Genomic DNA, 72089 nt, shown 5'->3' on the forward strand with positions numbered 1-72089 from the left:
TATTTAAATTACATTATATAGTACACAAAAATAAATCGCAAAAAACGCATGAAAGAGACGGATTTTGCTGAACATGTAGACTATGTGTAGACAATATACCCAGGATTCACCATTGTTGGTCGTGTAGCTGTCTTCGTCTGCCTCACCGACTATAATTTTCTATGTTCGAGGGCGGATCTCTAGGTTTATGAAGGAACCGTCGGTTTGGTTGTTGCTGGTTCACGAAGTAGAAGACAAACACACCTTCCAGTGCTTGTGCGACTATTTATGACCTAAAAGATGTACTGCTCAACCAACATGATCAATGAATATTGTACGACAACTCAAACATTTATGGGTATCCGTTGGAAAATACACATTGAGTAGCCTTTTATTTATAATATATGGATACAACTTTTCACAAGATAATAATAATGATTTCAAAAGGCAAGTAGAGGTGTCGGGAACGCGAAAGATTTGCTGGAGAAGAAGTTCACTGGAGGTGTATGGCGATTTGTGGTTATCGTTGAATAGCGATCTGTGGCATCGCAGCACAGTGATTGACAGTCCTACGCTGCGATGCCACACATCGCAGCACACTTGAACAATCCTTCGCATCACGCTAAGATTGACAGTCCAACAATAATCAACAACGTTCTACTCTGCGATGCCACATATCACTATTCAATGATAACCACAAATAGCCATACAGTGATGTCATCAATCGCCTTCCTGCAGAAGCAAAAACCCACTATCTATCGATTTGAACAAATTCAACCACGAACCGCAAGTCGTCAATGACAAACGACTATAAACTCTCAAAAAATCCGGCATTGTGGAGATCGGGTCATGAAAAGAGGCATGCCAACTAAGTTAATATCCCACACGAGATTCCTGTGTCCCAAACCTATCTGTTGACTGCATCGTAGCCTGTCATGAAAGAGAAAATATTAGACACTGAATTAAGTTTCATAAGAAATGCCTACCTCCTCGCAACATCGATTACATACCAAAAGCCTTGTAAAACTGTAGCGATCGTTGCCGGAAATCTGGTCGGGAGGAATGTAGGTTTGAACGTTTGCCGGTACTTCTGCAGGGTATTGCTGCATGATGGACATTACACGAGTTAGCTATTTGACAAGCTTCACGCAATGGGAAGCAATATAATGTTTTACATACCTGTTCATTCGAAGGGCTTTGTTGTTTTTTATTACAGGTTGGTTGTTTCTTAGTCCTTTTCTTGCCAACCAATTCTAGTGCACCCTTTGCCCTCCGACGACTGCGATCAGAGGCAGGTTTTCTTTTGATACCCTTTGCTTCATGAATATGTCCATCATAATCAACAACGTTCACTACTGACTTGTTGAAGATAATGTTTACGCTTCGGCGCAACTTCTCGGGAGTGTCAAGCGAGACATGATTTTGACCTATGTTGTTCGATCCCATTATCTTCGGCTGGTATTCATTCGCTGCAAAAGACTTAATGTGAATTAACTCCACGTTTTCAAGTAACTCCGTTGCAGCTTTTCTCGCACATGCATAGCCTTCTTCGCTTCTCGATGCCAAATCAGCAACATGCATGAATGACCTACACAGTTGTTGGTAACGGGAGGCTATGTGGCACTTCTCGTCAACACCAGATTTACTCGCATTGTCCATAACGAGCATTTCAATCTTCGTGCGTCTTGTCCATCTTCGCATTACGTAAGACTCAGGTATTTCTTGTATCTTCTCTTGATTGAGTGCCTTTAATGCATGACAGCATAGGATACCTTTGAATTCATACATTTTGCACGAACATTCTACCCTTTCGTTGTCGACATTGTACGTGACATGCGCTTCTTGCCTTTCCTGATGCTTTTCGCCCTGACAAAAAATATGGTATTTGTGCATATTCTCGGTTTGCACCAGTTCTTCTATTCTGCAATTCATGACATGCAACACCTCTTTCTTGATCCATTCAAATACAGTTAGTGTATACAGAGCTGCAGGTCGCATCAATATTTTCATGCCAAAAGTTAGAGGTTGTGTATTGAAGCATTTCACGTCTTGTTCAAGCTCATTCTATCTTAGACCGTCTACAAATAATTCATATTGTTCCATGAAACAAAACATTGTTAAACATGAATACAGGGTTTTCTTCAGCGTGGCATGCATAGATTCGGCTCTTTGTGTGCTTATCATACCTGCACAAAAGTATTGTCTTCCATATGCCAATGCCCACTTCTCTTTTTCTGCATATAAATTTTGTAACCACAGACAGTCAGCAAGGTCATATGTCTTAATCATTTTGTCCCAATCTGACTTAAAGGTGACCTCGTCTACGCTATGAAGTACACACCTTGTAAAATGTTTGTCAAACCCTGTATTCTGATTAAATATGTGTCCTATGTTCTTTGCTGCATTTTGAAAGATATGCCACAAACACAGGCGATGATGTGCATCTGGCCACACATGAAGCACTGCAGCCGCAATTGCGTGATCACCATCTGTAAGTACAGTTTCATGATGCTTCCCGTTCATTGCCTGTGTAAATACTCTGAACAACCACTCAAAGGTTTCCTTGGTCTGGTCATACACAAAAACACCGCCTAATATACAACTCTGTGCGTGATGGTTCACTCCCACAAACTGCGCAAATGGCCACTGTTCAGTGTTAATCTTTACTGTAGTATCAAACACAAGCACATCATTGAAGCATTCATAATCTAATCTAGACCTTGAATCTGACCAAAACATATTCACGGCATATCCATCTGCGTCCACTTGCATTGCACTAAAGAAACCATGTTCATTACTTGATTTATTCTGTAAGTAACGAACCAAACAACATATTTCTCCGTTCTTAATGTTATCTGTCCTCTTCCTGCTCAAGTGGTTTCTAAGATCCAAAGGTGTGAATGGCACATTTTCGCGACCACCATCAATGCGGGTAAAAAAATTGTATGTCTTCCTTGGTGCAATGCCGGCGCTATCAGCTATTTCAGCCATTGCAGCATGAGCTACAGTTACTTTACGATGTGACCTTAGCATAGGAGTCATAAATGATGCAGATAAATCATGATTATGATCACTGATTAAAGTACGCACGACAAATTTTCCATTCGGATGTCTTCTCAAAACCAATCTCGCCTGACATCCACATCTTGATTCTGGCGTGCTCCTAGTTGGATTTCCCATTGATTTCTTCCAACCTTGCTTGGAACAGACATATGTCTTTCTAACCAAGACACCCTGTGCATTTTTTGACCAAGACAACCTTCTCACACTGAAGCCAACTTTTAAGGCATAATCATTGTAAAATTTATATGCATCTTCTTTGTTATTAAAATGCATTCCTTCTACAGGAACATAGTCAAGTGCAATTCCATGTACATTCCCAGTTCCTACGGTTTTATTAAGTGTACTGACATCAAAATCAGGATCATTATTGAATTGCATTTCTTCTCCTGGAACATTAAAGTCAGGTGTACTTCCGTGTACATTCCCGGTGCATACACTTTTATTATGTGCGCTGCCATGGTAGTCTACCTCATCATTGAATTGCATTTCTTCCACTGGAACATTCAAGTCAATAGTGGGTCTAATGCCTGCACCCTTCTTTTCATGTGCATCGTCAGTGCAGATGTTCAATTCTTCAGTTGGGTCATAAGCATAGATATTCAATTCTCCAGATCTTTCTATTGATTGAGCTACATCGTTTTTATTACAACCTGATGATAAGCTCAATAATGTTTTAAGTAATATATCAATTTGTGTTTGCAGTAACATGGCAAACAAATCGATATTATCTCACAAAAACGAGAGTATGTTACTAATACAGCGGTTTGAGATACAATGCATATGATGAGTGAATATAGGATACCTGATGGGGTAGAGGCCCTTCCTAGCATCTGCAAACAAGCATTCCTGTCAACAGGTCCCAGCGTCTTACAAATATCGATAAGTTTCCAACCTTCGTAAGAACAAGATCTACCTGCAATAACCAAACAAAGCCTTAATGACACACAAGATGACATGCCTTCTTCATCGATAGCATGATGCTGGGAAGCTACTCACGCCGCCTTGATGAAACTGGTTGGAATGTTTGTGCATCATTGCTTTCTTCCTTAATGCCTAACAACAACGACAAATAAAAGAAGACAGTGGAATGTTTTGTAAGCAATATATCAATTTCCGTTAGCAAGCGGCATAGGTTTACTACGATTTAATCATGATGCATATAAGAACGGATACCACTAGGGTTACGCAAGTCAAAGCAACGATTTAATGAATGAAAGTATCAAAGTAAGTGCGGTTTGATGTTTGCTTGTGCTGAGCATCGACGTGTCGCTTACCATGCCAATAAAATAAACATGTCGTACATGTGTGTTGACGATAACGCTCTCATAATATCCACGAGGCTCTAAAGCGAGTTCAATAGAAGTCGCTGAGAGAGCAACGATATGCATGCAAAAATCGCCCCGCCATGCGTGTCAAGATGTGTTTCTGCACCCAAACGTTTTCAAAGTCTGTGTACAAATATCTTACAAATACATATTACAAAACATATAATATCTTACAAAACGATATGTATAGCGATTTGTCAGATATTGAAAATCGATACGGCAGTTCAGTTTTTATAACTTATAACTCGACGATACAAAAACATACTATCTAAAAGGTCGATAAATATATCGCACAATAAATTACAAATCGATAAGGAAGAACTTGAACATAATAGCAAACAAATCGATATTAACTAACAAAAATGTATCTCACAAAAATGAGAGTCTGTTACTAATACAGCGGTTTGAGATACAATGCATGTGATGAGTGACTGTAGGATACCTGATGGGGTAGAGGCCCTTCCTAGCATCTGCAAACAAGCGTTCTTGTCAACAGGTCCCAGCGTCTTACAAATATCGATAAGTTTCCAACCTTCGTAATAACAAGATCTACCTGCAATAACCAAACAATGCCTTAATGGCACACAAGACGACATGCCTTCTTCATCGATAGCATGATGAGATGAAAAGCTACTCACTGTGCCTTAATGGCACTGGTTAGAATGTTTGTGAATCATTGCTTTCTTCCATGATGCCTAACGACAGCAGTAATGAAGAGAAGACACTGGAATGTTTTGTAACACTGGAACGTTGATAATGGGAGCACTGTTACAGCAGATGGCGCAGGCGAACGTCTCCACTTTAAATGGTTAACATCAAACTTTCTGGAAGGAGGACTTTTTTGTCCTTTTTCCCACCCGTCGTTTCACAACTTTTGAATGGAGGATATTTTTGTCATTTCCTCGAACCGTCATTTTAGGGCAAGAAAAGCAAGTAAGGGTGATTAAGTCTTTGCAACAGCACCAGAGTCCGATGCAAAGTTATGTCAACATACACGAGAATACGAGCCCCATGTGCATGAATACGTGGCGCTCATTCGATCCCCCGAACACGGACGTGGGATTCAGTGAATCATCGGGGGCGAACATACACAACCCTCTCCCTGAGGGACACATCACGCCGTTGCAAGAAATCGAACTACACGCGTACTCTTTGGTCGACAGCTCATCGCGGTGTTCGGGCACCACCACGCCACGCGTTGGACATGCACAGACAGAGCAGTTGTATAAAAAAATTTTGCAAGACTCGCCCCTTCTTAGCTTTGTTGTGTTGATAGAAGATGCCGGGACTAACTATAGGCGACCCCATTCTGAACGTTGAAGCAGATTCAACTCATGGACGGATAAGGATTCATGAATTTGTGGGTGAGAATTGGGCTGTCATTTTTTCCCACCCTGGTATATATCTCCTTCTCCACATTTAAGCGTTTGCCTTTTCATTTTTTAGTTGCTCAAATAAAATCTCTCTCTCTCTCTCTCTCTCATATTTGCTGTGGTGATTGTTGAGGGGATTTCACCCCGGTGTGCACGACCGAGCTGGGTAAGATGGCTGCCTACCAACACGAGTTTGACAAGCGTGGGGTCAAGCTTTTGGGCATCTCCTGTGACGACGTCCACTGTCACAACGAGTGGATCAAGGACATAGAAGCTCACACGGTCATCTCTCTCTCTCTCTCTCTCTCTCTCATGTGTGTGTGTTGGTTGTCTACTAACATTCATGCTATTAATGAAGTTTAACACTATCGGTGGGTATATATCTCAATTTAAGATTGACCTCAAGTTTCCAAGCATGTTTTACACGGTGATATAGAATATTAAGAAGTGATATAATGGTGTTTTTGATATTGGGATCATGCCACATGCAGCCCGGATGCAAGGTGAAATTCCCGATCATGGCCGACCCCAACAGGGAGATCATCAAGGCGCTCAACATGGTGGACCCAGACGAGAAAGACCCACATGGGAATCCCCTTCCTTCTAGGGCCCTGCACTTTGTTGGCCCGAACAAAATGGTATTTGGGCTTTATGGAACAGTTAAATCTTGAATAGCATTTTTAGCAGTTGAGAGAATGGTTTGATTTTAACTTGTTTTTTTTTCCTTTTGTGGATTGGTAGGTGAAGGCGAGTCTCCTGTACCCAGCAACGACGGGGAGGAACATGGATGAGGTGATGAGGGTGCTGGATTCCCTGCTTATTACTTCAAAGCACAAGGTGGCTACCCCTGTGAATTGGAAGCCTGGACAGAAGGTTGTCATCTCCCCATCCGTTTCGAGCGAAGAAGCTAAGCAAATGTTCTCTCAGGGTTACGAAACTGCAAACTTGCCGTCTGGGAAAGATTATCTTCGTTACACAACCGTCTAGCACTGTGGCCTTTGCTCCTTAACTAGCTCATCTACTATGAATAGATACTAAGTCTTATCCTGCTACTTCTCTCTCTCTCTCTCATATGGATATAGAGGAGTCTAATGCATTGGTTTGACGAAAATGAGCATCATTGTGCTTCATCTAAACAAACTATCAAGAGGTAAGCAATCACGTTTGCTCGATAACATCTAGCTCTTGCTACGCCTAATACAAATAATGCCCTAAGTCAGATCGAGCACAAAAGATTTTTTCTTAACAAACACCTGGATTTTCTTTAACAAACACTTCTGGATGCCTTCCGTTAAAGAGTTTCACAAATATTGAGCAAGACCAAAACAAGTGAAACTTAGATTCTTTCGCAGCTTGACAAAGTAAGCACCAACTCAGAAGCTAAAGGTCTTACTTCTTTAAATTACTATGGGTTTGAATCCTATAGTGCAAAATTAAGCCAGAACTTAAAAACAGAAAGAAGAGCCTTTTGCCCAAAGCATACTCTCGAGCAATCAATCAGCCTTAATTAAGAGGAGCAACGATCTATAGATTTTAGAGGTAAGAAACTTTTTGCTTGGTGCAAGCGCTTAGTGCAATCACTGACCAAAATTTTCGGAGTTCTCAAAATGGTTTCTGAAGAAGGCTAAAGCTCTCAATCACGATTTATGCAAATGCGAGAACGCCAAACCTCGAGTTCTCAGACAAACCAAGATATATAAGAGCAGGAGTTCTATACTTAACAAGAAGCAAACCAACACAAGGGTTATCCGATTGATGAACCAGTCAACATTGCTTGGCGACAAGAACAATGCTCTGCATTTTGGGCGCAGGAACACCTAAGAGAGGGATTTCACAGGGAGAATTTCATCGGGGATCTTCTGCTATATTGACTTATCTGGAGAGGGCTCATCTGGTCAGAGAGAGAGAGAGAGAGAGATCTCACGGGAGGATCCCCTGATCTACTGCTGTATTGACTCATCTGGTCCGCTAATTTGATGTTCCCAGGGGTGCTTTTTATGCCATTCATCTCAAAGATAAATAGCAGTCCCACCCATTTTTTTGGATGTTGTCCTATTCGCTGGCCCTCTGGGAATGGTTTTAATTTATACGGCGCTTTGGATGGCGATCAGTACCGTTGAGATGAACGAAATCTAAAGGTGCCCTCCCCCCCCCCCCCCCCAAACGTGGATCAGGTTATATGGTCATATGGTGGATCAGGTTATATGGTCATATGGCATATGATGGGTTCTCATAACCAAGTGTTCCACACACGTGGTTTAGATAGAACAGTTTCCGACCTTCAAGTTGAAGGTTGGAAGATCAATTGTTTGATTTCGTTAAAAGAAAATTATTATTTCTAATTTTTTCCTTCTGAACCATGTCATGAAAATAGGTTAATTTAATTTATTGATTGCTTTTGATTTCAAACTTTTCCAAACCTGCTAATTAATTGTGCCACAATGCAACAATTGCCGTTTACTTTCATCTATTGGGATTGGGTTGGGTAGGGATGGACAAATATTGGGCTTGGGCCGTGTTTTTTTGGCTCTGCCTGTTTAATAACTGGTGGAGGTAACTCAAATATTAGAAAATGTTTAAATCATATAACATTTATAAAGTTTGAACAAGGTTGTTAAATGCGATGAAGCGAAGCGAGGCGTTGGAGCATAAGCTTCATGATCAAAATAATAAAATAAGCTTTAAGACCACTATCCTCTCACACATACCATCAAACACTTGGTGTGCATGGCGTCAATAGCTCCGCGAGCAAGATTGGCGATCTATAAGATCATTTGGCAATGACTCACTACATCTGATACGCTTGTGGGGATTGATCAAGCAATTGTCGATGGTGTGGATGTGATCTCACTGTCCTTGAGCTTCAAGCGCGGTCCTCTCTATTAAGACCCCATTGCTATCACATCATTTGCAGCAATGGAGAAAGGTATTGTAGTCTCTGCATCTGCTGGAAATAGGAGACCTGATTTCAGGACGTTTCGCAATGGCGCGCCGTGGATACTCACAGTCGGTGCTACCACCATAGATCAGAGGTTCTCTGGGATTGTTACTCTAGGAAATGGAGTTTCCTTGATTGGTTTATCCTTGTATGTTGGCAACAAAGCAGTGAAAGAGTTACCACTGTATTACAATGAATCTGCTTATGCCTGCAGTAACCATGAAGCACTCAAGAATGCAAGAAATAAGGTTGTTGTATGTGAATTTTTTGGTGATGAATCAAGTATCCAAGACCTTTGTGGTTGCTAATGCACGAGAAGCAGGTGCTTTACTCCTGATAAATTCCTTAATTGTGCTGAGAGCAAAAGACTTTGAGTGTCCATCAGCTGTATTGGACCCCAATGATTCAGTAGCAGTAAGGAATTATATAAGAACCAACATAAATCCAATTGTTAGCCTGAAGTTTCGCAATACATTTACCTGCATAAAACCAGTGCCTCAAATAGCAGAATTCAGTTCGAGAAGGCCGTCTTTTGGCAGTTCAATGATACTGAAACCAGCCATTATAGCAACTGGTACTCTTATCTTGGCAGCTTATCCTCCTAACAAATCTACCACAGATTTGCAGAACAGACCATTGTTTACCAAATTTAATCTCATAAGTGGAACCTCTATGGCATCCCCTCATGCTTCCGGACTAGCGGCGCTACTGAAGTCCATTCACCCCAACTGGAGCCCAGCCGCAATTTGCTCGGCCATTATGACAACTGCTGATATTTTAGACAATACAGGAGAACTGATCGGCGATGGTGCCTCCCCACTGCAAACAGGTTCAGGTCAGATCAATCCAAGGAAGGCTATGGACCCTGGTTTGGTCTAAGATGCCAATCGGCAGGACTATGTGAAATTCATCTGTGCCTTGAACTTTACAAGAGAACAATTCTAGACAATTACCAGGAATTCTTCCGAATATGGTAGGTGTGCATGCGGGAGTATCAATCTGAATTACCCATCTTTCATTGCTTTTGTAGATAGAGATCAGTCTTCTGATGTGCAAAGATTCAAGAGGACTGTGACCAATATAGGAGATGACGGACCTGCAACTTACAGAGCAAATTTGACAACAATGTCAGACTTTAAAGTGACAGTTCTGAAATGTGTCATGATGTGTACGCTTTAGAAGTGAAGCACGTTTCGACTTGAGGCGTGTGCTTCACATGAGTGAAGCGTGCGTTTCAAGCCTGAAATGCCTCACTGCAATGCCTCAGTACCTTGAGCGTGCGCTTCACCTCTGAGGCATACGCTTTAGGTTCTGAGGCGTACGCCTCTCACAACACTGAGTTTGAAAGCAAACACAATGGAAATAATGAACATATTATAAATTGTCGTTTTATTAATATTTTTATGACGAATTAATGAAAATGTGTGTGTTTGCAACATACCGTAATTGCATAGTTTTTATAATTAAATCTATTACATAGTATTTTTAGTTTTTTATAATTAAAACAATTACATAGTATTTTTAGTTTTTATAATTAAATCTATTACATAATATTTTTAGTTTTTTATAATTAAAGCAATTACATGGTATTTTTAGTTTTTATAATTAAATCTATTACATATTAATTTTAGTTTGTTTATAATTAAAGCAATTACATGGTATTTTTATACAACTTGCTATATCTTTAATAATTTAAAATGCACAAGAAAAATCTAAAACAAATAAATATTTAAATATCATTATAAAATATTGTCATATATTATATAATTCAAAAGAAAAAAAATCATTACTATATTAAAAATAGGAAAAAAAGAGTTATATATATACCATAGTAATGAAACTTAGAAGGTACAAAAATAATTTGAATATATCATTTGTAAAGTGGCAAATTTTGAGGTAAGCACTTGCTTAAATTTTTGGTCCAGCAATTGTCTCATTGACTTCAACATTGTCTCAAATGTCTTTTATAGACCAGCTTTGATAAATCATAAAACATGAACAACCACCACAATGGCTGGCCTTAAAGGAAAACAAAATATAAAAATGCATTGGCTTCTAAAAGTAGTTAGATGAGTAGGTTTATCAAAAATGGTAAGTTTCAACACTATTCATATTCTTGCAATTTATGAATGCATTGTATGTATGGATGGGGAGGTCGAACATAGAGAGAGAAGACCGTTTTTTACATTAAATGGCAACTATTTATTTTTTGTAAATTTACAAAATGCCATTTAAATTTATTTATAACATCGTACACAAATTCTTAGATCACATCTGTATGAACAAAACATCCATGAAAATCGTGGTTCTTAGTTCTCATGTATTTGATACGTACTTCAACATGCTGACAGTCCATAGTTTTTTTTACCAAACGAGCAATAGGACAAAAGTTGCCTCTAAAGATCAATAATAGTGGCAATTTTTGTCGCCTCTATTGCATGTTTTGACGAAAAATTCATTTTTTATGTTAATTTCTTTTTATGCTGATATGTTCAATTATGTGTCAAGAAATTTCCCACATGGCATCTCGAATCCAACTGCAGTTATTTCTATTCCATTCAATAAGACCGTAGTCGTGAAAAGAGCTAAAAGAAGATAAGATCCCATCAGAAAGGGCAGCTATTGACCAATGCCATACAACTTCGACCAAGCGACTTTCATGACTTTCGTGGGGCTTCTTCCTAAATATCTATTACCAAGAGATCTCGGACTGATGCAAGGGTGGGCGTAAAGAGGAAGAGATGGGAGATGGCTAAAGGAAGAGAAGATTGCATATTTTCTCTACCTCTACTTTAAAGATAAAGCCCTTTTTAATATGTTTAGTGAGTCGGGTTCGACCCTTCTGTAAACTCCCGATTTAGACAGTCAAATAGGCCATTCCGAACCATTTTTTTTCTTCATGGAACGAGAAGACCAATGCCGCTATTGTCTCATAGAAGATTTTTTTAGATGTATTACCATATCCCCAAGGATTGGGGCCACTTTTGACAGGTCAGTGGAATCTTTATGCCCAAAACCCAGATTCCAATAGTCATTTATTCAGTACCTCCCAAGGAGTGGGAACTGCCATTCTAACCCTTCTTGGGGGATTCCATCCGCAAACTCAAAGTTTATGGTTGACCGATATTGCCCATCTTAATTAGGATATTGCATTTCTTTTTCTCATTATTGGTGAGTTGGTCGGTAGCCGTGACAAGTGGAGTTGCCTTTTCTGCTTGACTTCCTTCCTTCCTTCAAGTTCTTGCTTGATTTGATGACTGGAAGATGTAAGGCGTTTCCAAGCTTTCAAGCACTTATGCACTTGATGGACGTCCAGTGACAAAAATGAGTTTTTTGTTAAACGAGCAACAACAGTGATGCTGCTAAAGGTCAATAGTGGTGATTTTTGTTTTGTCACTGCTATTGCTCGTTTGGGTGAAAAAAATCAGTTTTGACATTAAATTTTTTTCGATGTTAGTTGTCCATCAATTGCATGTTTAAATACGTGTCAAGTATCTAATCTTCAAGCACCTATCACTTTTTCTATATATATAGTAAGGATGTGTGTGAAGCAGATTATATGTCCCCCCCCCCTCTGAAGACGGTCGTTAGCTACATCTCATGTTCGGGGGTCTGAATGAGCGCCACATATATAAGCACGTGGGGCTTGTATCCCCGTGTGTGTCGGCATCACCTAACATCGGAGTTGCAAAGACTTAAGTACCCTTTACCGCCATTCTCATCATGAAACGATGATTGGAGAAAAGGACAAAAATGCCCTCCATCTAGAAAAGTGAAACATCCGTTTGAGAAAAGGATAAAAATGCCCTCCATCTAGAAAAGTGAAATGTTGGTTCGAAAAAATAACCAAATTGTCCTCGATCCAGAAAAGGAAGGATGATCTTAACTCTTAAAATAGCCCAAACGTTCCATTTTTGCCAAAAACAGTAAACTTTTGCAACTTCTGCTGTAACAAGAGCTCTCTTTGACGATGCACCCTTTGCCATCGCCTGCTGCCACCAGACCCTCCTTTGTCGTCGTCTACTTCCACCGGAGCACCCTTTGCCATCGTCTGCTACCATCAAAGCAACCTTTGCCTTCGTCTGCTGCCGCCGGAGCACCCTTTGATGTTGTCTGCTGTCGTCGGAGCATCCTTTGCCATTGTCTGCGCAGTGGCAACATCGTTGCCACCATCAGTTGCGTCTCCCTTCTAGCTGTTTCTCCTCCACTGTCGGATTACCAAAACTCCTATAGTTTTGGCGAGTTTCGTGTAAGGTTTCGGTATGCAAACAAATCGATTTGTAAATCTGAATGCTAAATCTTACAACTGGGTGGCCGTCTTCATGCTAAATAACACGTATTTTCATACTGAAACAAATCAATTTGTACCTATCCACTTTCTGGGCATCGAAAAACAGTTAGCATGATTTGTTCTTATGAAGGCCAAACATTTCAACGAATTTTACTTATGAAGGCTAATTTTCTACAACGATTTGTATGTTTAAAGCATGAACGATTTATACGTTTGAAGCAATAATGATTTCATGAAACTACCATAATTTATACTTAATTTTGATAAATTGTACAATAATGTATATGCAAGAAGCCAAACGTTACAACGTATGTACGAAGGTTGTGATTTATACAACAATTTATAAGTTTGAAGCAACAACTATTTATACATTTAAAGCACTAGCAATGTGTATTTATGAAGTTACCTCGATTTGTACTTAAGTTTGCTAAATCTTACAACGATATTTACTTATGAAGCCAAATATTATGATGATTTGTAATGTTGGTGATTGTTTAACGAATGAGATAATTTGTATTATTATATACTTGCAGAGGCGGTTGTAATATATAATGATGCGGTTAAATTTATGTGTTGTGCAAGTTAGCAATGTCTAAAGCTCGTCAGACAAGAAATCCCCTGTCGTTCTATGGGATGACTATTAGAGAAGTTATCCACCAGTCCCATCTATATGAGCGTTATGAAAGGTACCAAAATATAATAAAGATTGAGAATGATAAAAACTGGGACAAAGTGTTGGAATTGTATTATGCGGAGGATTATCCATCAGATATTAAGGCTGAAGAGCAAAGGAAGAATGAGGAAGAACTAAAGATGAAGAAGAAGGATGACGAAGAGAAGAAAAAGCAAAGAAAGAATGAGAATAATGAAAAGCAAAGGCAAAAGAGAGGGAAAGGCAGAGAAAGAAGGAGGAGGAGAATAAAAAGCAAAGGAAGAAAAGGCAAATGAAAAAGGAGGAGGAGAGAAAAAGGCAAAAAAAGAATAAGGAGGAGGAGAAGGAGAGAAAAAGACAATTGAAGAAGAAGAAGGAGGAGGAAGAGAAGAAAAGGCAAATGATGAAGTAGAAATATTTTGAAAAGCAAATGAAAATAAGGCAAATGAAGAAGGAGGCAGAGGAGAGGGAAAGGCAAAAAAAAATAAGGAGGAGGAGGAGGAGAAGGAAAGGCAATCGAAGAAAAAAGAGGAAGAGAAGGAAATGTAAATGATGAAGATGGAAGAGGAAAGGCAAAAGCAAAGGAAGAAGCATCAGGATGAGGAAGAGAAGGAAAGACAAATGAAGGAGAAGGAGGATGAGGAAGATAAAGAAAGAGAAAAGAAGAAGCAAAAGGAGGAAGAGAAGGAAAGGGAAAGGAAAAAGCAGGAGGAAGAAGAGAAGGAAAGGGAAGGAAGAAGCAGAAGAACAAAGAGAAGGAAAAGGAAAGGAAAAAGTAGGAGGATGAAGAGAAGGAAAGAGAAAAGAAGGAAGAAACTAAAAAGCATAGGAGGAAGGCGAAAAAAGGAAGAAGTAGAAAAGCAGAGGGAGGTGGCAAAGCAACAAGAAAGGTAAAGAATGGAGGGAGGGGATGAAGAGGAAAAAAGTGTGACCAAGGTACGTAAATCAATCCTATCTGTCACGATTTACTATGATAGGTACTACTGTGATAGTGATTACTATGTACAATGATTAATGTGATAGCGATTACTGTGAATGATTTACTGTGATAGGTATTATTATGTATAACAATTACTATGTATAGTGATTATTGTGAAAGTGATTATTGTGATAGCGTGTGTGCAACGATTATTATTTATAGCGATTACTGTGTGCAATGACGTGTAAAAGTACAAATGAGACTAATTTATAATTGATACGAATAATATGCTATTTTGTGTTACAGGAAGGTCAGAAGAGAAGTATAGCAAGAGGTAAAAAGCTCAGAGGGCGATGTTAGTGGTCTGTAGTTTTGTCGTGGTATGGACAGCTGAGTGAATATCAGAATGATCAATTATGAAATATGCACTTCGGTGGCCTTCTGGATCAACATTATTTTGAAACGTATTGGAACACCATAACCCACCTAGTAAATAAATGAAATCATAAGATGAACACACTCCAGTTTGATTCTTTTGAGATCACCATGACCCTAGAAGATGTGACATGAATTACGGGTCTTAAGTGTCATGAAAGTGTTGTCCTCTTACGGGATTTAAATTATAACGCAAGGGACAAGTGCACGACCCTTCTAGGAATGTCGATGGATGACTGAGGTCAATGTATTTTTGGTGGAAGCAATTTCATATCGATGAAAGTTTCTTCTTTTCATAATAAATGAGAAGGTTGGTCCGCTATATGTGCATCTGAAAGAGCTGACCAAGAGTTGTGCGGCTTCCTTCTTTATTTTTTTAGACTTACTTTATTTTTCAATTGTTCTGGTTCGACAGTAAGTTACTTGTGGCTGCAGTTCCTAGAAGACTTAGATAAAGTCGACAACTAGGCATGGGGTGATGTTATGCTCGCATACTTGTACAGTCAACTTTACCGTGCGAGTAAGGGTACAAAAATCGTCGAGAGGGGGTTTGGCCATTTGTTCAGGTGCTTGTTTATTACACATTTAGTACTTGTTGACTAAACTCGTTGAAGGTTGTAGTTTTACTAATATATTATTTTTGTAGGCCTGGGCATGAGAGCATATAGTCGCGTTGCGTCCTTAGTGTGAGCCTGCGATTTGTAGTTTTCCAAAGATCGGTCAGTGGGTGTTATCCCTGCAAAATTTTCCCTTTGAGCGGGATCCTTTCGCATTTCAAACATTTTTCTTTAATTTTGAAAAATTGAAAATTAACTCACCTCCGTTTTTTAAAAAGATGGAAAATAGAGACTCGCTCGTCGGTACAAGGTTCAACCGTTCTTGGTGCCTTTACCAGGGTTAATCGAACCAATGATCGAATCAATGTCTTTTGCTTTGCCTAAATTTGACTAAGAAATTATTTCAGAATCTTAAATGCATATTGAATCATGCTTCTGCCATGAATTTTGAAAATGATGACTTGAAATATAATGCATGCTTTAAAATCATTTTGATTTGAGAATATTTAGAAAATATTTCAAAATTATAACTCCAAATAAATTTCGAATTTGGACTTGAAAATACACTTTGAAAAATGTTTTGAAGTGACTTCAGAAATTTATTTGAGATAGAAATTGAGATTTGAAATTTGAAATGGAAAATAAAAATGAAAATTGAAATAAAATTGAATTTGGATTTGAAATTGATATTGACATTGAAATTGGAATTTAAAAATGAATTTAGAAATTGAAATGTTAGAATTTAAAAGTAAACCTTGAAATTGGGTTTCAAAATTGAAATTAGAAATTGAAATTAGAAGATGAAATTGGAATTGGAATTTAAATTTGAATTTGAAATTAGAATTGTAATTGTAATTTAAATTTGAATTTGAAATTGAAATTGAAATTGAAGTTGAAATTGAAATTGGAATTGGAATTGGAATTTGAAATTCAAATTTGAAATTGTAATTGAAACTGAAGTTCAGGACTTGAAAGTGAATTTAAATCTATTTTGAAAATAAGTTTTTGAAAAAGAATTTCGAAAATCACTTGGAATATTTTGATATTGGAAATACTTTGAAAATGAAAATGATGAAATGATGTAATTTTATGATGAATGCATTTAATAAAGAAATTCAAAATATTTTATTCTAAAAGGTAATTTTTTGTATTTTTACAGAATTTAAAATAAAATTAATCTTTAATACATTCATGACTATGGTCACAAATGTATCTCGAATTAATTTATTTTAAATTCTGATAAAAAAATAAAATATGATGTTTTTTAAAAAGGACCCAAAGTGTAGGTCAAATTTTATTCCATAAAAGATAAAAATCCTAAGTATTGTTCACATTCTGACTATGGCCATAAATGTGAATCATCTACTTAGGGTTATTTACCTCTTATTAGAATGATGCACATGTCATTCGTGTTACACCATAGTGCTTTTTGAAAGATGAGATAAAAATGAAATACAAAGTCAATTACGAGAATTTACGATGCAACTACATGCTCATACATTCTAATCTATACAGAAAATAGAAATTCTCATTAAATGAGATTATTACAATTTTCAAATTTAAAAATGAGCAATAAAGTCTTCTAATCCAAAAGAAAAGCCAATCTTTCGCACTTCCCTACAAAACAAGAAACAATACAAAAGCAACAGAGAGTGCAAAACACACTAAAAAGACGAAAACAAATATGGAAATGAAAAGTATGCTAAATGCAAGTATGAAAGTGTGACATTGAAATGAAATGAAGATGTGGATTACAAGATAAAGTGTAGAATGAACTTCCGAAATACAAAATTATGAGACATAATGAATGCATAAAATTGGAATGCAATATGAGCATGAAGGAAAACAATGACAAGCAAGTAAACTATATGGAATAGTATAAAAGCAAACTAAGAATTAAAATGCCAACAATAAAATGCAGTGAAACTGAAAATGAGGATAAAATGAGGATGTTGGAAATGAGGACAAGATATTGTGAAACTGAAAATGCTGTAAGAAATGAAGTGATGCAGGGGATGAAGATGCTGCAGGAATTAAAGTGATGCGTAATAGAATTCAACTAGATGGAGATACAGGTGGACAAGCAATTCCAACGGATCGGTTGATACAGAAGCTGATTCTAATGAGAAACATAGGAAATGTAGCAAATGCGGCTGCGACAAAACAATGTTGAGGCTAATCAAATGCTAATATATGCAGAGTACAAATTTTTTTTTTACAGATTCAGAAAATGTTAATTGAAGCTGTTAAAATCAATAGTTTCAGAAATGCTACATAGTAAATGAAATTCAGAAAATGCTGAGGTTATATAAATGCTAAAATCTATAACCAAACATATGAATACCAGAAAATGAAATTCAGTTTTCATAAGGGAGTAGGAGAAATATTTCAGAACATTCAACATTCTTGTGCTTATTGTACACACACAGTAAAGCAATGATGCAACAAATTTTCCAGTAAAACGTCTACTGTGCTTATAGTGTACACAATAAAATAGGTGCGCACAATAAGGTAATATGCGATATTTAAACAATGAAAATGATGTTGCAGATATTGAAACAAAGAGTAAAAAGGATGCCATGTAGAGAAATGCAATGAATCTCATGACAAATCCAGATCAGATGTTGGATTTCATGGTGAATTAATTCGGCTTTCAGGCACCAATTGCAGATCTGATGCTATACTTATGCAGAACTAAAGAAATAGATGTACAGGTAAATGCAAAGTGCTGATTTGATGCAGATGAAAAGGGAGATTAAAATACTACGAAATGCAGAGAAGAGAGATAAACAAACACATGAATCTAGCAAACAGAAAAAAAAATGAATCCAGAACCGATCCTCTTGGAGATTTCAAAACATTTTATTGTGAAACAGAACTTCACGATAAATAAGAGGCACTCCGGCAACAAAAAAAATTTTGGCAGCTACTTTGCTGGATGAATATTGATATTTCAGAACAATAGAAACTGATCTAAATTCACGGCAAGATATAAGGCCGATCACAACTTTTGCTGTGGATCAAAGCCCAATCTCCTAACAAACGTATCCGTAGAGAAAAAAATGGAGAATGCATCATACCGGTTAGCTGGAATGAATTGGAGAAGGCAGCTCCGGTGAAATCGATTAAGAGGACCTTCTTTGCTCTTACCGATTTTTCACTTACTGTGAAGGAAGAAAGAGAATCAACTATTGTGTCTTCACAAATTGGCTTCACCAAATTGGATGAAGATTGAAGACCGATCCAATCGATTGAATGCTTTGTAGATTTAATAGGGAAGCTCCAGCCGTATCTTCACCTGTGAAAGAAGAAAGAAAATCAAAGGGGAGAGAGGGAAAAAGGAAGGAGAAGAAGAGAGAGGGAAAAGGAGAAGAGAGGAGGGAAAAAAAATCATTGATCTCCTCTCTTTTTTTAAAAATTTTGATCGAGAGCCTTTTTTATTTTCCCCCTCCCCCCTTCTGTCTGATGCCTTCCCTCTCCTTATAAAGAAGAGGGTCATTTAAAAATATTTCAAAAATGCCTTTTAAGTTTTGAAAATTAAAAAAAAGGCTTAGTTGTGGAGGTTTTTCAAAAAAAACTTTTCTTAGTCATTCTAAAGTCATTTTTCATTATTTATTTTTTTGAAATTTTGCTTTTCTTTTTTTTTTCCTTTTTTTATTTTTTTTTAGAAATAAAATATAAAATGCAAATATTTTAGGAAATAAGATCCAGATGGAATTTTGAAAGATTTTACAAAATATTAAATTGCCAAAGAGAGTTTTTGAAATAAAAGAACAATTTTTAAATTTGGATTTTAAAAACGGATCTAGATCTGAGCTTTTGAGTAAAAATTGAGTTTGGACCTCGAACTGAAAAAATATGAGGAATGGATCCAAATAGAGATTGGATCCAGATACTTGAACCATATTGATTTTGAATTTTTAGATTTATATTGAAAAATAGAAGAATCTAGCTCAGAATTGAATTCGGATATCTGATTTGGATCCAGGTTTGGGTCTGGTATAGAAAACGGAATTGAGCTTTGGATCTTTAACAGGGAAATGAATCCGAGAAATTATCATAAATTGACCCAATTGCCCTTCTGAATAACTCAAAAAGTGGAACTCAAGGTCAAAAAGATAATTTTTGGAATTTGGAAAATTTGAAGTATTTACAGATGCCCCTCTTTGCTGCTAAGCCGGTTGAAAACCGAGCTTAGTGGCAAAGACAAAACACACCAAATTTAGAAGAAAGGAAATTGGTTTGAGAATTGTTCCTCACGAAGTGAGGTTGTAGAAATGTAATCCCTAAAGCTTTTAAAAAGGGAGAAAATATAGAAGACATGTCACAGATTGAGATGAAATAAGCTTTTAAAATATAGAAGAACTCAGGTTTAGCACTTGACCTGGATGGGACAAAAATACCTTAAAAATGGGATTCAGGTTTAACCCTTAACCTCAAGGAGAAAGAAATACCTCGAAAAATGAGGTTCAGGTTTAACCCTATAACTGTTTAGTTATACACTGCCGGTCCCAAGCCCGGATAAAGGAGGAGGGTTGCGGTAGGCCAGTGACAGCCAACATAAAAACTTAGTCACACCCTATGAATATGAACCAATATGAGAATTTCGTTGGGGCGTTCCCTACTGAGCGACGCGTTGTACTCTATAGGCCCAGAGGCAGTGATAAATGGGCAAGGGTTGCTAGGTCGTCGCCCAGAAGCGACGCGTCACACTGGCGCCCACACTTGTGGAGGGGTGACAACCAATTTTCCTATAATGGTTGGGTTACATCAAGGATCTGCATTAAGCCCTTTCTTATTTGCTATAGTGATGGGTGAGCTTACGAGATCAATTCAAAAAAATGTGCCATGGTGTATGTTGTTTACTGATGATATTGTTTTGATTGATGAGTCTAGAGCTAGAGTTAAGTCTAAGTTAGAATTATGGAGACAGACATTGGAAGCAAGAGGTTTTAAGTTGAGTAAGAGTAAGAAAAAATATATGGAATGTCGGTTTAATAAACAACGAAGTAGTGATGGGAGTGTAGTGAAGTTTGGTGAGCAAAAAATACCGGTGGATGACTGTTTCAAATATTTGGGATCTATCATTCAAAAGTATGGAGAAATTGATGGAGTGTAAATCATAGGATAAAGGTTGGGGAAGAAATATGATGTTGCCAAAGCAAATTTGGAAAATGAATGAGGCAACTCTTTTGAAGATGTAAACAATTTCAGGTTGCATCAAAATAGACATTGAGTATTTATTTCATATTTGAATAGCCAGAAAATTTTGCCAATAAGATGAAATTATAGTTGATTCAAATGCTTGAAAATGTGCATGCGTGTGCAAAAGATATTCCCTCTTTTACCTAGAGTATTTCCTCCAATGAGGTTAACTCCATGGATTCAAGAGTCAAATTCAAATTTTAATGCTATTGATTTTCTTCAAGGAAGCTATCTATTTCCTTGATATGAAGCGGAAAGAAATATTCTTAATTTCATAAAAGGGAGTAGTGAAAATATATTGATAAAAGAATTTTGCATAAGAAAAGATGATTCTTGGAAATTTTGATGATTTGATATCTGAGGTATACTTTTTGCACTTTCAAAGACATAGAATTGAAATCTTTTTTTGGGGTTTGGCAAGAATTTCATCACATCAACCTTAACCTCAGAGGTGTTTTGATTTTTCCTAGAAGAACACTTCACATACTTCTTCAACATGGAGATGATCAGGGTCTTCCTTGTCTCCAGAAATTGATAAAGATGTCTCTTTTGATTGAAATCTTTTGATAGTATGAATCAAATATCTTTTAGGGTTGGTCGGGAGGTTCATTGCATCGGCCTTCAACTTGGCGATGATTTGAACTTTTCCTGGAAGGTTACGTCACACACTCCTTCAACTCGGAGGTATCCAAAACTTCTTTCTCCCTGGGGGTCTAACTTGCATATCAGTCTTCAACTTGCCGATAGTTGAGAGATTCCTTTTGCAGATAATCAATTATAGTTGCTTTACTGGAAAATTTGAATGGATTCTTATTTGCTCAAAATATTTCCACTGCTTTCTTGCCAAAAGAATCGACTTTTAAAATGCACCATAGCTATGATCAATATCATTTCACTTCTGGCTCTTCAACATCATTGAATATTTCTTTGCTAATCATACCAAGGATATTTCTTTCATCCTGTGATCATCGCAAAATTTTTCCTCTCATGTATTCCTTCTCTTCCCTCTCTTTTGCATTTCTAGCCTCTATTTTCCTTTTTGAAGAAGAAATAAAAGACAAAAGAAGAGAAAAGAAAAGAAAGAAGAGAGAGAAACTCTTTTACGAAGGTCTCACTTGACCTTAATTTTGAAAATATTTAGAAAAATTACTCGCCTCCATTTTTGAAATATTGCGGGAAAAAATGAGAGACGAGGTTCGCTGGTTGGTACGAGGTTCGACCATTCCTGGCGCCTTTACCAGAGGTAATCGAACCAAGGATCAAATTTATGCCTTTTGTTCTGCCTAAATATTTTCTAAGAATTTATTCTAAGTCTAGAATGCACGAAGAATCATGCTTGTTTAATGCAAATGCAAAGATGTATGCTTTTGAGAAAATAATTTAGAAATTTTGGGGGTTTTTTCAAGTAATTTTGAGATAGTTTTGATAGTGGAATGAAGAAATGATTCAAAGATTTGAACTTGGTTTTGAAGAAGTTAGATTTTGAATCCAATTCAAAAATTTAAAATAGATCTGGAAGAAGACTTGAAGTTTCAGGTCTTAGGATAATCAGAGATTTGCAAATAAATCTTGAATTTGAAGAAATGAAGAAAAAGGAGAGATTTGAATACTGAGATAGATTTTTTGAAACGAACATGAGTTTTCAAAGTTAGAATGAACTTTGAGTTTGATTTTGAATCTAGAATTTCGAATTTGAGATGCAAATTTGAAATGGGATTGAATTTTAGATTTTAAAATATGAAACTAGAATGGATCTTGGATCTAGGTGGAATTTAAAAACAGAATTGGATTTTAGATTTGGATTTCAGGATGGATTTGAATCTGAAATCTGGAATACTAAATGGAATTGGATCCAAAGTCTGAAATCCAAGAACGGATTGGATTTTACAATATGGAATCCCAGATGGGATTGGATTTGAAAATCTGGGATCAATATGGAATTTACCAGATGGATCTGGATTCTGAGAATCCAGATAGAATTTTATTTCAATAAATTCAGATAGAACTTGAAAATGGATTTTGGATTTAGCACTAATCTTAGAATTTTGATCCTCAATTTCAAAGTGATTTGAAGATTAAAAACTCAGAAGATTTCAAAAGAACTTGGGGATTTGGGAATTTGAAGTGAAGAATACGAGAATAAAACTTGGTTTTTGAAATCAAGAAATGAATATGGGAATTTCAAAGTTGAATTGAATTTTGAAATATGATTTGAAATGGAAATTGAATTTTTTAATCTAGAAATGAATTTGAATTTTCAAAGTTGAATTGGACTTTGAATATGGAGTTTTGAATTTAAAATAAAATGGAATTGAGGATAAAAAGATGAATATGAATTTACAGATAAGAATTGAAGATTGATTTGAGAGGTGAAGAAGATATGTGAAGAATCATCTCAAAATCACTTGGATTTTGAAGAGAACTTGAAAATAACAAAAAAAATATGATGTAATATTATCCTAAATGATGAAATGAATTAAAAGAATCTGAATTGGGTTTTGAAAAGCATATTTCATTCTTTAAATGAATTGAAATAAGATTGAAGATATAATACATTTCTGACTATGGTCATAAAATATATTATATAATAATCAAATTTAGATTCAAATGAAGAATAAAACACATTTTTGTGCCTTTATAGAGTTTAAAATAAAATTAACTCTCAATATATCCTGACTATGGCCATTGATATATATTTTGAGTTAATTTTAAGTTAAACTTGGATAAACAAAAAAAATATTTAGAAAAATATGATGATTTTTGAAAAAGATCCAATGTGGATCCAATGTTATTCCATAAAAGATGAAAACCATAAGTTTTGTTCACACCTTGACTATGGCCATTTATGCAAATCGTCAACTTAAAATTTAATCACCTTTTATTAGAATGGTGCACGTGCCATTCATGTCCCCATTCGTGAAAATTTGAAAATAAAAGAGAAACTAGTATGAAACAAGCATTTTCAGAAGATATATATGCTCGTACATTCTAATCTAGTACTGAGAAGGTAAAGGTTCTCATTGATATCTAGCTATTACATTACTGAATTTGAATTTGAAATTGTAATTTCCAAGCTAAGAAAGAAAATTACACTTTTCATACATTTTCCTGCAAAAACAGGGTTAACCTACAACAGAGGTATAAAATATAAAGAAACCAAGAGTTTGTATTGAACCTAAGGTGCATACGATGATGTCTATATGCTAATGAGGGGAAACTATGTGAAAATGCATGTGCATTTAGTGAGTGTTGTGATGTATAGTGCCAATGATAAATGGGTTGAAAGTAAAAATATCAATTAAGATGTGATATGAAACAAGATTTAATGTGGAATTGGTAGCAAACATCTAGGTATTATGCAGTGCGAAGGGAAGGCACTGTGAATAATGCAGAAATATGATGCAATTTACAATAGGTAGATGTAAGAATTGGTGCATACAGGGCAGCTAATACTAGTGAAAGCTTGGGATTGGTGGAAGACCTGAATGTCATTAGTATAATAGTGATGTTATTGAAATGTACAACATATACACAGATGCTATATGCAGTGGATATGGTGGCTACTGCTGTAGATGGTGGACATTAGGCCTAGTGACAGTAAGAAGTGGTGAAAGTGCTGTATGATTGCTAATATTGTTAGTGACATGCAAGTGGGATGCAAGGTGTTTTGCTATAGTGATAGTGATGGGTGAAGCATATCAGCAATGTGCTGATATGGTGAAAGTGTAAAATGAAGATGGTACATATACATGGCAATATGCTGGGAGGAGAATGGATGCTGTGCAAAAGGTAGTTGTGATACTGTGTTGCAGCAAGGAATGTGGTGAATGACAAGGAAAGAAGAAGAAGAGTGTGACTTACAACAGGTAGCAGGTGGAAGATGCTGTATCAGTGGACACAATGGTACTACTACAGGTGATATTGTGAGTGAAGATGAGTTATGAGACTGTTAATGATAGTGTTGGGATAAATGTAATATGAGATGGGCATGGTGACCCAATGGGTGTGTATCTGCAGAAGATCCCACAGAGCCAAGGGGAACAATGTAGTTGCAGACTTTGAGGCAGGTTAAACACAACTTTATGCAAATGAAACCTGATGAATAGAGAATTGATGTTGTGCCATAAAGAAGATGCAAGTACACCAGTGATACACAAACGATAAATTAGAAGAAAGAAATATCAATTCACAATAAGTAGGTGCAAATTAATACAAATTTGATGAAGTTGGATCAGGTAACTGTTATAAGAAGCATTAAAAAGAACATAGTCACATTACCTGTGGGCATATATATGTACCCTATTAATAGAATGCATTGGCTTAATATACCTAGCCATGATAACATACGAGATCTAATGTATTTGTTAGATCTACTGTAGCTTTTATCATAATGGAGAAGCTTTGTACCTCAAATTTGAAGCAACCTGTAGCTGTTGTCCAAGAAGAACGTCACCACCTCAATGACTGTTATCTGATATATGGGGAATATGTCAACTATTTCTATCCATATCAAGCAACAAGCAGATGGTTCTATTATTCATGACCTTTTTATGAGGCATGAACCCCAGTGGTCAAGATACATATGATACGACCAAGGTTTTATCTGTGAGGCATTGTCATAAGCACGAATTAGCATCGCAAGCAACTTCAACTAAGCACAGTAACATCCTTACCGTGAAATCCTTCAACTGATCAATACCCAAAGATTATAAATGTAATACTCAGGTTTGGGAGAGCATCAAGCTGTTGTGCAATCAGGATCTGGTCCTCAAAATTCCATAGGTAACAGTAGGATGGATGATGCTTTGGTAAAATAAAATGCTAAATTGAAAGAGCTCAAAGTACATAACAGTAGGCAAGATGGGTGGTAATCTAAGAAAAACTTCATAGATGGGTGAACCGATACTATGGTAAATGCTAGTTATAATAAGGTGGGTGAGATGCCAATAAGAACATGAATTAAAAAAAATGACAGGTTAATAACAAAGATAATTGCAATAAACATGGATAAATTCCAAAAAGAAAAGTAAAGAAGAGGAGTAATCAATCAGTAACTATACCGCCAATCACAGAAGAACAGGAAGAGAAATAAGGTGATAACCAGAGGAAAGGAATTAGCCCTTCATTGTGGAGTACAAGTTGATACCGCCATTAGGTATCTCGTCATTTCATTTTATGCATCGTTGGAGCTCAATCATGAGGTCGGCATTGCACGTAAAAGAAATTAGAAGACAACAAAAGAAATAGAATAGATAAAGGGATATACAGACGATGCTAACATCAATCAAGGAAATACGATACATCTCAAGCAACAAGTTCGTTGAACCCAGAATCCCAGATGCAGAAGAGGATACAGTCTGTTGTTATGGGTATTAACAAATGCTCAATATCAGAAGCAAACCATATGGGACATGCAATAGAATCAAACTTTGCCTTGAAGGCATCGTAGGTGTATAGGGGATTGATGTCTGATTGGACTGGACACCCCATTTCTCAATAAAACAAATGCACAAATCTTCAACACTCCCCATTCCATTTTTCTTTTAGTGAAGGAACCCCTTAAACTCGATAAATCACTGCCTGATATGATCATCGATTGATGGATACACTATGCCCGAGTACCTATCATCTAAAGTGCTAATAACATGGCACATCAGATGATGGGCTATATCAAATGAGTTTACAGAAAAAGAAAGAAAGAAATTACAGGTCAGTAAAAAAAAGGAAGGCAACATGCTGAATCGGATCACAAAATAGGGATGAAAAGTGTTGCTGAAAATAAGAACATGAATCGAAGGACAATTGCTAGAAATCCAACTATATATCAATCTGAAATAATGACAACAAATGTAAATAAGGAAGACACAACGACAAATCTACAGCTGAAGAATGAGAATGGTCATCAAACATCTTTAAAACAAGAAATCAAGTATGCAAGAGATAAAAAATCGAAAAAAAAGATGTCAGAACATGTATGTTCCGTTGATATAGCAACAAGTGGGTCGATCTTGCTATATGCAGGTCGACCCTACCATTGATGCAAAGAAAACGAGAAGAGCATATTTAAAATGAAGGAGAGAGATGAAGTTTTTATAGTGGATCAAAGAGATGAAGGGCGTGACTACTTATCTACGATTGAAGAGGTAATTGATCTCCCTCTGTTACGTATTCTGCACAAATCCTAAAGGGTGGAGAGAAGGCCTTAGTTTATTCTATCAAGTGTTGACGCTTTCTCTGGATGTGAAGATGAAACCAATCATTTCAATCGATCAGAAGAAAAAAAATTAGAAGAGGAAAGAAGAAACAGGGAAAGAGGAGAAAAGAGATCAAGAAGGAGAATCAGAAGACCAGAAGGGTGGAGGGGTGAAGGCAATGCTGAGGGCTTCCCCTTCGCGCCCTTTTAAAGAGGGAGAAGAAGAATCGGGAAGGGAAGAAGGTTGTTGGTGATTGACGGGTGATGCGAGAGAGAATCGATCGAAGGGTCGATCCTTTTGGGAAGGCTTGAGAGAGAGAGAAGGTGGAGGCGATGCCCTCCATTGCCCCTCCCTTTGGTTCTCCTTACAACGATAGGCCGTTGGGGATTTTACAATGGAGGATCTTCCATTTTCAAGAATTTGAAAAAATAAGGTTTTAAAAGTAAAGTTTACAAAAATGAGGAAAAAACCCCTTCTTCTGAAAGTTTTTCTTTTGAGGCTTTTGAAGGAAAATCTTAAAAGTATAGGAGAGAGAGGATTCATATGTGATTTAAGAGGATATTTAATTTTGAATTTCGAGGTTTTTATGAAAAGGATGTTTTGTGAAAAATACCTGATTTAATTTCAGAAATGGGTTTCAAAAAAATGGATCTGGATCCGATATTTTGAGAAAACGCTGAGTTTGGATGTCAAGTTATAATTGGATCCAGATAAAACATACGAGAAAATTTTGAGAATTGATTTTTTTTATTTTTTGAAGAATAAGAGATACAGGATCAGAATTGGATCCGGGTATTCGATTTGGATCCGACATTGGGTCAGAAATACAAATTGAATATGGATTCCAGCGAATCCAAGAAATGAATGGAAATTTGATTAAAAATTGACCCAATGAAGCCAGGGGAAAAAAGGGATTTTTTTTAGATTTTAAAAAAAAATTGGAGTGTTCACAGACGCCCCTCTTTGCTGCTAAGCCGAGCTTAGCGGCAAAGAAGAAACACCAACTTTTCTAAAAATGCCCCAGTCAAAAGGTCTGAATTGGGTGTCGAAGAATTTGTTTTGTAAAACATTATTCTCAGGTTTGGTACCTTATCCTGAAAGGTCTTGGGAAGAGAACGAAATCCTCGAGAAGAAAATAATTTTGATAGAAGAAAATGAGGAAATCGTGGTGGGACTTTGGGATGAAGATCCCAACATGGTAAAAAGGAGAGATTTTGAAGAAGTCTCATGGGTGAGACAAAAAATAAGAATTTTTGAAAAGTCTCAGGTTTAACCCTTAACCTGGATGGGATGAAGATATTTGAAAAACCACGATGGGACATTTTTGAAAAAAATACCTCATGAGACGAGGTTCAGGTATAATCTTTATTTGAATGGATACACAAAGCTTGGATTCTTTGATGGGGAAGACCATGATGGGACTGAGAGAAATACCTCACCAGAATGAGGCAACTCTCTTTGAAAAATATAAACAATGCTAGGTTGCATCAAAATAGATATTGAGCATTTATTTCATTTTTGGATAACCAGAAAATTTTGCCAATAAGACGAAATTGTAATTGATTCAAATGCTTGAAAGTGTGCACGTATGTATGAAAGATATTCTCTCTTTTTACCTAGAGTATTTCTTCCAAAGTGAAGTTAACTTTCCGGATTCCAGAGTGAGATTCAAACTTTTATGGGAAGTTATCCATTTCCTTGATATGAATAGAGAAAAAAAATACTTTTAATTTCATAAAAGCAAGCAGTGAAAAGATATTGATGAAAGAATTTCACATAAGAAAAGATGATTTCTGGCAATTTTGGCAGTTTGATATACTGAGGCTTTTCCCATAATGATCTTTCTGGCACTCTTTTTGAGACATTGAGCTTTCTTGGGTTTTTGGCGAGTAGTTTATTACATCATCTTTCATTTTGGAGATGTCCTGACTTTTCTTTTTTTCTAGGAAGGGTACGTTACAAACTCTTTCATCTTGGAGATGCTCTGATTCTTCTTTTTCTCAGGAATTATACTAATAATATTAGCTCATTGGTCAAAATATTTAGATGGTAGCAGAAATCAAATATTTTTTAGGGTTTGTCGAGAGGTTCATCACATTCGCCTTCATCTTGACGGTGATCTGAACTTTCTGTGGAAGGATCCGTCACAAACTCTTTCATCTCGGAGATGATCCAAATTTTCTTTGGCCTTAGGGTCTAGCTTGCATATTCGTCTTCATCTTGACGACAATTGAGAGATCCCTTTTGCAGATATTTGATTGTAGCTTAAAAAAATGAGAAGATATGGATTGAGTGGATTCTTTTTATCGCTCAGGATATTTTCACTGTTTGATTGCCAGAACGTCATCTTTAAGCATGTGCCATAGCTATGATCAATATTGATTCACTTCTGGCTTTTCAACATCATTGAATATTTCTTTCGCTAATCATACCAAGGATATTTCTTACACCCTTTTGGTTGATCAACAGAGAAAAGATTTGAATTTTATCCTTTTTCGCAAAAAGCTTCACCATTTTGAAAGGAATACTAGAGGTAATCTGAGGTGATTTTTGTGTGCAGTAAAATATTGGAATCAACACATTTTTAGCATAATGGCAAAGTTTTCAAGAATCCTTTGTGAAATAATCACTCAATATAGATTTTGATAGGACCTTGGGTTGAAACTCGGAAAATAATGTAAGACTTTTAGACTTTGAAAAACTCGACCAGTAAAAACTGGATTTGGCATGACCAACTAAATGGATTTGGGTAAAAAGGGTTTTGGTAAAGGATTTTTGGAGAAAGATTTTGAAAAAGGATTTTGGTAAAGGATTTTTGGAGAAAGATTTTGAAAAAGGATTTTGGTAAAGGATTTTTGGAGAAAGATTTTGAAAAAGGATTTTGGTAAAGGATTTTTGGAGAAAGATTTTGAAAAAGGATTTTGGTAAAGGATTTTTGGAAAAAGATTTTGAAAAAGGATTTTGGTAAAGGATTTTGGAAAAGGATTTTGGTAAAGGACCAACGTTAAACTGAAATTTGAAGGACCAATTTAAGAAAATTGGAATTTTGAAGGACCAATGTAAACATTGGAATTTTGAAGGACCAGTGTAAAATTGGAATTTTGAAGGACCAATGTAAACATTGGAATTTTGAAGGACCAATTGGAATTTGAAGAACCAGTGTAAAACTGAAATTTTGAAGGACCAATTTGAGAAAATTGGAATTTTGAAGGATCAATTTGGAATTTGAAGGACCAATTTGAGAAAATTGGAATTTTGAAGGACCAATGTAAACATTGGAATTTTGAAGAACCAATTGGAATTTGAAGAACCAATTTGTGAAAATTGGAATCTTAAAGGACCAATATAAACATTGGAATTTTGGAGGACCAATTGGAATTTGAAGGACCAGTGTAAAACTGGAATTTTGAAGGACTAGTTTGAGAAAATTAGAATTTTTGAAGGACCAATGTAAACATTGGAATTTTGAAGGACCAATTAGAATTTGAAGGACCCATGTAAAACTGGAATTTTGAAGGACCAATTTGAGGAAATTGGAATTTTGAAGAACCAATGTAAACATTGGAATTTTGAAGGACCAATTGAAATTTGAAGGACCAGTGTAAAACTTGAATTTTGAAGGACCAATTTGAGGAAATTGGAATTTTGAAGGATCAATTTGGAATTTGAAGGATCAGTGTAAAACTAGAATTTTGAAGGACCAATTGGAATTTAAAAGACTAGTGTAAAACTAGAATTTTGAAGGACAAATTTGAGGAAATTGGAATTTTGAAGGACCAATGTAAACATTGGAATTTTAAAGGACCAATTGGAATTTGAAGGACCAGTGTAAAACTGGAATTTTGAAGGACCAATGTAAACATTGGAATTTTGAAGGATCAATTTGGAATTTGAAGGACCAGTGTAAAACTAGAATTTTGAAGGATCAATTTGAGAATTGGATTTGATGAAGGACCAGTGCTAAACTGGATTTGGAAGGACCAATGTGAGAATTGGATTTAATGAAAGACCAATGTGAGAATTGGATTTGATGAAGGACCAGTGTCAGACTGAATTTGGAAAGACCAATGTGAGAATTGGATTTGGTGAAGGACCAACGTGAGAATTGGATTTGATAAAGGACCCGTGTTAAACTGGATTTGGAAGGACCAACTAAAATCTAGGTTTAGGTGAAGGACCAGTGTTAAACTAAATTTGGAAAGACCAATATGAGAATTGGATTTGGTGAAGGACCAATGTGAGAATTGGATTCATTGAAGGACCAGTGTTAAACTGAATTTGGAAGGACCAACTAAAAGCTGGGTTTAGGTGAAGGATCAGTGTTAAACTGGATTTGGAAAGACCAATGTGAGAACTGGATTTAGTGAAGGACCAATGTGAGAATTGGATTTGGTGAAGGACCAGTGTTAAACTAGATTTGGAAGGACGAATGTGAGAATTGGATTTGATGAAGGACCAGTGTTAGACTAGATTTGGAAAGACCAATGTGAGAATTGGATTTAGTGAAGAACCAATGTGAGAATTGGATTTAATGAAGGGCTAGTGTTAAACTGGATTTGGAAGGACCAACTAAAAGCTGGGTTTAGGTGAAGGACCAATGTTAAACTGGATTTGGAAAGACCAATGTGAGAATTGGATTTGATGAAGGACCAATGTGAGAATTGGATTTGGAAGAACCAATGTGAGAATTGGATTTGGTAAAGGACCAGTGTTAAACTGGATTTTGAAGGACCAATGTGAGAATTAGATTTGATAAAGGACCAATGTTAGACTGGATTTGGAAGGACCATTATAGAAGGTTGCGCTGCTTCTATGAATGGTTTCAGGATTATCCCTTATCCTGAATGGGAAAGAATAAAATTTTGAAAAAAATGATAAAAGTTGATTAATCAAATTAGTAAAGATTGATAAAGAATCAATAAAAATTGATAAAGAATTGACAAAGATTGACAAAGGTCTGGTGAAAATTGGTAAAATTAATGGAAAAATTGATGATACTTGAAAGATGATGAAAAGACTTCAGAATTATCCCTCATCCTGAAGGAAGAAGGACCTCGCGGGATGAGGTTGAGGTTTATCCCTTAACCTGAGCGGGAAGATCCAGGTTTATCCCTTAACCTGAGTGGGAAAGGAATAAAGGAATACCTCATAAGAAAGAGGCATCAGGTTTATCCCTTAACCTGAAAGGGTAGTTGAATAACAAATTAATAAAATTGATGAAAAAACAATAAAATTGATAGAATTGATAAAGATGAATAAAAACTGATAAGACTGATAAAGATTGCCAAATGAAAAAAATGATAAAAATTGAGGAAAAGAGTTTGTTTGATCCTACCTGCACGTGGGATCTTTAAAGTGGGATGAGAATGTTCATGAGAAAATCATTTTTGCAAAGAGAATCAACTGCGAGGTTGATCTATCAGAGAACTGATCTTTGAAGAGGAATCAACACAAGGGTTTATTTTGAAGAGAGATCAACATGAGGGTTGATTTTTGAAAACAATGGTTCAAGACCGATTTTGAAAAGGAGGATCAACACGATGGTTGATTTTGAAAAAGATTGGACCAAAAATTTGAACTTTTAGTGATCATGACAAAAATTTTGCAGAAGATTTCATAATTTTGAAAAACCCTCATAGGTAATTTCATTTCTCTCGTGGATGATGTCGGGATTGTCCCTCATCCTGAAAAGAATAGGAATTTGATGGCAAAGAAGATTTTTGAAGTGTAAATGTAATTTTAACAATAAAAGGTGCCCCAATATGGCAAAAGAAGTAAGAATTGAACACAAAAGATATGAAAGAAATTGACATTTCATTGATAAGTAACGACTGAAAAAAAAAACTTGAATATTTACAAGTATGCGATAAAAAGATCACAAAAAGACTAGGGTTGACTTGCCCCTACAAGATGACTGCTAAAAGAAAAGGAGAAAAGCAGAGAAACTTTGACATCATTAGTTCTTTGAGTGGTCCGGGATAGGCTTGGTCAGGACAGCGGGTTGCTCTTCGTCTTCGTCCTCTATCAAAATTTTTTTATCGATTCAGTTCTGAATGATGTTCTTGAGCACGAAGCAATGTTCGATATCGTGCCCCACTGCTCGATGAAACTTGCAGAATTTGTCTTTCCATTTTCCCAGGGAGACCGGGGGATCAAAAACTCTCAGAAGTTTGACCATCCCTTTGCTCAACATGTATTCGAGGACCTGTTCGAGGGATTGTTCCAGAGTAGTGAATTGGCGGTCATAACCCCAACCATCATATTTTACCTTTTCCTTCTGTTTGGTCAGAATCGGCTTGTCATTCTGCTTGAAGAATTCCTCTCGGTGACCTGCCTGTTTGTTCTTACCATCTTTGCTGCTATTGCTGCCAGAGTTGGCCGAGAAGGTAAAGTTTGCCTTCTTTTTGGAGTCTTGATTGCTCTTGATGAGAGTGATGCCCTCATACATTCCATTGTTCATTCCCATCTCGAGCCATTTTGCTTGTTCAATGAGTTCGATAAATGATTTTGATGGGTAGGTAGAAATAAGGCTCTTGAGAGGTTGAGAGAAATTGTTCAGGATAACCTGGAGTGCGTGCTCCTCTGAGATGGGGGTTCTCATTTTGTTGCATGTGTCTCTCCATCTGCAAATGAAATCTATGGCCTTTTCTTTGTCATCTTGTTTCAGATTGTATAAATGATTGAGGGTGGGCAGTGCCTCAGTATTGAACATGAATAACTCCACAAACAGATTAATAACTTTGTCAAAATCTCGCAGCTCAACGGGGTTGATGTGTTCTGTATACCACTTTGTTGCTACGCCTTCGAGACTACGCGGGAAGCACAAGAAAATAGCACGGTTGTCTTCACTGAATCTGGCATACTCTACGAAAAACATTACAAGATGGGCTTTTGGGTTGCCGGATCCATCAAATTTAATGAATTTTCTGGGGAGGTCTTCCACGCTACTGTCCCCATCCAACCCTAGATAGAAGTCTTGCCTGGTATATGTTTTCTTCCCCTTGTCTCAGAATTATAGGTCCCTAACTATCTTAGTTAATGCTTGGATTGAATCTTCTATTGGGACCCCATCTCTAGGCTTGTTTACTGATTTAGGTTGTTCTGCCACCTTCTTGGGTTGTCGCAGATGCTTTGGGATAAACATCTGTTGCTCTTCTTCTTGTTCAAAATCCTCTTCTGCTAATTCTGTACCCTCAGAGGTGTTGTCTTGTTGGATCCTCTTCTTGTTGATCCTGACATGCTTCTTCATTGGCTTTCTCTTGATCTTGCTTTTAGAGGATGTTTTCTTTGAACCTGCCCCCGCCTGTTCAGACATCATTTTTTGGAATATCTTGTACATTGCTGGGTCAACATTATCTTCCTTTGAATCATGTCTTCAAAACAATTTGGGAGAGTTCACTTCACTGTCATTGTGCTGCCGAGCTGCCCTCTTGCCTGCCCTTGTTTAAACCATGATGGAAAGCCTAATGTTTTTTGAAGAATAAAGGAAGGGTTCAGATCGAAGAATTTTTGAAAGGAAGAGAGATAGTAAAGGAAAAGTTTAAAAGATTTGAAAAGAGATCTCTTGATAAAAAGGATTTTATATAAAGAAGATAGAATATACAAAGAAGAGCATTTTGAAGATGGATGACAGGACTTGAATCTTTTGAAAATTGCAGGTAGGATCAAAAGAATTGAAGAAATCAGAAGAGAAAAAGAGAAAATACGCCTGGACTTTTGAAAGATAGAGGAAGATTTAAAAGAATGTCCAGGGTTTAAGAAAATTATGAAAGAATGAAAAATGAGAAATATACAACCCTGGATTTTTGAGAAAATAAAGGAATTTTTGTGAAATAAACATCCAGGGTTTTGAAAAAGGTGAAGTAAATAAGAATTTACAAGATAATATTTACAAAAAAAAACCAAGCTATACAAGAAAAGATGCACAAAACATCATTCCCTAGGAGCTGACTCTAGATGCAATATTTGAAATGGCTTGTAAGACCTTAATCCTAACTCTAAGGCTCAGATCATCTGATTCCAATCAAGATACACCGATATACTCAAGCCGAAGCTCGAAGTACGTGGCAAAGGAATTTTCTTCTGGTTCTAAGGTAATGGCTTCCCAACATCCTTGAGCACCTACTGATATACTTCGGACTATGGCCCTTAAGTACGTGGTAGGGGGGTGTTAACCCAAATAAGTGGTCCAGTTGTGAGGCTCTCTCCCGAACTATGGTTCAGTGAGACAGCCCAGCAACTTGAAGACCGGGGATAATATAGGTAGGGATGTTTTCAAAAACATGTTCAACATGCAAGAAATCAGATGGCTCTAATGCAAGTCCTAAAGAGATAGAATTTTAAAGATCAACAGAAGCATACACTTGCATACATTATTTGCATTCAATCCCTAGAATTGAGGAGAGTTGTATTTTAGACCTAAGTCTAAGTGAGCATGGAATAATCTCCTCAATATGGTCCTACCAAACCATTCTTAAATCCTATATGCAGTATGTCAGTTAGGACAAAGTCTAGGCTCTTAAGATTTGCATGGAAATGAAACTGACATTTGTAGAATAAAGACTTAGACAAAATCAAAGCAAAGCAAAGGCATAAATCCAACCGGACGAAGACAAGTCTCATCACGGTCGCCAAATTTTGTGATCATCACAAAAATTTTCCTCTCTTGTATTCCTTCTCTTCCCTCTCTTTTGCTTTTCTAGCCTCTATTTCCCTTTTTGAAGGGGAAATAAAAGACAAAAAAGAAGAGAAAAGAAAAGAAAGAAGAGAGAGGAACTCTTTTGCGAAGGTCTCACTTGACCTTAATTTTGAAAATATTTAGAAAAATTACTCGCCTCCATTTTTAAAATATTGCAGGAAAAAATGAGAAACGGGGTTCGCTCATCGGTACGAGGTTCGATCGTTCCTACCGCCTTTACCAGAGGTAATCGAACTAAGGATCGAATTTATTCCTTTTGCTTTGCCTAAATATTATCTAAGAATTTATTCTAAGTCTAGAATGCACAAAGAATCATGCTTGTGCAATGCAAATGCAAAGATGTATGCTTTTGAGAAAATAATTTAGAAATTTTGGGGGGGTTTTCAAGTAATTTTGAGATAGATTTGATAGTGGAATGAAGAAATGATTCAAAGATTTGAACTTGGTTTTGAAGAAGTTAGATTTTGAATCCAATTCAGAATTTTGAAATAGATGTGAAAGAAGACTTGAAGTTTCAAGTCTTAGGATAATCAGAGATTTGCAAATAAATCTTGAATTTGAAGAAATGAAGAAAAAAGAGAGATTTGAGTACTGAGATAGAATTTTTGAAACGAACATGAGTTTTCAAAGTTAGAATGAACTTTGAATTTGATTTTGAATCTAGAATTTTGAATTTGAGATGCAAATTTGAAATGGGATTGAATTCTGAATTTTAAAATATGAAACTAGAATGGATCTTGGATCTAGGTGGAATTTGAAAACAGAATTGGATTTTAGATTTGGATTTCAGGATGGATTTGAATCCAAAATCTGGAATACTAAATGGAATTGGATCCAAAGTCTGAAATCCAAGATGGGATTGGATTTTACAATATGGAATCCCAGATGGGATTGGATTTGAAAATCTAGGATCAATATGAAATTTAGCATATGGATCTGAATTCTGAGAATCCAGATAGAATTTTATTTCAATAAATCCAGATAGAACTTGAAAACGGATTTTGAATTTGGCACTAATCTTAGAATTTTGATCCTTAATTTCAAAGTGATTTGAAGATTAAAAACTCAGAAGATTTCAAAAGAACTTAGGGATTTGGGAATTTGAAGTGAAGAATAGGAGAATAAAACTTGGTTTTTGAAATCAAGAAATGAATATGGGAATTTCAAAGTTGAATTGAATTTTGAAATATGATTTGAATTGGAAATTGAATTTTCAAATCCAGAAGTGAATTTGAATTTTCAAAGTCGAATTGGACTTTGAAATTGGAGTTTTGAATTTGAAATAAGATGGAATTGAGGATAAAAAGATGAATTTGAGTTTACAGATAGGAATTGAAGATTGATTTGAGAGGTGAAGAAGATATGTGAAAAATCATCTCAAAATCACTTGGATTTTGAAGAGAACTTGAAAATAATTAAAAAAAATATGATGTAATATTATACCAAATGATGAAATAAATTAAAAGAATCTGAATTGGGTTTTGAAATGCATATTTCATTCTTTAAATGAATTGAAATAAGATTGAAGATATAATACATTTCTGACTATGGTTATAAAATGTATTATATAATAATCATATTTAGATTCAAATGAAGAATACAACACATTTTGGTGCCTTTATAGAGTTTAAAATAAAATTAATTCTCAATATATCCTGATTATGGCTATTGATATATATTTTGAGTTAATTTTAAGTTAAACTCGGATAAAGGAAGAAAATATTTAGAAAAATATGATGATTTTTTAAAAAGATCCAGTGTGGATCCAATGTTATTCCATAAAAGATGAAAACCATAAGTTTTATTCACACCTTGACTATGGTCATTGATGCAAATCGTCAACTTAGGATTTAATCACCTTTTATTAGAATGGTGCATGTGCCATTCTTGTTCCCATTCGTGAAATTTTGAAAATAAAAGAGAAAATAGTATGAAACAAGCATTTTCAGAAGATATATATGCTCATACATTCTAATCTAGTATTGGGAAGGTAAAGTTTCTCATTGATATCTAGCTATTATATTACTGAATTTGAAATTGTAATTTCCAAGCTAAGAAAGAAAATGACACTTTTTATACATTTTCCTGCAAAAACAAGGTTAACCTACAACAGAGGTATAAAATATAAAGAAACCAAGAGTTTGTATTGAACCTAAGGTGCATACGATGATGTCTATATGCTAATGAGGGGAAACTATGCGAAATCGCATGTGCATTTAGTGAGTGTTGTGATGGATGGTGCCAATGAATAAATGGGTTGAAAGTAAAAATATCAATTAAGATGTAGTGATATGAAACATTATTTAATGTGGAAATGGTAACAAACATCTAGGTATTATGCAGTGCGAAGGGAGGGCACTGTGAATAATGCAGAAATATGATGCAATTTACAATAGGTGAATGTAAGAATTGGTGCATACAGGGCAGCTAATACTAATGGAAGCATGGGATTGGTGGAAGACCTGAATGTCATTAGTATAATAGTGGTGTTACTGAAATGTACAACATATACACATATGCTATATGCAATGGATATGGTGGCTATTGCTGTAGATGGTGGACATAAAGCCTAGTGACAATAAGAAGTGGTGAAAGTGTTGTATGATGTATGCTAATACTGTTAGTGACATGCAAGTGGGATGCAAGGTGTTTTGCTATAGTGATAGTGATGGATGAAGCATATCAGCAATGTGTTGATATGGTGAAAGTGTAAAATGAAGATGGTACGTATACATGGTATACATGGTAATATGCTGGGAAGTGAATGGATGTTGTGCAAAAGGTGGTTGTGATACTATGTTGGTGCAAGGAATGTGGTGAATGACAAGGAAAGAAGAAGAAGGGTGTGACTTTCAACAGGTAGCAGGTGAAAGATGTTGTATCAGTGGACACAATGGTACTACTACAGGTGATATTGTGAGTGAAGGTGTGTTATGAGACTGTTAATGATAGTGCTGGGATAAATCTAATATGAGATGGGCATGGTGACCCAATGGGTGTGTATCTGCAGAAGATCCCACAGAGCCAAGGGGAACAACGTAGTTGCAGACTTTGAGGCAGGTTAAACACAACTTTATGCAAATGAAACCTGATGAATGGAGAATTGATGTTGTGCCATAAAGAAGATGCAAGTACATCGGTGATACACAGACGATAAATTAGAAGAAAGAAATATCAATTCACAATAAGTAGGTGCAAATTAATACAAAATTGATGAAGTTGGATCAGGTAACGGTTATAAGAAGCATTAAAAGGAACATAGTCACATTACCTGTGGGCATATATATGTACCCTATTAATAGAATGCATTGGCTTAATATACCTAGCCATGATAACATACGAGATCTAATGTATTTGTTAGATCTACTGTAGCTTTTATCATAATGGAGAAGCTTTGTACCTCAAATTTGAAGCAACCTGTAGCTGTTGTCCAAGAAGAACGTCACCACCTCAATGACTGTTAACTGATATATGGGGAATATGTCAACTATTTCTATCCATATCAAGCAACAAGCAGATGGTTCTATTATTCATGACCTTTTTATGAGGCATGAACCCCAGTGGTCAAGATACATATGATACGACCAAGGTTTTATCTGTGAGGCATTGTCATAAGCACGAATTAGCATCGCAAGCAACTTCAACTAAGCACAGTAACATCCTTACTGTGAAATCCTTCAACTGATCAATACCCAAAGATTATAAATGTAATACTCTGGTTTGGGATAGCATCAAGCTGTTGTGCAATCAGGATCTGGTCCTCAAAATTCCATAGGTAACAGTAGGATGGATGATGCTTTGGTAAAATAAAATGCTAAATTGAAAGAGCTCAAAGTACATACCAGTAGGCAAGATGGGTGGTAATCTAAGAAAAACTTCACAGATACTATGATAAATGCTAGTTATAATAAGGTGGGTGAGATGCCAATAAGAACATGAATTAAAAAAAATGACAGGTTAATAACAAAGATAATTGCAATAAACATGGATAAATTCCAAAAAGAAAAGTAAAGAACAGGAGTAATCAATCAGTAACTATACCGCCAATCACAGAAGAACAGGAAGAGAAATAAGGTGATAACCAGAGGAAAGGAATTAGCCCTTCATTGTGGAGTACAAGTTGATATCGCCATTAGGTATCTCGTCATTTCATTTTATGCATCGTTGGAGCTCGATCATGAGGTCAGCATTGCACGTAAAAGAAATTAGAAGACAACAAAAGAAATAGAATAGATAAAGGGATATACAGATGATGCTAACATCAATCAAGGAAATACGATACATCTCATGCAACAAGTTCGTTGAACCCAGAATCCCAGATGCAGAAGAGGATACAGTCTGTTGTTATGGGTATTAACAAATGCTCAATATCAGAAGCAAACCATACGGGACATGTGACACAATCAAACTCTGCCTTGAAGGCAGCGTAGGTGTACAGGGGATTGATTTCTGATTGAATTGGACACCCCATTTCTCAATATAACAAATGGACAAATCTTCAACACTCCCCATTCCTGTTGAGAAACTATGTTTTGATGACACATAATATGATATACTGTCATATATACTTTAATATGATATGATGACATGCATTCATGAAAAATGTTATATTATGACTAGATATGATTTGTCATGTATTTAACGAGTATTTGATGCAAGGTTATTTCACTTAAAAAGAATGGAGACAACCTGCTCAAGTACAACCTTTGGTGCAATCATACTCTCTGAAGAAAAAGCTTGATGGGCCATACATTCTTAAAGATCATCTAAGGAAATCGACTACTTCAAGATGAAGACTTTTTTCTTCTTTAGAGTCATATGTAACAGAACCTTCAGAAGCTTGCATAGTGCATATCTCATATTACATGCTTTATCATACATGCCATCTATTTACAAAAGCTATGTTTCATAAAAGCATACGATATTTCAAAAAGCACCTTTTTGGAAACTAATCATTGTACCTTCTTACAAACATTTATGAAAAAGGTATTTTGACAAGATATAATAGCTCATGATTTCAAAAGCATTAATTGTACCTTCTAACAAGCATTTATGAATAAGACAACTTGAAAAGAAATAAAAAAACTAATGATTTCAAGTATAAAAGAAAAAGACAAAATGAATTTAAGTAATAATACAAAATCGTCTAGCTTGAATTGACAATGTAAGAAAACTAATATTATTATATTGTGTTTGGAAAAGACTTTAGAATGTCGACTTACTTAAAGTCATCATTCTTTCTGTAGACACTAAATACCACCTCAAATGCATTTAAGAAATGACTATTTGTTTAATAATAAACTCTACACAAGAATGTCGACTTACTTAAAGTCATCATTCTTTCTGTAGACATTAAATAAACACCTCAAAAAGCATTTGAAAAATGACCATTTATAAATAAAGTAATCAACAAAGCATTTATTGAACTTACATACATTTAAGTTAAGAAGTGACGATTTGTAAGAAAAATACTAATACACTACAAATCATTAAATTGAGTAAAGACAAAACTTCATGATGACTTACACTCCAACGTTCAATGTACTATAAATCATTTATTATGAGAATAGACCTTTTACAAATTATATCACATTTAAAATACTACAACGAATAGTGTACCCCAAATACTACATTTATAGAAAGAAGACTTTTCGAAAATACAGTATAGTACACATATCTTTTTACACAAAGTTGTTTTTGAAATGACTTGACATCTAACATCTCAAAAGGACAATCATTTCAAAAAGGCAACAACTATTTTCTTGAGACTATATATACGCTAACAAAATAATATCTCAGATAAGACATGTGAGCTTACAAAGAGAAATATTTCTACTCATTATTCGAAAAAGAGAGCCAAGAAAAAGAAAGAGAAAAGAAAGAGAAAAAGTCAAGAATAACTCTTTGACAAAGAGAATCATCTGAGTGAAAAGAACATAACATTCTGAGAATCCTTCATTCGTGCATTCATATCATTCTGAAGGTTCTATAGGAAGTATTGTAACTTTCTGTTATTCACTATATTCCTTCTCTGTTGAGAGAAGTAGACCTCTGAGAAAGAGGGTGTTTCCCTTCTCTGTTGAGAGAAGTAGACCTCTGGGAAAGAGGGTGTTTCCCTTCTCTGTTAAGAGAAGTAGACCTCTGTGAAAGAGGGTGTTTTCCTTCTCTGTTGAGAGAAGTAGACCTCTGAGAAAGAGGGTGTTGTACTATTTATCTGGTAACTCGGATTTTATAGTGAAAGGCTCAAGTGTTTTGCTTGGGGACTGGATGTAGGTCAGTGACTTGACCGAACCAGTATAAATCTTGTGTTTTATGTGTTGTGCCTTATTGCATTTAAATTTTTATTATCGATCTATCTCATAATTTACTATTCACCCCCCCTCTAGTGGAATTTCAATTCCATTTTTCTTTTAGTGAAAAAACCCCATAAACTTGATAACTCACTGCCTGGTATGATCATTGATCGATGGATACACTATGCTCGAGTACCTATCATCTATAAGGCTAATAACAAGGCACATCAGATGATGGGCTATATCAAATGAGTTTACAAAAAAAGAAAGAAAGAAATTACAGGTCAGTAAAAAAAAGGAAGGCAACACGCTCAATCAGTATCACGAAATAGGGATGAAAAGTGGTGTTGAAAATAAGAACATGAATCAAAGGACAATTGCTAGAAATCCAACTATATATCAGTCCAAAATAATGACAACAAATGTAAATAAGGAAGACACAACGACAAATCTACAGCTGAAGAAAGAGAATGGTCATCAAAACATCTTTAAAACAAGAAATCGAGTATGCAAGAGATCAAAAATCGAAAAAAAAAAGATGTCAGAACATTTGTGTTCCATTGATATAGCAACAGGTGGGTCGATCCTGCTATATGTAGGTCGACCCTACCATTGATGCAAAGAAAACGAGAAGAGCATATTTAAAATGAAGGAGAGAGATGAAGTTTTTACAGGGGATCGAAGAGATAAAGGGTGTGACTACTTACCTGCGATTGAAGAGGTAATTGATCTCCCTCTGTTACGTATTCTGCAGAAATCCTGAAGGGTGGAGAGAAGTCCTTAGTTTATTCGATCGAGTGTTGACGCTTTCTCTGGATGTGAAGATGAAACCAATCATTTCAATTGATCAAAAGAAAAAAAAACTAGAAGAGGAAAAAAGAAACAGGGAAAGAGGAGAAAGGAGATCAAGAAGGAGAATCAGAAGAGCAGAAGGGTGGAGGGGTGAAGGCGATGCTGAGGGCTTCCCCTTCGCGCCCTTTTAAAGAGGGAGAAGAAGAATCGGGAAGGGAAGAAGGTTGTTGGTGATTGACGGGTGATGCGAGAGAGGATCGATCCTTTTGGGAAGGCTAGAGAGAGAGAGAGAGAGAGAGAGAGAGAGAGAGAGGCGATGCCCTCCATCGCCCCTCCCTTCGATTCACCTTGCAACAGCAGACCGTTGAGGATTTTACAATGGAGGATCTTCCATTTTCAAGAATTTTCAAAAATAAGGTTTTAAAAGTAAAGTTTTCAAAAATGAGGAAAACCCCCCTTTTTCTGAAAGTTTTTCTATTGAGGCTTTTGAAGGAAAATCTTAAAAGTATAGGAGTGAGAGGATCCAGATGTGATTTAAGAGGATATTTAATTTTGAATTTCGAGGTTTTTATGAAGGGGATGTTTTGTGAAAAATACCCGATTTAATTTCAGAAATGGGTTTCAAAAAAATGGGTCTGGATCCGATATTTTGAGAAAACATTGAGTTTGGATCTCAAGTTATGATTGGATCCAGATAAAACATCCTAGAAATTTTGGAGAATTGATTTTTTTGATTTTTTGAAGAATAAGAGATACGAGATCAGAATTGGATCTGGATATCCGATTTGGATCAGACATTGAGTCAGAAATAAAAATTGAATCTGGATTCTAGCGAATCCTCGAAATGAATGGAAATTTGATTAAAAATTGACCCGATGGAGCCAGGGGCAAAAAGGGAATCTTTTTTGGATTTTTGAGAAAATTTAGAGTGTTCACACATCCTTTTGGTTGATCAATAGAGAAAAGACTTAAATTTTATCCCTTTTTCCCAAAAAAACTTCTCCTTTTTTAAACAAATGCTAGAGGTAATTTGAGGTGATTCCTTTGTGCTGTAAAATGTTGAAATCAATAATCAATTTTGGTAAACTGGCAAAATATCTGGGAATCCTTTATGAAACCAATACTCCACATCGAATCTGATGGGACCTTTGGTTAAAATTATGGAAATTAGATTTTTGTAAATCCTGACCAGTGAAAACTGGATTTTGAAATACTGAATTTTGATAAGAGATTGAATCAGATGGAATGGTTGGTTCCACTGGTTCTGTAAGAACAAAAATGGTTCCGTAGGAACATCGGTTCACTGAGAAAACGTTGATTCACTTAAAAACAAACATTGGTTCAATAAAAAACAACATAGGTTCAATTAAGAACAAACATTAGTTCAATCAAGAACAACATAGGTTCACTTAAGAACAAACATCGGTTCAATCAAGAACAACATAGGTTTACTTAAGAATAAACATCGGTTCAATCAAGAACAACATAGGTTCACTGGGAACAACATCAGTTCAATAGGAATTCAACCTAAGAACAATATCGGTTCAATTAAGAACAAAATAGGTCCACTGAGGACAACATCAGTTCAATAGGGATTCAACTTAAGAACAACATCGGTTCAATTGAGAACAACATCAGTTCACTGGGAACAACATCGGTTTAATAGGGATTCAACCTAAGAACAACATCTGTTTAATTAAGAACAACATCGGTTCACTGAGAACAACATTGGTTCAATAGGGATTCAACCTAAGAATCACCAAGAAAACTGTATCATAAGGGATTCAACCTACAGATCAAATTTTTGAAAATGAGATTGGTTAAAGAGGGATTCAACCTAAGAATCACACCGGTTCAGCAAAGAACAACATCGGTTCACTTAAGAACAAACATCGGTTCAATCAAGAACAACATAGGTTCACTTAAGAACAAACATCAGTTCACTGAAAACAACATTGGTTCAATTAAGAATAACATAGGTTCGCTTGGAACAAACATTGGTTCACTGGAAACAATATTGGTTCAATTAAGAACAACATAGGTTAGCTTGGAACAACATCGGTTCAATAGGGATTCAACCTAAGAACAACAATTTTTGAAAAAGAAATTAGTACGAGGACTGGCTTTGAAAAATGAGTTTGATGAAAGATAACCAGTGCGATGACTGGTTTTTGCCTGCTGAATTTAAAAAATAAAGATTCTTGATGAAAAATTCTTAATTCAATAGACCATCATAGTTAACTGTATATGGTCTCCTTTCAAGATTATCCCCTTATCCTGAATGGGTAGAAAAGAAGCTGATTAAGAGATGACAAAAATTGATGGTAGAAAACTCTTTCAATCCTGTATGTCCATAGGATGTTATGGGTAAAAATAATGTTTCAGAATTGCCCCTTACCCTGAATGGGGATGAAAGAAATACCTTGTTAGAAAGAGGCTCAGGTTTATCCCTTAACCTGGAAGGGAATGAAAAGGAGATTGATGAAAATTATTGGAAATTGAAGAGGAATTGTTGATGAAAAGATTTTGCTTGATCATGCCTGCATATGACATCTTTGAAATAAAAATGTTCAGAAAACTAGTAAAAATTCATCGTTGAGAAGAAGATTAACCCAAAGGTTATTTTTGAAAGAGATCGGTAAAATATAATTCTTTTGACAGAAAGGATCAACCGAGTGGCTGATTTTGAGAGGATGATCAACACAAGAGTTGTTTTGAAAATGATCAACATGAGGGTTGATTTTGAAGAATGATCAACACGAGGGTTGATTTTGAAAAATGATCAACACGAGGATTGATTTTGAAAAATGATCAACACGGGGGTCGATTTTGAAAAATAATCAACCCCAGGGTTGATTTTGAAAAACGATCAATACAAAGATTGATTTTGAAAAATGATCAACACGAGGGTTGACTTTAAAAAATGTTCAACATGAGGGTTGATTTTGAAAAATACTCAACACAAGGATTGATTTTAAAAAATAATCAACACGAGGGTTGATTTTGAAGAATGATCAGTTCAAAACCAGTTTTGAAGAAAGAAGATCAACACGAGGGTTGATTTGAAAATGATCGGTTTGGAACCAATTTTTGAAGAAAGAAGATCAACACGAGGATTGATCTTGAAAAATATTGGTAAAAATTATCTTTGACAAAAATATTGAACTCATGATTTTGAAAAGGACCGTTGCTTTAAAAAGCTCTCGGTGATCATGGAGATTTTGCAACAATTTTCAAAATTCACAATTTTGGACAAGCTTCTATAGGTAATCCTATCACTCCCGTGAATGATATCAGGATTATCCCTTATTCTGAATGGGAAGATAATAGGAAATTGATGAAAGATTTTAATCTTGTCTGCATATAGGATATTTTAAATGAAAACAAAGCTTTATAATAAAAGATGCCCCAGTATAACCTGGGAAAAAGATTTGAATAATATTTTCTGAAGATAGAAAGGCATCAGGCTTCTTGATTGATTTTGGGAGTAGGAAAAATTAAAAGAGGGATTTTTAGGGGAATCCACAAGCTTCAAAATAGCCTTTTGTATAAAAAAAAGAAGAATAGACAAAATGATGGACACCAGAATATAAAGGAAAGATCAATTTTTCATTGATTGAGACAAATTGAGGATTTAACAAAAGGACTCAAAAGACTGAGTCTATCTTGTCCCTACAAGACAAAGGAAGAAAGCAGGAAAAACTTTGGCCTTATCACTCTTTTGAATGGTTCGAGAAAGGCTTGGTCATGACAGTCGATTGTTCTTCTTCTTTGCTTTCCACCAGAAGATTCTTATCAATGCAGTCCTGGACGATGTTCTTAAGGATGAAACAATTTTCGGTGTCATGCCCTACTGCTCAGTGAAACTTGAAAAACTGTTCTTTGAATCTGCCCATAATTAACAGAGGATCAACGACTTTTGGTAAACAAATCATATCTTTCGGGAGCAAATATTCCAGAACACTCTTGAGTTTCTGGTCCAGAGGGGTGAACTTTCGGTCAGGACTCCAGTTCTTGCACTTTGGTTTCTCTTGATTTTTTTCTTTTTGTTGAGGACTAGATTGAAGAGGTTTATCATTGTTGAAGAACTTCCCTTTTTGGCCTTTGCATCCCTCTGAATTGTTACCATGATCATTCTTTTTACCTTTGTTGTTGGAGGAGGAATTGGCAGAAAAAGTGAAGTTTTCTTTTTGGCATCTTGACTACTTCTTGCAATGGTAATGCCCTCATAGACTCCATTTTCCATCCCCATTTTGAGTCATTTGGATCGCTCTATTAATTCGACAAAGGATCGCGATAGGGAGGTAGATATCAGGCCCCTCAGAGGTTGGAAGAAATTATTTAGGATCACTGACAGCGTATGTCCTTTTGATATTGGATCCCTCATTTTGTTGTAGGTGGATCTCCACCTATGAATGATATTATGAACTCTTGTTTGAAGTCATCTATTTTTGTACTTCCTATAGGAATTTAGGGACACAAATACGAAAAGTCATTATCAAAAGTTCATGGATCCATAATACCTACAACCATAACATACAGGTCAATTTTAGACGTATTCAATAATGTTACATTTGTGGAGACTTTTATGTAGTTGTACATTGGATCATAACTCTTTAATATGTGAAGATGGCATCCAACCATTTATTCTATTTCGGTTCAACCGATTCGGGACTGAACTCCAGTCGACAGGGTCGGCTAGGCTAGGTAAGCCAACTCAGAAAGTATATATATTTTAACACTCAGTGCTACTTGATTCTAGAGTTAGTTAAATTTCCAGATTTAGTTATATACTTGAATGATAATCTTAATACATGTTATGAATGGAAGCTTTCACACGTTTTGAACTTATGTGACATGCCTAAACATTATGCTATTGTGAAAGTTGTTCCGGTGCATGTGCATACATGGAATCGATGTGTGTTTAGCATGTATAATCTTGTATAAATGTTCACATGTACTTATGAATCATGAATGAATGCATGCTTGATAATTGACTACATGAAAACACTTGCACATGGATAGTGAACACATGCATATGACTGTGGTAACTCATGCACATTGTTAAATTGGTATGAATGAATGTGCATTTAGAAACAGGTTGGTATCATTGCATATATTGCATATTGTCATGATTTTTGCATATGGTGCATCAATGATCCAAGTGAATCATCGCAGACATGGAGAGCCTCGAGCATTGGTTTGCTCTTTCTTTATTTACTTTTAAATGCATCGCAAAAATCACCTTTATTTTTATTGCACTATATTGCACCGTTCTATGTGTTTCCACGGGCGGGAGTCCTGTGATGGTTCTCGCAATGGTAGATGCAAGCTTTTGCCTTTGCTTTTGCATGCTGATTTGCAAAACTCAATAATTGACTTTTAATAAAAAGATAATGAATAATAACAGTGCAATATACGTTCTAGGATCTCCCATCAGAAGAATGAGTATCTTAGAGATTCGGTTTTGGGGGACCATGAGGATACAAAAGCTTCGTGTGCTTTACTTTGACGCCTGAACCTGATATTGAGGTTCTTTCTCCTGGCCACGATTTTACGGAGAGTCCGTCATTTTACTTGGGGTGGTGTGTTCGACACAACTGTTGTTTTGGTATACCAAAGAAGTGGCACTTGTGGGCGTGGAGTGTCCCCGACATTAGATATGGAGGTCTAATATTCTAAAGATGTTTCGGTCGAGGGCTAAGTTTAGAACCTAGTAATAAAATACAAATTGTGTATTAAGCTACCCTGAGAACCTAACTTGACCTCAGGAAAATTGTACCCGTTTGGTGTATCCGCGGGCAATGGTAATTAAAAAGAGGAACTTAAATTGTATGCATTAATAGAGACATGCATATGGAAAAGGGAAACTTTAATGAAAGATAATAAAGTGTTCATGCATTATACATAAATCATGCATAATCTTGCTATGCATTAGAAGATGCATATTTTACATGTTCTCTTAATTATTACATGTTGGTGGATGCATGATGTTTAATTTTAATGCATGTTAAATGTCTTGCTTACTTAAATTATGATCCTTGTTATTGATTAATGTTTCTTCATGCTTAATAGATGCTCCCTGTTGCATGAATGCTTAATTGAATTATGTAATGGTCATAATTGCATTTCTCTGAATTATTGCATAAAATCATATATGCGTTCTTTATGCTCATTTATTTCATTAGAAAGATTTGTACACCGAATTATTTGGGTTTCTAACACCCTCTATTTGTGGCTTTTTGCAGCCGCAGGTGATCAGTGAAGCGACTTGCTTCTGGGGGACTTACGGGTGTCACACACTTGCTAAACAGATCATACATGGACAGTGTAACTCAGTTTTTTTCTTTATTTACTTTTATGTCATTAAAATAACTCTGATATGTCTTTTGCAATTTATGTTAGCTACTCTTTCTTTCATGATTAATAAATAATGAGTTGCTATGGGTTGGGATGATAAGTGTAAGCACTATTATGGTTGATTGTTTTATCCAATTGGGAGTAGAACTGTAAAGGCCCCGGGTTTCTAGGATTATTTTCACACTTGTTTAAAAAAAAAGTCCACATTTTTAAGGGGTATGAGTTGGTGTCGTTATAGGTTTGGTATCAGAGCCACCACAAAATCTTATACTTTTATCATCTTTTTAGCATTAAGTTTTTTATTTTGGTAAGTGAGCCCTGTCTTGGAGTGTTAGCAAGTCGTGATTCGTACTCTAGAGCAGTCTCCTTCACCGGTAATGCTATTTAATACTTTTATTTAAGTATTGCATTTCTTATGCTTGATTGCATTTATGGTTAAATTCTTTTTTAGTCTGACTTTTTAACCTCTATCTATTTTTCTACGATGAATCATCTAGAAAACATTAAATAGATACTCTGATAGTCTTAGGTTAAGACCTTTTTGTGTGTTTAGACTACGATCTCTACAGGTGGCTATTTAACGAAATTTCAAGGACAAAATTCTTTTTAGGGGGAAAGGATGTAATAACCTCAATTTTTTGGCATTTATTTATTTAAATTTATCTGAAAATAATAGGTATTTTTCTAAAATAGTTCTAGGATCCACATTTCAAAATCCAGGATCCATATATAAATATGCATATACTATTATATTTATATATCTTTTAGAAAAAGAAATAAGATGATAATATAATAATAATTATATGCATAATATAGCGAGCAACCCATGGATCCACATCGTAAAGGTGGCGCGAGTCGAAACCCGCAGTAGGATTCCAGGTCTCGGACCCGAGCCGCGCCTCGTTATGTTACGACAATGAAGCCGTACATGATACTTCAAGTACAAGGTTTTGATGATGAGCAAGTGAATCAACTGCATTTCAGCTAAGGCAATGAAGAACTGTGACAAACATTGAAGAATTCGATGAAGAATCTTTGAAGACTAGTGTGCAAATGTTAAATTCATTAAAAGTCTTAGATTCTTGTAAGAGCCTTACTTAGAGTGCATATTTCGGTTGCATTTCAGCTAAAAAGTCATTTGAAAAACTTTTCTAAAAGAACCCTTCATGAAAATCTTTTTAGAAAACTCTTTTTTTAAATTTTCGTGTTTATTAGTTGACTAATAGACTCACCAGTTGACTAATTCTTTCGAGCCAAATTTTCTAAACAAAATATCATTTTTGTCAAATTAGTCGACTAATGACTTTATCAGTCGACCAGACAAAATGTCTGTTTTCTGGAAATTTTAGCAACAGTCGACTAATGACTTTATCAGTCGACCGGACAGAACATGTGTTTTCTAGAAATTTAGCAGTAGTCGACTAATGCTTTTATCAGTCGACTAGACAGAACTTGTGTTTTTCAGAAAAATTTTAGCAACAGTCGACTGAAAGGTTTTTCAGTCTACTAATGATATTATCAGTCGACTAACTTTTTCTCTAGTCGACTAAGTTTCAAAACTTCAGATTTTCAAACGGCTTGATAAATAGATCAGTCGACCGACGATAACTATCAGTCTACTAATAGCTAATTATTAGTCGACTAACTACTGTTCCAGTCGACTAATTTTGCCATTTTTCCTGAAACATTAAAAAGGCGGGTCTTTTCATTTTTCAAACGTTTTGATTATTCAAAATAGACTATTTTGACACCCTTTCATACCCTTAACGTATGAAATGTTTCAACTATAAATATGAGTGCATTTTACACTCAAAAGCATTGCAATTCAATCAATTTGAATCAATTACTCTTTGTTTTTCACTCATATTCATTTTCTCACTCATGTGATATTTTTCACTTCAGTTTTTCACTCAAATTCCTTTGAGAGATAGTGAATTCATGAGTAGAGTATTTCAACAACCTCAAAAGCCAATTGCATCTCATTTGCATTCATAAGAAGGGCTCATAGGTTGTTTTGTAAGTTGTTACTTATTTCAATTTTTTGTAAAAGGAATGACTCCTTGGTTTAAAGAAGTTTGCTTTCAGTAGGTGTGTTACTGAAAGTGGGACAGGATTTGGTCTGTATGATCTTGTAGTTACACAAGGTTGATAGTGGAAATCTCAAGCGAGTTTTGCTTGGGGACTGGATGTAGGTCGGGAAGGACCGAACCAGGATAAATTATTGTGTTCTTTGTGTGTTTGCTTTGTGAATTGCAAAATCCATCAAAATTTTGCAGACAATTTTTAAAAGCACTATTCACCCCCCCTCTAGTGCTCGTTGCCTCGATCCTACTGTACTTTCATTTGGTATCAGAGCAAGTTTGCTATTATTTTGATTTGACCATAATCTAGCATGGCAACTACAATATCTCAGCACAAAGAATGATGCTCCTATGTTCGTCCTCCTCTCTTCGATGGAACAAACTATGGATACTGGAAAGTGAGAATGATAATATTCTTACAATCCATGGATCTCGAAATTTGGAGAGCTGTTTCAGAAAAGTACCAAATGCCATCAACTGATTTCAGTCAATGGACCGATGAAGAAAAGAAGACTGCTTCACTTAATGTCAAGGCTATGAATGCATTGTATTGTGTCGTTGACAAGGTAGAGTTCAATCGCATCTCTCAATGCTCTACAACAAATGAAATATGGCATACTCTTCTCGTGACTCATGAAGGTACGTCAAAGGTAAAGGAATCTAAAATCGCTTCTTTAGTTCATAAATTTGAATTGTTTAAAATGAAGCAAAATGAATCTATATCAGACATGGTAACAAGAATGACCGATATCACTAATACTCTGAAATCCCTTGGAAAAGAATATTCACAAGTGGATTTAGTCAGAAAAATCCTAAGGTGTTTAACTTCTAAATGGGAGAGAAAAACTACAGCTATTGAGGAAGCAAATGATTTAAACACTCTCACTCTTGAAGATTTGGCTGGTAACTTAATGACATATGAAGTTCAACTTCAAGACAGACAAGAAGAAGAACCCAAGAAGAAATCTCTTGCTTTTAAGGCTACTTCTGACTCTGAAAATTCAGAAGAAGATGAAGATGAAGATATTGCCCTTATTACAAGGCAATTCAAAAGATTCATCAAAAAGGGAAGATTTCAAAGAAAGGTAAAGAAAGCGGATTCTTCCAATCCAAATGAAGTCAAGTGCTTTAACTGCAAAAAAGGCAGGACATATCAAGAAAGATTGTCCTCTTCTCAAAATCAAGTCCAAGGACCAATTCAAGAAGAAAAAGGCATTTCAAGCATGTTGGGATGATAGTGACTCCTCTTCCGATGAAGAATCAAATGAAGAAGTCACCAACATGTGCTTTGTAGCACAAGAATACTCGGTAAGTCAATTTGACTATGATGATTTATTAGAAGCATTCAATGATTTATATGCTAAATTTAAGAGTCTAAGTTCTAAAAACAAAGAGTTAAAAACTGAAAATTCAACTCTTGACTCTCAAATAAAGTGTTACTTCAAGAGATAGAAGATCTTAAGAAGGAAAACTCTTGTCAAGCATTTGAGATAAAATAAATTAGAATTAGAACCAATCTCTTACAAAAAGAAATAACTAGTCTAAAAGAAAAATCAAATGATCTTTTTTCTATAGTGACCAAATTCACAAATGGAAAAGAGAATCTAGAAAGACTTCTTGGTTCTCAAAGATGCTCAATTAATAAAACCGGATTGGGATATAGCTTCTTTGATACTCAAAATAGACCAAACTATGTTGTGAAGAATCAAAGACAATATTCTCAACCATTTGTTCAAAGAACTAAATTTTCTAGAAATGCATTTAATCATGGAACTTATAATGCTTATAAGCCTAGACATGATTACTCTAGAAATGTTAAATCTTTTTATAAAAAGAATATTTATTATCAAAGGAAACCAAAATCGAAATGGATATGGGTTCCTAAGACTAACTCTCATGGACCCAAAAATAGAAAGGGGTCAAATGCTTTGTCTTCTAATTTTGTTGTAGGTACACAAAATAAGGAGCAAATGGATATTGGACAGCGGTTGTTCCAAACATATGACTGGAAGGCTGGAGTTATTTTTCACCCTCCAAAATGAGGATGGAGGAATCGTCACCTTTGGTGACAATAATAAGGAAAAAGTAATAGGTATTGGTAATATTGGTAATCCAAAATTTCCCTTGATAGAAAATGTTCTACTAAGTTTAATGCATAATTTATTATCAATTAGTCAATTATGTGATAAAGGTTTTCTTGTTTCTTTTGAACATGATTTATGCTTAATTTCTTATTTTCAATCTAAAAAGATTATTTTTAAAGGTAAAAAAAGGAACAATGTGTATGAACTTTATCTAGATGAGTTACCCACTTTTAATGAAAAATGTCTTATTGTTTAAAATGAAATTCAATGGTTATCGCACAAAAGACTTGGACATGTTAACTTTAAAATTATTTCCAAGTTATACAAGAATGATCTTGTTAGAGGCCTACCTAGAATACCATATAAGAAGGACCACTTATGTGATGCTTGCCAAATGGGTAAACAAATCAAGAGTTCTTTTAAAGCAAAAGATATAGTTTCAACAAAATGTCATCTTGAACTTTTACATTTAGATCTATTTGGACCATCTAGAATTCAAAGTTTGAACGATAGCAAGTATGCTTCTGTTATAGTAGATGATTATTCTCGATTTACATAGGTGATTTTTCTAAAAAACAAAAATGATGTTTTTTCTGAATTTTCCAAACTTTGTAGAAGAATTATAAATGAAAAATCTACATCTATTATTAAAATTCGTAGTGATCATGGTGGTGAATTTGAAAATGAATCTTTTCTAAAGTATTGTGATTTATATGGTATATCTCACAACTTTTCTTTTCCTAGAGCGGCTCCACAAAATGGAGTTGTTGAAAGAAAGAATAGAACTTTGCAAGAATGTGCTAGAACCATGCTTCAAGATAAAAAATTACCAAAATACTTTTGGGCTGAAGCAATAAATACAACATGTTATGTTTTAAACTGTGTTCTTATTCGACCAATTTTACATAAAACATGTTTCGAATTGTATTATGATCGTATACAAAAGATCTCATATTTCAAAATTTTTGGTAGTAAATGTTTCTTGTTAAATACCAAAGATAATCTTGATAAGTTTGATTCAAAATCAGATGAATCAATATTTCTTGGATATTCTTCTAAAAGTAAAGCTTATCGTGTTTTTAATAAAAGAACATCTTGCATTGAAGAATCTTTACATATTGCATTTGATGAGAATTGTGAGTAGGTTATACCTCTAAGCGAAGGAGAATAAGTAATACTTCAAGAAGAACCTTTGATAGAGAGTACTTCTCAAGAAAATGTTCCTCTTCAGCCGTTTTGGAAAGAAGTTCCCAATCATCCACATGAACAAGTTATTGGAGAAATAAAGAGTGGTGTCCAAACAAGAAGGCAATTAGAAAAATATATTGCAAATATTGTTTTCATATCTAAAATAGAACCAAAGAATATCAATGAGGCCAGTGATGATGAATTTTGGCTTTTGGTCATGTCTGAAGAACTTAACCAATTTACTAGGAATGATGTATGGGATCTAGTTGATAGACCAAAGGATCATCCAATAATTGGAACAAGATGGGCCTTCCGAAATAAGCTGGACGAAAATGGCAAAGTCATTCGAAACAAAGAAAGACTAGTTGCACAAGGCTATAATCAAGAAGAAGGCATAGATTTTGATGAAACCTATGCACCAGTGGCTCGATTGGAGTCAATTCGAATGATGCTTGCTTTTGCTAGTTACATGAACTTTAAGTTATATCAAATTGATGTTAAGAGTGCATTCTTAAATGGACACATCAATGAAGAAGTTTATGTAGAGCAACCTCCAGGCTTTGAAAATGAGAAATATCCAGAAAAAGTCTACAAATTAAAAAGAGCTTTGTATGGACTTAAACAAGCACCAAGAGCATGGTATGAAAGACTACGAAATTTTCTAAAACAATCTGGTTTGTCCATTGGTCCGGTAGACTCCACTTTGTTTATTAAAAAACTTAATTCAAATATTCTTATTGTGCAAATTTATATTGATGACATAATATTTGGTTCTACTAATGATTCTCTTTGTAAAGAATTTGCTAAAGCTATGCAGGAAGAGTTTGAAATGAGCTTGATGGGCAAATTAAACTACTTCCTTGGACTTCAAATAAAGCAAACTGAAGAAGGAATCTTCATCAATCAGGCTAAGTATACAAAAGAACTTCTCAAAAGATTTGGGATGGACTCATCGAAATCAAGAAGAAATCCTATGAGTACAACTACTTCTCTTGATAAAGATGAAAATGGTAAAAATGTAGATACTAAGCTCTACAACGGTATGTTCGGATCTCTATTATACTTAACTGCTAGTCGACCTGATATAATGTTTAGTGTTTGTATGTGTGCAAGATTTCAAGCTAATCCAAAGGAATCTCATTTAACTGCAGTACAACAAATTCTTCGTTATTTGAAAGATACTTCAGATTTTGGTTTGTATTACCTAAAATCATCTTCCTTTGATTTAGTTTCATATAGTGATGCAGATTTTGCAGGAAGTAAATCTGATCACAAGAGTACTAGCAGAACTTGTCATTTCTTAGGAAATTCCTTAGTCTCTTGGTTTAGTAAAAGCAAAATTCAGTGTCACTCTCAACAACTAAAGCAGAATATATAGCAGCTAGTTTAGCGTGTTCACAAGTACTATGGATGAAACAGACCTTAAAAGATTTTGGTTTGAATTACTCCACAACAACTATTTATTTTGATAACACTAGTGCTATAAATCTTTCGAAAAACCCTGTTCAACACTCAAGGACTAAACATATTGAAGTTAGACATCATTTCTTAAGAGATCATGTGTTAAAAGGAGACATTTTGTTAAATTTTATTTTCACTAATGAACAACATGCTGATATCTTCACTAAACCACTTAAAAATGAAGATTTTATTAGAATTAGGAGAGAACTAGGCATTTGCTCATTTTTGGATTTATAAAATGTTGATTTTTGAACAAAATCTCAAAATCGCACCATATTAGTCGACCGATAAATTTGTATTTGACTGATGCTTTAAAAAATTTTACAGAAGGAATCGCACCTAATTAGTCGACCGAAAAAAATCTAGTCGACTGATATTTTTTTTAAAATTTTTTAAAGGACTCGATACCCCTTGGTTTTTAACGCATCGTTTCATTTTCACGCACCTTTTCGTTTTTCTTAAACGAAACCCTTTGAAAAACCAAACCCTCTCTCTCTCCTCTCTCTCTTCCGAAAAACCCTCAGAGTGTCGTTCAAACCTCTCCTCGCAGGAATCTTCTGGCCGTGACAGAAAGTCTCTTGACTTTTTGTCAGAATCCTCTTGCCGTGACCGGTGCCTCTTCAGTCCTCGCCGGAATCCCCTTGTGGCAGCCTCCTCTCACCTGCCATCATACACCGCGGACTCCTCCTCATCTCTTCCCTCTTGCCTAAAATCTATGGAGAATCAACATCCCTTTTCAGTGGGTTGTTACTGTTGATTATTTTGGCTACTACCAACGAATTTGAAGGCACATCGTTCACTCTACATAAAGTGTTTATGTTGCACGACGACAAATATCTTCCTCCCACCGAACGTCATTTGAAAGTCAACATCAACACCATCTCCAACTGTTCCTCTCAACAACTGTGTTGACCAATCACTCTCTACAACTGTGAATTTTTAGGTGAATCTGTTTCAACCATGCCTCGTCAGAAGACTGCATCCGCAAAAGGTTCTCCTCCTACTACACCTCCAGCAAGACATGGATTTTCTCTCAGACTACTCCAAAATCCTCTTTTATATGATACTTTTGGATCGATTTCTGCACTTCCTATTTTACCAGGCCGAAATGTCCTCTTTCACCTGTTTTCTTGTTACAAAATCAGAGAATTATTTCCAGGTACTTCACATCTTTTTGATGCCTGTGCAGACCCCTTTCATTATCCTTTTCTGATCCACTTGTTTTACACAAATTTACAAATTGATCATGAAACTGGAGTTCTTTCCTCTCTTGTTCGCGATGTTGAAATTGAGTTTGATTCTAAACTGCTTGGACAAATCCTAGAAATTCCACCTTCAGACACTCTTTTCAATACTATTGAACTTAATGATGAAAGAATTTTTGAACAGATTCTTCTTCCTGGTGCACCTCATTGTCCTCCTTTCAAAAATACTAATCTTCAAACTCGTGCATGCATTGCTGGATGAATTCTTGCCCACAATGTTCTACCTAAAACTGGTTTTTTTGATTACTATTCCACAGATCTATCTACGGCTCTTTGTGTCTTATTTGGAAATATTTCTATAAATTGGGCCAACGTGTATTTTACTAATTTGTGGAAACAAAAACCATTTATTTCGTATAGATGTCTTCTTACTCGTATTTTCAGATATTTCAAAGTACCCTTATGTTATCGTCGCAAAATTTTTCCCGTCTTCCCTTCCCTGCGAAAGAGAGGAAAATGCTTTCGTGACTCAAACTTGAACGGATTTTGGAAATTGTTTCGAAATACTCGCCTCCATTTTGAAAATTGCGGGAAAATCCATGGGATGGGGCTCGACCTGTCGGTACGAGGTTCAACTGTTCCTGCCGCCTTTAACAGGGGTAATCGAACCAAGGACCAAAATTGTGCTTGACTTAGTTAAATCATCAAAATTGTGTTCTATCCTAAATGCACAGAGAATTCAGGCATGTGCTATGAGATTTTGTAAAATGTAAGTTGGAAAAAGATGATGTATGCTTAGAACACATTTGGAGTTGAAAAGCATTTCTCAGGAAAAAAATGGAAAGTCAATTTCTCAGGAAACTCAGATGAAAAGGGTTCGAAATCTCGAGAAGATTTATGAAGTTTTGAGAAAATCATGAATAGATGAAAATCCTAAGAAAATAGAAGTAATTCTTAGGAAAAGGATGAACATTTGTAGGGAAATGCTTGTCAGGAAAAATCCCAACTTTTGAAAATTTTCTTTGAAAAATGATTGAAATTCATTGGAAAACCCCTGTGGAGAAGGACAATTGAAATCTTGGGAATCTTAGCCTTGAAATCCTTGAAAATTGGTTTTGATTCTTGAGAAAGATTAGGAAACTCCTTTTGAAAATCTTAAGAAAATAACATTTTCCAGGGAAAATCATGAAAAAACCTGACTTGGAAAATCCGACTTTGAAAATTTTAGAAGTTTCTTCAGAAACTAATTTCCATGGACTGAAGTTTTCTCGAGAAAATCATGAGAAAAGCAGATGATGCCATGATACAAATGATTTGGATGCATGAATGGACTTTGAAAAGAATTTTTTTTTTGAGAAATTTGTTGAAAAAATGTGTATTAAGCCAAAGTAAATCCTTCACATATTCTGACTGTGGCCATGAATATGTTCAGAGTTTATTTGGGTTAATTCACAATATTTTGAAAATTTTAAATATAATGTGCATTTTTAAGATAGCCTAAGAGTGTAGGCTCAGTGTGACTAGTAGAAAGATGATGGATAAGGGTCTCGTCCATATTCCGACTAGGGCCGTAAATATGGACTCCACCGAGTTCATCAACTCTCTAAGAGTTGGTGCACGTGTCATTTGTGTACATTCATGGTGATTTTGCAAAATGAGATATATGAATCATAGAATCAGGATATTACAAAATCAAACTACATGATATGCATCCTAATCTAAGCAGTAAAAGTAAATATTATTCCAAGTTTGATTGTTACATCTCTGACATAAAACAAAAAATAAAAAGTTATGTATATATAGAGTTAAGAGAATCAACTTCCTCTGAATTTCCCTGCAAGTATAAGTTAGCACAAGATATACAAGACAAAAAAAATCTTTACCCTAAGACATATAGGATCAGACTTATGTCAATGCCTTAAGTTCATATCTATGCTAAAGGAAGGAAGTCTAAACTCATGCCTAAGTGTATTACTATCTGAGAAATGGATATGATGAAATGGAGTGGGAAATGCATGGAATGTGTTATATTAGAAAGTGTATATAATATGTATAAGATGAAAATGTTTATGTCATGGATGAAATAGAAAATGCAAGGTACGATGCATTGTAGTATGTAAATGTAGATGAAGGATAACATGCACAATGAAACGACCAAGAGGGCTTGAATGGAATATGCATAATGGGGGGGGGGGGGGCAAATGTCCTGGTCAATGCAAATATGCCATGCAAAGGCAGCACAGATATCACAAGGTGCATTTAAGGTATGAAGGTGAGGTGTCACAAAAAGAAAAAAAAAGAAAAGAAGACATACTTGGCTGTTAACATGCTTGTAAAAATTTGGTGAAATGGCTATGGACAAGTGCAGGGGAAGTAATGTGGACGTGATGCCTTTATGGATTTAAAGGGGTATAGGTATCTGCAGGAAATGTTATAGTAACATATATCATATCTAGGTGTCCTCAATAATACAGTAGATACAGAAAACGACCTGCATAACGATAGTGAATACGGGCAATGACAAAGCATAAGAGGCTAATACAAAAAAAAAACATGGATAATAAGAAATGGGTTGCACCTAATATAAACTACTAAAAAGATATAAGCTGCATCTAATATAAGCTGCTATAACATGCAAACTGCAGCTAATATGAACTGCTAAAAAAAATTACAAACTGTGTCTAAGACAAATAGCTAAAACAAGCAAACTACAGCTAATATAAATGGCTAAAAAAAGTACAAACTGTGTCTAAGACAAACAACTAAAACAAGCAAACTGCAACTAATATAAACGGCTAAAAAAAAAGTACAAACTGTGTCTAAGACAAAGAGCCAAAACAAGCAGACTGCAGCTAATATAAATAGCTAAAAAAAAAAAACTGTGTCTAAGACAAACAGCTAAAGCAAAATCCAGCTAATATAAAGTGCTAAAAAGTTTACAAACTATACCTAAGACAAACAGCTAAAACAAGGTACCCCATATATATGCAGAGAGATATAACACATGCTACGGAACATTTAACATAGGAACGATGCAGGAATATAAAGTAAAATATATAAAATAGTAGCTACAGAACCACAATAGCAGGAATAGCAGGATGTTAAAACTTCAAAGTGATTACTAAACCTTAGAACATGTCATGAATAAATTTTACTCTTGGCTACATATGAAGTACGCAGCATAAGCACCTGAGCATATGATTTAGAAGCATAGAAGCCATATAAGATCATAAAAAGAAAATGGTGCAGTGTGGGAGAGAATGGAAATGGGCAACGAAACTAAATGTAGTGTCATTGGCAATGACACTCTTTTACTGTACGAATAGTCTCACTGGACTATCGTTTTACTCGAGATATGCAGCTGTGATGGCCAGATATATATGAATCTATGGAGACCCTTAACATGCAGAAAAAAAAATTGGAATGACTGTTATGCATAACACTCAAAATGGAATCCGTCACTCACAAAAGAATGGAGGGATTACCAGCAATGACACAGGAAATCTGATTTAATCTCCTTTTGCAGAAGATGGGAACATTGAAATAAGATAACATTAGCAACACAGGAATGTAACCATCGATACCAGATATGACACAGCCTGAAACTAAAACTAAAACTAAAACCGAGGACTTGCACATGGACCCTTACTCCTCCAGGTTATGGTGATGCAATGGATTTTATGAAATCTCATAGGGGAAACAATCATTTAATCATAAACAGGGTGATTCATGGGAATCGATAACACCATTGCGAGGTGTAATCAATTCCTAACATGTGAAAATAGACAGAAATGCCAATCACACCATTAAATGTGATGGATCGGCACTATGTATGGCATGAACGTGATGCACATTTTATTTAAAGGTGTAAAAGAATTTGTACCTTGGTCCAACAGAACTGGCGAAATCTCTGCCTTTTGCAGATTCAGCCGAAGATCGATCTTGTGGGTTAGTGCTTCTGAATGCCAGCCGTTGGGGACTTGCCTTTCTAAAAGCAATGAAAACCAGAGGGTAACGTCACTTAAAGTCTCATTCCCTATTCACCCAGACCGAACACTCTCCGATTGCGGGTCCCTGATGATGTCTTGCTTGATGACGAACAGGCTCGATAGATTGCAGGAAAGTCAACAACCTCCAGCGAGAGTTTCTAATTCATTAGACCCTCCTGGGTCATTCAGTTAAAGGGGCGGTAGCTGTGAGGGGAAAAGGGGAGGTCGCAGGTTCTCATGAGGCCGGACAAGGAGTGGAAACAGAGGGGTTCGTGAAAAAGGGGGAAAGAGCCCAGAGGAAAAAAGAAAGTCGAAAAGAAAAAGTCCCTCCCTATCGAGTGGCCAAAGCCCCCTTTTTAAAATATTCATCCTTTCAGCCAAAAAGATCGGAACCTTTCGAATTTCAATTTTGAAAGGTTTTGATAATCTTAAAAAACTAACTTTTGAAAATTTTTGAAAATGTCACCATTTTGGAGGGGGACGGCTCTTAGCCTTTGAATTTTTTTTTTGGTTTATTTTACCTAATGTTTAGGTAAAGTAAACAATCTTTTTAGGAAGATTCGGCTGTGGCACCTTTTAGGGCTGTTTAAGAAAATGAGTGAAGGAAAATAAATAAAAAAAATGATAACAAAATGGGTATTTCAGGGTGATGCCACCTTATCCTGATCTGAAACTCTTTTGAGAATAAAATCTTTAGTGAGGCGCCACCTATGCGTGGGCCCACTAATTATTTTGTTTAAAATTTAAGTTAAATGAAAAAGTTTTATAAATCGGTGCCACTTTCGGTTGGGCACTGTTTTGAAAATAAGAGAAAATTTTGAGAATTTGAGTGTGACACCACCTCAGAGTGGGTCCCACGTCACTTATTTGAAATAAAAGCCAAGTGAGATTTTTGAAATTCTCATAATAGTAGGCTAGTTTTGGAAAACATGAAGCAAAATTTGGCTTGATTTCAAAACTTAGAAGAAACTGGTCCTTCAGAGCAAAATTTTGAAAGATATAGAGAAATTCGGAGCCCTTTTGTAAAAGTTTGAAATAATGTCTTATGAATTTGAAATTGTGTCCCCCTCTTTTCAACTGACGAAATCTTGAAAATCAATGTCCAAAACTATCCAGATTGTTTTCTTGAGAAAACTTTTGTAATTTGGAGCCCTGGGGGTAAAATGGGAAGAATTTGGCAATTTTAAAAACCTAGGAGTTTGAAATCAATTTTGAAATATTTAAAACTCGAATCTAGATTGACATTTTTGAAAATCAGGAGTTCTGGATCTCAAAATGACATGCTGTGCAGTGAAATGATATGAAATGTTCATGCGATGTTATGCAAAGACATGTTTCTTGAAATGCCGCTCTGAATTGAAAATTGGAATTCTAGCTTCTTGTTGAGAATAAGATTTTGAAATTTTGCAGTTTGAAGCTATTTCTGAGTCCAAATGGAGAAATTTTGAGACTTAGGAATAAAATTTTGGACTTTCTACCATGTTCAATCTCAGAAAATGACCATTTTGCCCTTCATTGATTTCAGAGAACCAGAATGTAATGATTGGTGGAAATGTCAAGAAGGTGAGTGAAAATTTGGGGTGTTTACAGATGCCCCTCTTTGCTACTAAGTTAGCTCGTGGCCGAGCTTAGTGGCAAAGAAAAACACTCCAAATTTGGGCTATATATAAAAAAGTGCCCCAGTCAGAAGGATCTGACTGGGTATGAGGAAATTAGCCCAAGGAAGATGGTAGATATGAAAAATGAGAATGAAGAGAAACAAATTTGCTTTATGAGAGTGAAGTTCAGGTTTTTGCCCTTAACCTGAATGGGACAGAAAATTCTTCGTATGGAACAAAGCTCAGGTTTAACCCTTAACCTGATTGGGCGGAAGATGAAATACCTCATCAAGGAGGCTCAGGTTTGTTCCCTTATCCTGATTGGGCGGAAAATGAAATATCTCATAGAAATGAGATTCAGGTTTATACCCTTAACCTGATCGGGCGGAAAATGAAATACCTCATCAAAGGAGGCTCATGTTTATACCCTTATCCTGATCGGGCGGAAAATGGAATACCTCATCAAGGGAGGCTCAGGTTTGTACCCTTATCCTGATCGGGCGGAAAATAGAATACCTCATTGAATAAGGCTCAGGTTTATACCCTTATCCTGATCGGGCGAAAATGGATGGAATCCTCGAAAGAAGAGACCATGATGGAACCTTCGGATTTTGCACAATAAATCCGACAGGGGTTTTGCAAAAGGAAGGAAAATGGGCTCCCTAAAGCTTGAAAAGGGGTTGATCTTGGGCGTCTCATTGTTGAGACTAAATAGCTTTTGAAATTGCCTTTTGCGAGAAAATGATTGGTGGTTCGACCTCGAACCGAAATGGGACTGTCTATGGTGGGATAGTGGGGACACAGAGAAGTGTGTGAATCTGAGAGCTCACGCTCTCAAAGAAGGGAAGGAATCAAGTCCTTATGAGGGATTTAAAATTGGTGTCAGGATGTATCAAAACAGACATCAAGTTCTCACTTCACGTCAGGATAGCTAGAAAATATCATCCAATGTTGAAAATTTTGTTGTTGATTCAAAATATTTGAAGAGGATACGCATTGTTGCAAAATATTCTTTCTTTTCTACCTGAAGCATTACCTCCAAACAGAGTTCACTTCGTAGAATCGAGATTGGAATCCAAATTACTTGCCATTGACTTTCTTCAAGGAAGCTATCAATTTCCTTGATATGAACAGAAAAGAGAATTTGATATTATGAAAGCAATTGATGAAAAAGTATTGATAATAGAATTTCACAAGTTTAAAGAAGATTCTTGATAGATTTGGCAGTTTGATATCCTGGGAGCTTCTCTCATGATAATCTTTCTATACTTATTTGGCTCTCTTGGGTTTTGGCTACATTCTCCTTCATTTTGGAGATGTTCTGACTTTTTCTCTCTTTTTTTTCCCTCTCTTTCTCTCTTTTGGGAAGGATACATCACAAACGCCTTCAACTTGGAGATGTTTCGATCCTTCTTTACCTTAAAGGTCATGGGTTAGAGATCTTTGGATGACAGTTGAGATTAAATATTTTTTAGGGATTGTCGGGAGGTTCATCGCATCTGCCTTCATCTCGAAAGTGCTCTGGACTTTCCCTGGAAGGATTCGTCACAAACTCCGTCATCTTAGAGATGTTTCAAATCTTCTTTGGCCTCGAAGGTCTACTCGCTTGATTCGCCTTCATCTTGACGACAATTGAGAGATCCCTTTTGCAGATATTTAATTGTAGCTTAGGTGATTTTTGAGGAGACAGGGCTTGGATGAATTCTCTCTTTTCTAGCACTTAGGATATTTCCACTGCCTCATTTTTTGCAAGAATAGTCTTTAAAGATGTGCCATTGACTGTGATCAATATCAATCATTTATGGCTTTGCATTAACATTGAATTTTCTTTTGTTGGCCATATCGAGGATTTATCCTTCATCTTTTTGGTTGGTCAATAGAAAGAATTTGAGTTTTGAATCCCTTTTCGCAAAAGCTTCACTCTTTTGGAAGTAATGTTGAAGGTAAACTGAGGTAGATATTTGTGCAATAAAGATTCTGAAATCAACAAATAATTTGATTTGACAAATTGACGAAGTTTTCTTGAAATCCTGGGTGAAATAGAGCGTTTGAGGTCTGGCCCAATATATCCGTGATGAAAATTCTCCTCTCTTTTTCCCCAAAAAGAGAGACTCAGGCTTAGCCCTTACCTGAATGGGAAATGGAAAATACTCCTCTCTTCCCTGAAGAGGAGGTGTTTGCAAAACGAACTTTCGAAGAAAAATTAAGCTTTCGTCAAAGCTCCCTAATATTAGGCTTCTCTTATGGAAAGGGGCCGATAATAGTGAGGTCAGAAAATTGGGTCATGAAAGGAACAAGCCCATCACACTCTCTCTAAAAGGGGGTCCTTCATGACGAAAATGGCCTAATATGAAATTGGGGTGTCACAAGAAAAGCGAGTCTCCGTCGAGCCTCTCTCTATCAAAAGGTTCCTTGTGTGAAATTGGAAATTGTTTTGCAAACGGTTCACAAAGATGCGAGTCCCTTCAAACTCTCCATGAAAATAGACTAAGTGAACAAATTAGATAGCATGCGAAAAGAACGAGCTCCCTCGAACTCTCCCTAAAAAGGGTCTCTCGCAAGAGAAATGATTGAAATTGATTGACTCAAAGGTCGAAATTGGAAATTGGAAAATTGATTGTTTGGAAATTGAATGACCCGGAGGTCGAAATTGGATGACCTAATGGTCAAAATTGGGAATTGGTTGACCAAAAGGTCGAAATTGTGTGACCCGAAAGTCGAAATTGAGAATTGAGTGACCTAGAGGTCAAAATTGGAAATTGGGTGACCCGGAGGTCAAAATTGGAAATTGAACTTAGAAAATTGGAATTGGGTGACCTAGAGGTCAAGATTAGAGAATTGAATGATCCAAAGATTTGAATTGAAAATTGGTGGGCAAAATATCAAATTTGAGAAATCGGCTGACCTTGAGGATTGACATAACTTGGATCAATGCAGAAGAATAAATGGCTCGAGTCAGAACTCGAATAAAGTAGAGATATCACGAGTCGGAACCCGGATCAACAAAGGATGATGAGTTAGGATCAGAGCTTGAATAAATAAAGAGATCTCAAGTCGGAACCCGAATCAACAAAAGAAAATGAAGTGCTCGAATTAGAGCTTGAATAAATAAAGAGATCTCGAGTCGGAACCCGGATCAACAAAAGAATATAAAGAGCTCGAGTCAGGGCTCGAATAAATAAAGAGATCTCGAGTCGGAACCCGGATCAACAAAAGAAAAATGGGGAGCTCGAGTCAGGGCTTGAGTAAATAAAGAGATCTTGAGTCGGAACCCGGATCAACAAAAGAAAAATGGAGAGCTCGAGTGAGGGCTCAAGTAAATAAAGAGATCTCGAGTCGGAACCTGGATCAACAAAAGAAAAATGGAGAGCTCGAGTCAGGGCTCGAGTAAGGTAGAGAGATCTCGAGTCGGAACCCGAATCAACAAAAGAAAATGAAGAGCTCAAATCTGAGCTTGAATAAGATAAAGAGATCTCGAGTCGGAACTCGGATCAACAAAAGAAAATGAAGAGCTCTAATCTGAGCTTGAATAAGATAGAGAGATCTCGAGTCGGAACTCGGATCAACAAAGGAAAATGAAGAGCTTGAATCAGAGCTCGAATCACGAGTCAGAACTCAAATCAACAAAAGGAAATGAAGAGCTCGAATCAGAGATCGAATAAGGTAAAGAGATCACGAGTCGGAACTCGGATCAACAAAGGAAAATGATTTAAGGGAGAACCCGAGTGGGAACTCGGTTCTTCAAAAGAAAAAGAAGAGCTTGAATCAGTGCTCGAATAAGGTAAAGAGATCACGAGTCGGAACTCGGATCAACAAAGGAACATGATTTAAGGGAAAACCCGAGTCGGAACTCGGTTCTTCAAAAGAAAAAGTAATTTAAAAGAAAACCTGAGTCGAAACTCAGATCTTCAAAATAAAAAAATGATTTGAAGGAAAACCCGAGTCGGAACTCGGTTTTTCAAAAGAAAAATAATTTTGAGAGAAACACTAGAGTCGGAACCCGGTTTTTCAAAGGAAGATAATTTGAATAAAAACCCGAGTCGGAACTCGGTTTTCAAAGACCGACTTAAAAGTTGGATTTTGAAAATATACCAGTTTGAGTGCTAGGTTTTGGTTCAATACTAGTGATTATCTTTCAGTTTTGAATCATTAGGAATTGTGATGGGACTATTTGTTGAAATCCCAATACTAACCATATTGTTATTAATGCAGTTGAATGCAAATTGATGCACATGAATGCACAAGTGTGTGAAATGAGAGATTTGCTTATCCTGCCTGCATACAAAACAAAATTTTTAAAAATGCCCCAGTGTAACTAGGAAAGAAAGTTTGATCATTATTTAAAGAAAATAGGAAGATTACAAAGGAAGAATAGAGGCTTCAAGTATAGAACTTTTTCAAGTGTCGAGCATTAATGGGATCTGATAATTCCACCCCATCGGCGTTGATGAGCCGATATGAGTTGCGGGGTAATGCTTCTTTGACAACATAGGGACCTTCCCAATTTGGCGACCATTTGCCGCCAGGATGATGTTTGAGATAAGTTGTGGATCGAAGTACTAAATCATTGACTTTGAATCTTCTTTCGATGACAGATTTTGCATATTGCCTGGCTACTCTCTGGCGATAGGATTGAGCATGCTCTACTGCTTTTAGCCTTCTCTCGTTGAGTAAGTATAGCTGTATCAGTCGTTGTTGCTTGTATTGATCAAAAGGTAATTCTAGAAGCGATGCGAATTTTAAAGCGGGCTTCTGAACATGTAGCGGCGATACTACTTCTGTTCCATAGACCAATTCTGATGGAGTAACATTCATTGGTGTACGAATGGTGGTCCGGTAGGCCCATAGTGCATCGTGGATCTTCTCATGCCAGTGACGGCCTGTTTCCACAGTTCGCTCCAAGATACGAATTAAAATCTTGTTAGTAGCTTCTGCTTGACCATTCCCTTGAGGATAATAGGGAGCAGAAAAATGATGATAGATTTTGAACTTTGATCAGAATGTCTTCATCTTTTCATTCTTGAAGTGACTGTCATTATCTGACATGATGTCATGTGGGATGCCGAAACTGCAAAGGATGCTCTTGTGAATAAAAGAGACCACGTGTCAGCCTTCTACTGTGCGAAGAGTTATAGCTTCTACCCACTTGGTGAAATATTCTATTGTGGCAAGGAAGTATTTGTGGCCATTCGAAGCAGAGGGAGTGATGGGACCTACGACATCGAAGGCCCACATAGAGAACGGCCATGGAGAGACAACATATTGCAGATATGTTGCTGGAGCATGAATAGAAGGTGCGTGTATCTGGCATTGCACACACTTCTTCACATAATGATAACAGTCTTGTTGCATAGTCTTCCAATAATAACCTGCTCTGACGATCTGCTTGACAAGGGTTTGGTATCTGACGTGGCCACCACAAATGCCTTCGTGTGCTTCTCGCACGACTTCTTTGGCTTTGTCTTCATCTAAACATCTGGAATATTCTGAACTGAATCTACGACGATAGAGGACATTGGCCAAAATGAAATATCGGGTAGACATACGCTGGATTGCTCGTTGCTCTTTCTTCAGGAGTTCTGGGGGAAATTCCCTGGTTTCTATGAAAGTTTTGATATTGTAATACCAAGGCTTTTTCTTTTGCTCAGCCTGGTTTACATGCTCTGTTGGAAGGAAAGCAGGTCGGTTAAGTCTGCCAATTTCAAAAGAGCGATACGATTCTCCATTCTTGAATGCCATAATGGAGCCTAGGCTGGCTAGGCTATCAGCCACTTGATTAAAATCTCTCTTGATATGGAAGAGCTGAAATTCTTCAAACTTGCTGACAAGAGATGAAACAATCTTCTGATAAGGAAATAACTTTTGATCCTTCACTTGCCATTCGAATCGAACTTGATTGACAACGAGTAATGAGTCATCGTAGGCATGCACTCTCTTAACATTGAAGTCTAGTAGGATCTTTAGACCTTGAATCAGGGCTTCATACTCAGCCATATTGTGGGTGCATTGAAAATCTAACTTGAGAGAAAATGGAATCATCTCCTTTTCTGGAGCGATTAACAAAATTTCGATGCCTATTCCAGACATATTTTTGGAACCGTCGAAAAATAGATTCCAGACTGGGTATTGCTAGATATTGCATATTTTCTCGTCTGGGAAATCATCTTCGGCTTTCACCTCTTCTGCCAGAGGAAAATCTGCCAATTGATCTGCGATTGCTTAACCTTTTATTGATTGTTGTGAGACATATTCTAGGTCATACTGCATCAGTAAGACTTGCCATTTGGCGACCCGTCTGCTGAGAAAAGGTTGCTCCAAGATGTATTTGAGAGGATTGAGTTTGGACAAAATTTTGACTTCATATGCCAGTAGGTAGTGTCTTAGCTTCTGACACATCCATACCAGAGCTAGGCAGGTCTTCTCTATGTGAGAGTATTTCTTTTTATAGTCTATGAAAGTCTTACTCACATAATAGATGGCATGCTCTATCAAGCTACCTTCTTTGTACTGCGCCAAGAATCCGCCGCATGCGACTTGATTGACTGAGATATATAGCAAAATGGGTTTTCCCAATTCTGATGGCTTTAAGATAGGAAGATTGAGGAGATACTTCTTGATCCGATCGAACGATTGCTGACACTCTGGTCCCCATTCAAATTTCACTCCTTTTCTGAGTAAGTGGTTAAAAGGCTCACATCTCATTGCCAAGTTGGAAATAAATCGCCGGATTGATTGCATGCGTCCCTGAAGGCTACGCAGTTCTTTGAGATTTTTTGGGAGCGACATATCAATGATAGCCTTTGCTTTGGCTGGGTCAACTTCAATTCTCTTTTTGCTGACCAGAAAACCCAACAGTTTGCCTGATTTGACTCCAAAGACACACTTTTGCAGGTTAAGCCTTAACTTATAAAAAATGAGTCGCTTAAACACTTGGTAAAGCGCTTCGAGGTGATCTTCTTCTTCTTTAGACTTCACGAGAATATCGTCAACATATGCATCCATGATTTTGCGCATCTGATCGTGAAAGATAATGACCATTGCTCGTTGATATGTTGCTCTTGCATTCTTGAGCCCAAAAGGCATAACTGTATAACAAAAAGTGCCCCAAGGCGTAGTGAAAGAAGTCTTTGATTGGTCGCGGGCGGCCAACTTAATCTGATTGTAGCCGGAATATCCATCCATGAAAGAGAACATGGCGTGTCCTGCTGTGTTGTCGACTAGAAGATCGATGCTTGGAAGCGGATAATCATCTTCTAGAGTTGCTTTATTGAGGTCCCTGAAGTCTATGCAGATCCTCACTTTGCCACTTTTCTTTGGAACAACGACGATATTGGCTAACCAATCTGGGTAGTCAATAGTTTGAATGAATCCTGCTTTGAGCAAATCTTCAAGTCTTTTTTTGACTTGTTGTTCTATTTTGGGATCCATTTTTCTTAACTTCTGTTTAATTGGCTTAGCATCTGGCTTCAAAACGAGGCGATGTTCGACTAATTTTGGGTCTAAGCCCGGCATATCTTTATATGTTCATGCAAACACTTCTTCATGTTGCTTGAAAAAATTTGTGAGTCTTTCCTTCTCTTTCGGACTCAGACTGGTTCCGATCTGGAGAATTTTGGGATCTTCCTCTGAACCGATATTGACATCTTCAGTTGGATCTTGTACTAGAGCAGATGGTTTATCCTGCTTCTGAGCTGAGGCGAACTCTGGTAATTTCTGAAGAGACTGATCAAATTCTGCATAATCATCTGACTGCTTTGCAACTTTGTCATCTTCTGTGCTTGCTTTGACTCGGTGAATTGCTGCCAACTTCTGGGAAGCCTTTGGATTGAGAACAAGCTTCTTGATTGTCCGAGAAGTCATTCTGAAATTTTGGATAAGAAATTTGATTCAGATAAAATTGCCCATCATAAAACAAGCAATCATTTGAAGAGAACTATGCATAAAATGGCATTAAAATTATAAAATGAAGAGATAGATGAAAAGGAGACAGATGGCATCCAGATAGACAAAGAAACTTGGAATTTTATTGATTTTGAATTGATCAAAGACATTGATAAAATGAGACATTTATTTTGGAAAGAATAGAAAGAAAATAACAAATGGTCTTCAATATGCCCCTTTGACAAAAACAGTCTTCTTTGGTGAGCTTCCGCCGGAGAACCCCAGTCCTGCTTTGTGGGGACAATGCTTCTGGATCACTGGCTCGATGCGGCCATCTTCATTTTTGCCGAGTCCTTTGAAGGGTTGATAACCGTGCTTCAGGAGTAAATCAAATCCCTTTCTTACTTGTATGAATTGCAGAAACAACGGATAATCTTTGATGGTATTGTAGTTAACCCGACCTCCAACCTTGAAGAATTGAGAACCTCTCCATCGGGTCATGGCTACAGTGTGCAGAGATAGTTCTGAGGATGCTTGGAGTATTTCTCGATTTTCTCCGAGATTGATTTCTTCGCTCTCTCTGATGCTAGGAATATCTGCAGTGAATGATGGTCGAGGGATCATGGGTTGCAAGAGCCTTTTTTCTGGGTCTTCTCTCAGCACTATTGTAATCATTCCACCTTTTGACCATTTTACACATTGATGGAGAGTGGAAGGCACTACATTTGCATTGTGGATCCATATTCTTTCGAGCAGCAGGTTGTAGGTAGGTGGTACATTGATCACATGAAAAAGTACTAAGTGCACCGAGTAGTTGATGAACACCTCTAGAAATATCTTGCCCTTGGCCGTTTGACCATGATTGTCAAACCCATAGATGGTGATAGGATCTGGAATGTATTCTTCTTCCTTGATCCCTAGTGCCTTTGCGGTCATTTCAGGACATATATATTGAGGTTGCAGCCTCCATCAAGTAGCACATGTGGTACTGTCATTCCTCTTACTCGAACGACGATGTAGAGAGCATTATTATGAAAGGAATGAGGTTTTAGAAGGTCCTTATCCGAGAAAGTGATCGACGCATTGGTCATGGTTGAATTCGCGATTTGCGCCATGTCTTCGGGTGTCGTACTGGGCTTAACTTTAAGCTTTCTGAGCAGATCATCCAGTACTTGTTGGTGCTTGCGGGAATTCTTGGCTAAGTCCAAAATTGAAACATTGGACAGAGCAGTTAGAGGCTTTTGAGTTGAAGTTTCTCCCTTTTTTGTAAGGGATTTGAGAAAATGCTTTGGGAACCCTGGAATTTTACTGGCTGTTGTAGGAAATATTTTGGCTGGCTCCGCTGATACTTTTAGCTTATCGAAAGCTGAAATTATGTCCACCTTCTTGGTGGCTGGTGCTGCTTGTCGCAGTACTGAAATCTGGTGCTGAACTCAGAGATCTTGTGCAGAACATGGCTTGATGTGTTCGTGAGGTAGGAATGGCTGTGCAGACACTACTGCCGTGGTGTGTGAAGGAAAGGGCTGTT

General features: G+C 36.2%; 2 protein-coding genes across 2 annotated transcripts; both read left to right on the plus strand.

The window, feature by feature from the left end:
* The first annotated feature begins 5643 nt into the window (after positions 1–5643).
* Positions 5644–6792, plus strand: LOC149845722 (1-Cys peroxiredoxin A-like). Its single transcript, XM_089997714.1, has 4 exons — positions 5644–5764; positions 5874–6022; positions 6232–6378; positions 6482–6792. The coding sequence occupies exons 1-4, from the start codon at positions 5647–5649 to the stop codon at positions 6725–6727; spliced, it is 660 nt and encodes a 219-aa protein (XP_089853840.1). The 5' UTR covers positions 5644–5646; the 3' UTR covers positions 6728–6792.
* A 1864-nt stretch (positions 6793–8656) lies between these two features.
* On the plus strand, positions 8657–33436 carry LOC149845723 (subtilisin-like protease SBT3). The gene is made up of 4 exons (XM_089989148.1): positions 8657–8891; positions 8962–9513; positions 9709–9818; positions 33071–33436. The coding sequence occupies exons 1-4, from the start codon at positions 8657–8659 to the stop codon at positions 33434–33436; spliced, it is 1263 nt and encodes a 420-aa protein (XP_089845274.1).
* Positions 33437–72089: the final 38653 nt, after the last annotated feature.

The sequence above is a fragment of the Nuphar pumila genome, chromosome 2 (genome assembly GCF_984573655.1).
Source record: "Nuphar pumila chromosome 2, dmNupPumi1.hap1.1, whole genome shotgun sequence".
Lineage (NCBI taxonomy): Eukaryota > Viridiplantae > Streptophyta > Magnoliopsida > Nymphaeales > Nymphaeaceae > Nuphar > Nuphar pumila.

Excerpts from the sequence above, each read along its gene's own strand:
- LOC149845722 (XM_089997714.1), top strand. The coding sequence starts at position 5,647 with ATGCCGGGACTAACTATAGGCGACCCCATTCTGAACGTTGAAGCAGAT. Across the intron at positions 5,765-5,873 it reads TGTCATTTTTTCCCACCCTG|GGGATTTCACCCCGGTGTGC; the intron begins GTATATATCTCC and ends GTGATTGTTGAG. Across the intron at positions 6,379-6,481 it reads TTGTTGGCCCGAACAAAATG|GTGAAGGCGAGTCTCCTGTA; the intron begins GTATTTGGGCTT and ends GTGGATTGGTAG.
- LOC149845723 (XM_089989148.1), top strand. The coding sequence starts at position 8,657 with ATGGAGAAAGGTATTGTAGTCTCTGCATCTGCTGGAAATAGGAGACCT. Across the intron at positions 8,892-8,961 it reads TGAATCTGCTTATGCCTGCA|TATCCAAGACCTTTGTGGTT; the intron begins GTAACCATGAAG and ends TGATGAATCAAG. Across the intron at positions 9,819-33,070 it reads CAACAATGTCAGACTTTAAA|GGAGACCGGGGGATCAAAAA; the intron begins GTGACAGTTCTG and ends CCATTTTCCCAG.